The 72,089-nt window shown below is 41.0% G+C and overlaps 4 protein-coding genes, 1 long non-coding RNA gene and 4 other non-coding genes across 11 annotated transcripts in view; 4 read left to right on the top strand and 5 right to left on the bottom strand.

The window, feature by feature from the left end:
• The window catches only part of LOC138952325 (cyclin-dependent kinase-like 1), a 97,281-nt gene extending 95,680 nt beyond the window's left edge, over positions 1 to 1,601 (top strand). For all 3 annotated transcript variants that reach the window (XM_070323965.1, XM_070323964.1, XM_070323966.1), the window contains exon 10: positions 1 to 1,601. This exon is cut by the window's left edge. The gene's annotated coding sequence lies outside the window, so the exon portion shown is untranslated.
• Positions 1,602 to 12,684: 11,083 nt separating this feature from the next.
• Positions 12,685 to 35,595, bottom strand: LOC138952353 (BRO1 domain-containing protein BROX-like). Its single transcript, XM_070324006.1, has 11 exons — positions 35,446 to 35,595; positions 32,901 to 33,104; positions 31,108 to 31,203; positions 29,113 to 29,185; positions 28,639 to 28,744; positions 27,903 to 27,992; positions 24,767 to 24,852; positions 23,648 to 23,729; positions 21,328 to 21,478; positions 17,170 to 17,335; positions 12,685 to 15,335 (listed from the first exon to the last, which is right to left on the bottom strand). The coding sequence occupies exons 1-11, from the start codon at positions 35,544 to 35,546 to the stop codon at positions 15,231 to 15,233; spliced, it is 1,260 nt and encodes a 419-aa protein (XP_070180107.1). The 5' UTR covers positions 35,547 to 35,595; the 3' UTR covers positions 12,685 to 15,230.
• A 1,376-nt stretch (positions 35,596 to 36,971) lies between these two features.
• On the top strand, positions 36,972 to 46,224 carry LOC138953608 (alpha-1A adrenergic receptor-like). Its single transcript, XM_070325479.1, has 3 exons — positions 36,972 to 37,726; positions 42,171 to 42,324; positions 45,058 to 46,224. Exons 1-3 carry the CDS (start codon positions 37,452 to 37,454, stop codon positions 45,688 to 45,690), a joined length of 1,062 nt encoding a protein of 353 aa, XP_070181580.1. The 5' UTR covers positions 36,972 to 37,451; the 3' UTR covers positions 45,691 to 46,224.
• On the top strand, positions 45,782 to 51,545 carry LOC138953388 (uro-adherence factor A-like). The gene is made up of 3 exons (XM_070325188.1): positions 45,782 to 45,790; positions 47,694 to 48,134; positions 51,264 to 51,545. The coding sequence occupies exons 1-3, from the start codon at positions 45,782 to 45,784 to the stop codon at positions 51,543 to 51,545; spliced, it is 732 nt and encodes a 243-aa protein (XP_070181289.1).
• On the bottom strand, positions 48,814 to 48,886 carry Trnak-cuu (transfer RNA lysine (anticodon CUU)). The gene has a single exon. It is a non-coding gene; the product is annotated as a tRNA-Lys (tRNA).
• Positions 50,301 to 50,373, bottom strand: Trnak-cuu (transfer RNA lysine (anticodon CUU)). The gene has a single exon. It is a non-coding gene; the product is annotated as a tRNA-Lys (tRNA).
• A 1,451-nt stretch (positions 51,546 to 52,996) lies between the features above and the next one.
• Trnak-cuu (transfer RNA lysine (anticodon CUU)) lies at positions 52,997 to 53,069 on the bottom strand. Its single transcript has one exon. It is a non-coding gene; the product is annotated as a tRNA-Lys (tRNA).
• A 9,676-nt stretch (positions 53,070 to 62,745) lies between these two features.
• Trnak-cuu (transfer RNA lysine (anticodon CUU)) lies at positions 62,746 to 62,818 on the bottom strand. The gene has a single exon. It is a non-coding gene; the product is annotated as a tRNA-Lys (tRNA).
• Positions 62,819 to 64,997: 2,179 nt separating this feature from the next.
• LOC138952319 (uncharacterized) lies at positions 64,998 to 66,315 on the top strand. The gene is made up of 3 exons (XR_011451344.1): positions 64,998 to 65,422; positions 65,967 to 66,051; positions 66,213 to 66,315. It is a non-coding gene; the product is annotated as an uncharacterized lncRNA (long non-coding RNA).
• The last annotated feature ends 5,774 nt before the right edge of the window (positions 66,316 to 72,089 follow it).

Raw genomic sequence — 72,089 nt, 5'->3', positions numbered from 1 at the left:
TGACCAAATTAATTCATTAATTTTTAAGCCACCAAGCTGAAATGCAATACCAAAGTCTGGCCTTCGTCGAAGATTGCTTTGCCAAAATTTCAATCAATTTGATTAAAAAACAAGTCGCGTAAGGCGAAAATACAATATTTAGTCAAGTAGCTGTCGAACTCACAGAATGAAACTGAACGCAATGCCATTTTGTCAGCAAGACCGTATACTCGTAGCATCGTCAGTCCACCGCTCATGGCAAAGGCAGTGAAATTGACAAGAAGAGCGGGGTAGTAGTTGCGCTAAGAAGGATAGCACGCTTTTCTGTACCTCTCTTTGTTTTAACTTTCTGAGCGTGTTTTTAATCCAAACATATCATATCTATATGTTTTTGGAATCAGGAACCGACAAGGAATAAGATGAAAGTGTTTTTAAATTGATTTTGACAATTTAATTTTGATAATAATTTTTATATATTTAATTTTCAGAGCTTGTTTTTAATCCGAATATAACATATTTATATGTTTTTGGAATCAGCAAATGATGGAGAATAAGATAAACATAAATTTGGATCGTTTTATAAATTTTTATTTTTTTTTACAATTTTCAGATTTTTAATGACCAAAGTCATTAATTAATTTTTAAGCCACCAAGCTGAAATGCAATACCGAAGTCCGGGCTTCGTCGAAGATTACTTGACCAAAATTTCAACCAATTTGGTTGAAAAATGAGGGCGTGACAGTGCCGCCTCAACTTTCACGAAAAGCCGGATATGACGTCATCAAAGACATTTATCAAAAAAAATGAAAAAAACGTTCGGGGATTTCATACCCAGGAACTCTCATGTCAAATTTCATAAAGATCGGTCCAGTAGTTTAGTCTGAATCGCTCTACACACACACACACACACACAGACACACACACACACAGACACACGCACATACACCACGACCCTCGTTTCGATTCCCCCTCGATGTTAAAATATTTAGTCAAAACTTGACTAAATATAATGAGGGTGTGACAGTGCCGCCTCAACTTTTACAAAAATCTGGATATGACGTCATCAAAGGTATTTATCGAAAAAATTAAAAAAATGTCCGGGGATATCATTCCCAGGAACTCTCATGTCAAATTTCATAAAGATCGGTCTGGTAGTTTAGTCTGAATCGCTCTACACACACACACACACACACACACACACACACACACACACACACCACGACCCTCGTCTCGATTCCCCCTCTATGTTAAAACATTTAGTCAAAACTTGACTCAATGTAAAAAGCAAAGCACAGACATGCAGAAAAGTAAGTACAACACATGTAATACCAACCATCAGAAGCCATTGCTTATTTCTAAGCAGGCTCCATCTTTGTCAACTTGGGTCCAGCATGGTCCTTATTTTTGTTAGGAATAAAAACTCCAGCCAGTAGACTTTAATCCTGCTTTCTTTCTTCTCCTGTTGAAAGAGAATTTACCAAAGAGCTACACAACACAAAACTCCTCTCCCTCTCATGAAGTGCGCAGTCTATGGAATCGGTGACTCCCTCTCATGAAGTGCGCATGAGTCTATGGAATCGGTGACTCCCTCTCATGCAAGAATTGTGGAAACAAGACAACTGCCTCTATGGAATCGGTGACTCCCTCTCTTGAAGTGCGCAGTCTATGGAATCGGTGACTCCTTCTCATGAAGTGCGCATGAGTCTATGGAATCGGTGACTCCCTCTCATGCAAGAATTGTGGAAACAAGACAACTGCCTCTTACTTGTTTCACTAAAAGTTAAAGAAAAACACAAGGCAGATTGAGTGACTGTGGGTTGCTGCCAGTGCTGTGTTGGGTAGCTAGTAAAGAAAACGGCCGATTTGAATGGAAACTGCGTACAGTTCCCACAGTGGGCAAAGAGCAAAACTGTAACCTGTGTGTGTAGAAACGCTGAGAACACTACACCCTGTAAGGAAAGAATGAAAACAGATATGAGGAGATCATTTAATGAACTTCAACTGATATGAGAAGATAATTCAATGAACCGATGCAAGAAAAGCTTGTCTCACAGAGTTCTGCACCCTGCTGCACTCAATAATGGTTTTGCTGAAGACTGACGCATGCTTTGTGTGCTGTGAAAAAAAGCACTGGACTGCACTGCACTGCACCAAAACGCCACATTGCACCCTGCACCCCGGCACATGGCACTGGACTTCGCTTCCGCCCAAAGACAGCTACATGTTTCATTCGTCGTCTGTTTTTTTCATTTTGACAGCATCTTTGTCATTTTATTTTACACACATCATTTGGAAGAGTGTGTAAAAGCGTACTGTGTTGTGGTGTTTTTATGCAAAAGAATGGTGTTTTTTTCTTGAGCTGTGATGTATGAGTACAGCTTACATGGTTTGTTTTCGAGCGGATTGTACCGAGTACCAGAGAAACTTTGTAATAATTAAGCACATGTGATTGTGTTTTATCACAGTTATTTGTGCTCATGTGGACTTATGTTTGTGTTAATGTATGTAACTGTGACCCATCGCTGATCAAAAGGTATTGTCTTGCCATCATGTACGTTTTCTCTCCCTTAACTTTTGTTTTGTTTTGTTTTGTATTTGTGTGTGTGTGTTTGTGTGTGTGTGTATGTGTATGTGTGTGTGTGTTAAAGATACTGTCCCTCCTCCCTTATGATCATAGACACAACCCCCCGCGGGTTAGGGGGAAAAATTTACCCGATGCTCCCCAGCATGTCGTAAGAGGCGACTAACGGATTCTGTTTCTCCTTTTACCCTTGTTAAGTGTTTCTTGTATAGAATATAGTCAATGTTTGTAAAGATGTTAGTCAAGCAGTATGTAAGAAATGTTAAGTCCTTTGTACTGGAAACTTGCATTCTCCCAGTAAGGTCATATATTGTACTACGTTGCAAGCCCCTGGAGCAATTTTTTGATTAGTGCTTTTGTGAACAAGAAACAATTAACAAGTGGCTCTATCCCATCCCCCCCCTTTCCCCGTCGCGATATAACCTTGAATGGTTGAAAACGACGTTAAACACCAAATAAAGAAAGAAATGATAGACACACCACAGATCTGTCCAGGATTTTACCTGGGGTAAATAGCATCCTTCTACTTGGCTGCATACCGAACATCTTCAGCCTAGCTGTTGTCTTTGCAGAGCAGGAATTTTCTCATTAAATAATTTTGTGAGACACGCCTATGTCAATCAGTGTACGTTATTACTTCGTGATGTTGAATTTAAGAAAAATGATGCTACACTTAAACATCATCATTTGCCACACTTGAAAATATAATTGTCTGCTCTTGAAGCTTGACAAGAGTTGGCAGCTCGACTGCAAATGGAAGGATGCCTTTACCCCGTGTAAAAGCTTAACCCTGTGTAAAAGCTTTAACATTTTTATCCCATGTAAAAGCTTTGACAGACCTGCGGGGGTTCACAACATCTGTGAGCTTGACTTGGTCAAGTTTGTGTCAAGATAGCATGGGATCTGGAATCCTCAGGAAGTCACACGCAACACACAGCCGCACACACCCTTCAAGCAAACCTGAGTCCTGTTTGAGTAATAACTCTTCTTCTTTCTTCTTCAGCGTTCCAGAATTTTCTGGTTACGTGTGAGCTCGTTTGTCCATTTGGGTTCCCCACACTATACTCTGAGAGCATAGTCAGCTTCACTCCGCTTTCGTTGAGTAGGCATGCTGGGTATTTTCGTGTTTTTAAAACCCACCGAACTCTGACATGGATTACAGGATCTTTTCCGTGCGCACTTGGTCTTGTGCTTGCGTGTACACACGAAGGGGGTTAAGTCACCAGCAGGTCTGCACATACATTGACCTGGGAGATCGGAAAAATCTCCACTCATAACCCACCAGGCGGCAGCGACCGGGATTCGAACTCACGACCTCCCGATTAGGAGGCCGACGTCTTACCACCACGCCACCGCGCCCGTCAGTAATAACTCAAAGTTGATATGTTACATATTTAAGTCTGATATGCATTGTACAGAGCATTCAGTTGTGATATGACTGCATGTATGGGCATCATTTGTGGCAGCTTAATTGCAAGCTTTGTGTCCATTTTATCTGTGATTTTATTTTATTGAGGTATGTGATTGAGCACAGTTTATTTGCAAGCTAACTACATGCTGTTTCTTTCTCAGTGATATGTATGTTGGTCACAAAGACGTGTCGTGTCTGTGATTTCAGTTGTTGATATTTTGTTTGTCTGCAAATTATATTTATCTTCATACAAAATTGCTGCTTTGTTGAAAAAGCCAAGAATTAACGCTTTAAATCATTTCAACCATCCCAAGAAACAAAAATTGGTATATTTGATAATCATGACTAAGACCATGACATAATTCACCATGATTTATTTTTTATTTTTACTAGACTGAAAAATGATTAACATTCAAGTCATATTTTAGTCAAATGTCAGGAAGTTTTGAAGAAACTGGTGTAAGCATCTTTCATTATTCCTCCATTGTCTATGTCTGTCCTTTTTATTTGCTTTTCAAAACCATAGTTGTATTTCAGACCTTTTGTCTTGAGTTTTGATTTAAAGTATATAATGTTTCAACCAGGCTTGCATATAGGCATGCTGGTTTAAGCCATTACCTCATTTTGTTGAACAGCACTGTGTACTTAAAAACTCATTATCATGCTGCGGCGCGCGGGTGGCAGCTGAGTGGAATTTTAATGATATGTAACCATGACAACGACGTACACTGGATCCCCTCTTTTAAGACCCTGCTTTAAGACTTCCTCCTTTTTGAATTAAGACCCTGCTTTTTGAATTAAGACCCTGCTTTTTGAGATCTTGTGTTCTTAATGTCTGCAAGTTTACATCTGGGTTTTTTAATGATTTTGTATTTTAGACTCCCCGTCTTTTCTTATAACACCCTGCTTCCTCAAATGTTTTGTTGATTATCAGTCTCTCCAGATTTACCTTTACTTCAAGACTTCCTCCCTTGTAAGACATGATTTTGTCAGATTTCTTGACGGTGTTAAAGATGGATTCCACTGTACTATCGAGAATTTCAGGAAAATTCATTCATTGCCCCCCGCGGGTTAGGGGGAAGAATTTACCCGATGCTCCCCAGCATGTCGTAAGAGGCGACTAACGAATTCTGTTTCTCCTTTTACCCTTGTTAAGTGTTTCTTGTATAGAATATAGTCAATGTTTGTAAAGATTTTAGTCAAGCAGTATGTAAGAAATGTTAATTCCTTTGTACTGGAAACTTGCATTCTCCCAGTAAGGTAATATATTGTACTACGTTGCAAGCCCCTGGAGCAATTTTTTGATTAGTGCTTTTGTGAACAAGAAACAATTAACAAGTGGCTCTATATATCCCATCTTCCCCCCTTTCCCTGTCGCGATATAACCTTCGTGGTTGAAAACGACGTTAAACACCAAATAAAGTAAAGGAAAATTCATTTGAGTGGTTATTCACGTTTGATGCACAAACACAAACACGCGTGGAGATTTTTCTCATGTTGCACTGAGTTTTTTAAAGTTTCCCCCCACCCCCCCCTCCCAAAGACAGCTTTTTTTGCTGAGATTGCATTGGATCAACAACAGTTATAGATGAATTATTATAGTGTGTTTTAAGAAAGAAAAACATTACAGTATCGGCAGAACACGACCAAATGAGTTTTCGTGTCACAGCGTTATGGGCGTGAGATTGTGTTCTCACACTGTAGCAAAATCATTGACAACACAGACAAGTCAGTTTTAGCATAGACATTGGGAAAGGCTACTATTATAGTGTGTTTTAGGAAAGAAAAACATTATAGTATCAGCAGAACACGACCAAATCATGACAAATGAGTTTGCGTTTTGGGCGTTATGGTCGTTTTTTCACACTGCAGATCATATCTCAAAAACTACGGAGTGGATCTTTATGAAATTTGATATGGATATTTTTGACTGGATTTTCTCATAGAAGGTTTTTCCGTTTATTGATAGGACAGTTTGATGACGTCATATTTTACCGTTTACCAAAAGGTCGAGGCAGCACTTTCACAGTTACAGTTTTTCATCAATTTGATCGAATTTCTTATCACACAATCTCAGATCTAGGCCGGATTATGGGATTGCATTTCAGTTTGGTCACTTAAAGTTTTGTTATTGAAATGTTTGTTCTAAATATGTCATTTTTTCAAATTTTTAAAAACTAATATTTGAAACAAAAAATTTATATTGGTGTATTCCCTATTGCGTCCTGTATCTAAAACTATATAGTTTTGTTGTTTTGTATTGATAATTATGCTTAAAAATGAAGAAACCCGATAAATAACCACTATCTTTATTTATGAAAAAAGACACTTAAAAACAACTTCTATCTATTCCTTACCATTTTCTGATTCCAAATATATATAGTTTCATGGTGTTTGACGTTGAAAATAGGCTAAAACTTAACAAACTCGGATCGTTGAATGGAAATTATACTTCCAAGCTCCGTGCAGCTGACAACATGATAAAAACACGTCATTTCAAGTGTGGAACACGCTCATGACGTCATACTGAAAGGTGATGATTTATGGCTTCACCTTGCGATGTTTCATTTCAAACATGGTAACATTTTTAAAGGGGTTTCTTTCTCAGATTTCTGTTTGCCCTCTGTCTGTCTCTCTATGTCTCCGTCTGTCTGACTGATTCAATTAAATGTATAATTACTTAGTTTTGCAAAAGTCAAACTAAGTAGGATATACCTAATTGATTCAGGTCTCTAAATTCTTGTTGTAAAATTGTGAGTTTTATTCAAAACAAATTTAATTGGTGTTTTAAACTCAATAATGGGGCATGCTGTGATGAGTAGAAGAATGTGTGCTTACGAGCAGAAAAAGTCCATCAAAGTCAAGAATCGTGTTTTTCTTTTTCTATTTTCACCTTGTAGCTTCATACAGACACTAAGCAACAGAGTAGTTCCACTTCCAGTGCAATATCTTGTACTTTAATTTTGACCATCTGTGTAACACTTTATTGACCCATGATCTGAGCTGTTCACATATACTTCCATTCCATGCTCCCCAGGCACCCCATCCGCCGCCCCTCCCTCCCCCCTCCCCGCCCCCCCCCGAACTCTTCCAGTATTGGGGGAACTCTTGCTTCCTTGAACCTTGCCAACTCTATCATCCTGCTGTCCCTAATATGCTCCCCCCCCCCCCCCTCTCCCTTTTGACCCCCCCCCCCCCCCCTCAGTACTCTCCCACCACCCACCATCATGTCACCACGCCCCCACCCTCCATCTTAGTTTTGTCTGTATCTCCTATGTGTGCCCTTGCCCTAATGCGACCAGTGTTGTTTTCCATAACGTTACATGTCCCACATGTTACCTGTGTTCTCTGTTTCTTTTGTTGTTATGTTTGTTATGTTTATTTTGTGAATGTCTGGAATGGTTGTTGAAATGATTGCACGTGAACTGGAAGAGTTTGTTAACACTCCATGCATCTTTATTTTGTTAGTACATTTTTTTTAAACCTCCTTGTATTTCATGGTTGTTGTTTTTCAAACAAATTTTGTTCATTGTCATTTTATGAGGGTACTTGCTTCATTTTGTGCATTTTTATCAATTGTGGTCATAATTATGTGTCAAATTAATTCAAGATGAAAGTGACTTTAAGCCTGAGTGAAAGACGTGTATGATCAGAAATATTCACTAAACCTTCTGACACTTTAACAGCAAGATAACTCATCATTGACAGCTTCTAAAACTGACAATCCCATTTGTTGGTGTTTTCCTTGTTGTTTGCGGTTTTCTGTTGTTGGTGTTTTCCTTGTTGTTTGTGGTTTTCTGTTGGTTTTATTGGTGTGTTTTTCTTCCTGTTTTCCCGCAGTGGGGCACTGCGGTTATGAAATTAAAGGCCCCTCCTGTTTTTGGAACCGCAGGAGCTTTCTAGTTTGCTGTTAGGTAGATTTTTGGTTCCTCTTTCCTGTCATGCTCTCTTTTTCTTCATGAATTCTTTTCTTTTTTCTGCCTTCTTGCTCATTCACCTGTATTTTTTCCAAAAATCTCTTCTCTTGCCGCTTGCCTCGCGATTCATGTATAGTTTAATCTGTTAGTGTTCTGATGTAAGTCCAGCAGTAGATAGGTTAAGCCTATTTTAACATACTGGAAACTGGTAATCTTCCAGTATAGGTATTAATTTAGTTTTACTAAAGCCTGCTGGGACACAAGTAATGGGTTAGTGCATTTGTAAACAGGAATCGCTTGACAAGTGGCCCCCTTCATCCCCCCCTTCCTCGTCCTGATATGGCTCTGCGTAGTCGGCTGGACGTTAAGCAACAAATAAACAAACAAACAAACAAAATGTAGCATCAACAGCCATTTGTCTTGTGTGTGAAGCAGTGGGTATGGGAAGCTGTACATTTTAGTCTAACTTTAAGTAAATATTCAACTGCACTGGTACGGTGGTCTTTTATTTTTCCCTCATTAAAAATAGCACACAAGGAGGCACCGACGCTAACTGACTATAACTCAGGCAGTTTTGATGACAGCCACAGGTACGAGTTTAAACAGACAAGATCATGCAATTAGACTAACGGTTGTAGTATAAAGGAAGCTGAATATCCCATGAGAAAGCGTGGATGGAATTGTGAGGATTTACAGCTAGGATGGTTAACATACCGAGAAAGATGTTTCAAAGAACTTATGGGGAAACGACACTCCTTCAGGAGGAAAAGAACTAACTATTTTGGACAAAACCAACTCAGATTTGAGGGATACGTCAGACACTAAATAACACATTTGTGCACAACTTGTTTCTGTTGCTGAATTCTTAAAATTTTGTTGTCACGTGGAGAAAGAAAAATGGTTTCATTTTTGAAATTTCGAAAAGTTCGTCCATGCATCATTCAAATATTTGTTCTTTTAGGCCACATGATTTTTGTTTGTTTGGTTGGTTCATATTATTTAAAAAAGCAGATCACTGCTTTCTCTATTACCCTCATTAAATTAAAAATCTTCAATGTCTTGTCACGCTGTAAAGGTTTATTCCATACGATATTGTTGATGGAGTCGGATTAATATTTCCACATGTGAGCAACCCTTTGCAAACATTCTGATTCCTGCAATTAATATCAAACATATTGGACACGGCATATAATTATTTTCGTACTCCTTCCATCTACGTTTCTTTATTATTCATTTATATATATATTTATTTATGTATTAATTATTTCCTTTATTTGTGCAATTGCATATTTTTGTTAGTATTCATTTTTCACTTTTACTTTCTGGATTTATTCACAATTTAGTAGCGAACCCCCTTTCAAGCACAGTGTTCTCCAAATTCCAGATCTGTACATTTCTAGTCAGGCTTGTTTCAGGCTGCAGGCTGGCACTTTTAAGTATGACTTGATCTGGATTTTCTTCCCATGTCCTGCTTACCCCCTCCCCCCCCCCCCCCCCCCCCCATCCAAGCCCAAGTAAAAGCAGCGTCAAAAAGGAATGCTGACGTCTGAGAGCTAACAGCAAAAAAGCGTATGATGTATTTTTTTCAGCTGTTTAGCTTCAGTAAGATCTGTACATGTATTGCCATTAGGTCAGACCTTTTTGTGTACATGATGTGTGTGTGTGTGTGTGTGTGTGTGGTTGTGAGGTAAAACCCGGGCTTTAAGACTTAACATTACTTAATTCCAGCTTTGAGGTAGCCATTCTGTGGTCCTTACAAATCAAAAGTTAGGAGTGACTAACACCTGAGTCGGTATCATTTTGAAATCATTGTTGTTATTATTTTTCTACAAAATGTTTTCCAGTTTTAATGATCATTTTCCAGGTGTAAATATAATGACAACCATGTTCTACACACATGTGCGCATTTTTCGTTAGTGGATAGACAGCCACTCCCATTGCCCATCTTGCTCGCTTAAAGTATGAAGACAAATCTTGTGTTGTTGTTGTCATGGTTATTAATTGATTCAGTTTAACTGTTGTCATCTGAATGCATAATGGTTATGCCACCAATCAGATTGTTTCTCTGTGTGTGGGTTTTTGTTTGTAACAGATTGTATGTGTAGTCTCACAATTTTATTTTGATTATGATGTATTTCAATTTCATTGTAATATAGCCAAACAAATTGGGAAAAAATCAACATTTGAAAAGCAACATTCCATATATTTACAAATTGTTTTTAATGGTTATTTCTAACTGTATCTAGTTCAAGATAGAAAATGTTAATTAAATGTGAAATCAGAGACTTTCGTTCTTCATATGTGTTTGTAAGTGTGAGAGAGAGGGAACGAGAGAGAGAGAGAGAGTGTGCACTGCACGGGAGAGAGAGAGAGAGGGGTGGATGTGTGCTTGAGTGTGTGTGTGTTTGAGGGACAGAGAGAAAAAGAGAGTCTGAAGGCGCAAGAGAACTGAACTAAGAGAGTGTGCAAGTGTGTGTGTGAGAGAGAAAGTGTATATGCTCAAGTATGTGTGTGGGTATGAGAGAGAGAGAGAGAAAGTGTATATGTATAAGTTACAGCTCCGTCCATCCATGATATCGCGTTGTATTTTGTCGAGACTGGGTCAATGAATATGATGTCACTCGAGGCTCTGCTGAGAGTGACTTCATTATATTCATTCACCCCGTCGAGACAAAATAACACGCGATACCATGGATGATTCGGAGCTGTAACGTTTATATGGCATGACCAAAGTATAAGAAGTTGTAGAACTATATTTTGTGTCAGTCTTGGCAAGGCGCAATTTTAACACTACGCTGGAACGCTGAAGAAGAAGAACACTACCGCACGAAATAAACGTTAAAGTGATAACGTTGTGCGGGTGCTACCCACGTGCTGCTGCTGTAAATTTCGTTCAAGTTTTTCATTTACTTGTCACTGCGGCTGCGCAAGTTATTTTGCCTTGGTCAAGGCCGAACTTTAGGCCTACGGAGAAATATCGCTGGATATGTTCTCATTAGAATAACAGAGACAAAGAAGGGAAGTCATGCTATATATGCTCAAGTAAACTCGGAGGCAAAAAAACTGCAAGTAAAGGATGCGTTCATTAAACCTTTATGGACTTGAAACAAAAAGAAAAGCATGATACATGTACTACATGTAGCATGTTCTGCACGTGTTGTTTTAGCGGTCTTATCTTGTCAGAACCGTGTTTGCCGTTATCTGGGTCACACGCGAGGTCTCAAGTTGTTGACGGAGATCCCAAACCGTCATGGGGACAACTTTCAGCACGTGCAAAATGTGGAAAAGCAGCTTTTCGTGTTCAGAGTGTTCAGGCAAGCTGTACCGTACTCACAAAACTGTTACAACATTCATTTCTGCGACACAGGCGCGATGCCGAGACTATCACCAGAGAAGCGCCAACGGAAGACTTGATGCCGGACAATCAGTTCAGCAAATTGCTAGGGCATTTGGAGTAAATGTCACCACGGTTTATCGCCTGCAGCAACGTTTTCATGCCACTAACAGTACCTGCGACTTACCAAGACGTGGCAGACCCAGGGTAACAACAGCCCGACCAGATCGCCATCTTGTCCATCAACACCAGCGAGATCCATTCGAAACTGCCGCCAACACAGCCCGTAACACAATCGGGGTGCATGGACAACCCGTCAGTGCCAGAACTATACGCCGACGCCTTGGTGGGTAGAGCCTGGTAAATCGGCGTCCTGCTCGACGTCCTGTCATGACAGCTCAGCATCGCCTGGATCGTCTGGCCTGGGCCCAGCAGCTTGCCCACTGGCGCCATCGGGACTGCGGGGTTAGGGTTAGGGTTAGGTGCGGAGGGTTCTTTTTTCGGACGAGAAGCACTTTTGCCTGGAACCGGGCGTGTCCGGATCTAGCGAAGACATGAACAGCGGTTTGCTAACAATAACATCCTGCAGCATGATCGATGGGGAGGTGCCTGCGTCATGATATGGGCCGCCATTGGTGTCAATCAGCGAGTGGCGCCTGTCGTCTTTCAGAACGTCGGCCAAGGTCGTGGGAATGGTGTCAATGCAGACCGCTACATCGATCAAGTCCTGCGTCACTGGTTCCATTTGTCCAGAGGTACCGGAACTGCCTGTTAATGTTCCAGCAAGACAATGCCCGTCCCCATACTGCACCTGCTACCCAGGACTTCCTGCGTCACAACATGAACCTGCTGCCTCATCCTGCTCGATCTCCGGATCTCAACCCAATCGAACACTTTTGGGACATCATGCAAAGAAGGATTAATTAATGCCCTTGCCTGGAGACCTCGCACAGCAGCAGAACTGCGTGCTGCCGAGTCCCAGTTGTGCGCTCAGGTCCCTCAGCAGCAAATCAATTACCTCATCCTCTCCATGTTCCGGAGCTGCGCCGCAGTCATCAACGCCCAGGGAGGAGCAACACACTATTGACTTTCAACAGTCTTCAAACAGTGTCCGGTGGAACATGGCACGTCATGCTCTCATCCCAATACACTTTTCCGTATGGTTTTTGTATCGGTCAATTCGTTTCCTCGATATTGTTAACCCGAAAGAATTAATTCGACATCAAAATTCATGGGTAACCTATTTTCACTGCAGCATTTGCGTTTCTTTTGCCTCTGAGTATATGTGTGTGTGGGTATGAGAGAGAAAGAAAGTGTATATGCTCAAGTATGTGTGTGTGGGTATGAGAGAGAAAGAAAGTGTATATGCTCAAGTATGTGTGTGTGGGTATGAGAGAGAGAGAGCGTGTGTGAGGAGTGTTGCAAACAAAAATGCACACTTTAATCAAGGACAGACGCAAAACACAATTAATGTGGATTTAATAAATCTGTCAGGACACTAACAAAACACAGATGGGAGTGATAGTAACGAAAAAGTATTCAAGCAATCATTTTAGAGTGATCAACACTATTCCATAGAATTACAACAAGATTCTGTAAACTGCATGACATTCTCACAAGGAATGTTCAAACAGATCTGAAAGACATACCGCATGATTCACTACAAAACATACAGCCAGAAACAGTTTAAAGATTAAAAAATGATAACCATCATCAGGGAGAGATAGGGCTAGGACTTAAAACATGAAACATGTTCAGTTGCATATATACAGACAAAATTACAGGAAAGGAAAATATTGACTTTATGTGCACCTACTAAACGTTTAATGCATAGATCTACGGGAGAGGTAACAAAATAACAAAATCGACAAACAGTAAGTGAAAGTACACTGTTATTGACGCAATCTAGCAATCAGAAACCACGGGCCACTAAATAAATTATAAACATCACAAGCATTAGATTCACTAGAAAAAAGAGAAACATACACACACTCTCACTCTCTCTCAACTATTTAACGAAGTCATGAGCACAGGTGATATTGGTATAAGGGAAGTAATCCATAGTTTGTAACAACTTGTTGTCTCCCTTTACTTTGTGCAAGGGAAGTTATTCCTACTGGTGCAGTGCATGATGATACCAACAGAAGAACAGTCTGGAACAGTAGCATGATAACTGCTAAGAACGATCAAAAGAAAGAACATAAATTAAAAAATCTAAGTTTTGTATAAGTTTTCAGCGCTGACAACGTTCCCCTTTTCTTTTTTCTTGCAGTGAAAACATCGACAGCACTGCAAAAATATCTTACATATTGATCACAATGACTTTCGGAAACATATAAATGATGTATCAAAAAGGGAGCCTAACACAAAGGAATAAGATCTCTCAGCTGACATTCTCAACACAGTTCTTCAAGGAGCCGAGTCTGCTTTTAAAAACGTAATCTTTTGAAATGAAAAACAAATTCCACATCTTTCTTTATTTTCTTTATTTGGTGTTTAACGTCGTTTTCAACCGTTCAAGGTTATATCGCGACGGGGAAAGGGGGGGGGGGGGGGGGGGGGGGGGATGGGATAGAGCCACTTGTTAATTGTTTCTTGTTCACAAAAGCACTAATCAAAAAATTGCTCCAGGGGCTTGCAACGTAGTACAATGACCTTACTGGGAGAATGCAAGTTTCCAGTACAAAGGACTTAACATTTCTTACATCCTGCTTGACTAAAATCTTCACAAACATTGACTATATTCTATACAAGAAACACTTAACAAGGGTAAAAGGAGAAACAGAATCCGTTAGTCGCCTCTTACGACATGCTGGGGAGCATCGGGTAAATTCTTCCCCCTAACCCGTGGGGGGACCAGGGAGGGGTAAATTCTTCCCCCTAACCCGTGGGGGGTAATTTCCACATGTAACAATTGTAAGACAAATGATGCGTACATAATCATTATAAGAATACAAAAGTTACACGCACTATTTACACCGGCAGGGAAACCTAGACCTTTACAGTTCTGTACAAATGGTGTGCTGTACAATATTTACAACAATATGTACATATCTTTGTACAAGCCTGAGCAAAAAACCGAACCTTATAAAATTACAAAATCAAGAATCCCCGAAAAGAAAATATAAACTCATACCAAAAAAAAAGCCGAAAAAAAATCATTCAATTTCCACAGTCTAGTAAATGGTATTTCTTGTAACTGTATCATAAAAAGTGTGTATATCACAATCAAAACTTCTTTGCCGATACCATATGTAAGTCTCTATTACATTATTCTGTTGCAAGATCTATTGAAAACACCATAACATTTGTTCAGTTTGAGTGATTTCAACTCAAATCAGTTATTCCTGATTAAAACATTTCTATCCACTGATAAAATGTTCAATCTCCTTGAACAGTGAAGACAAGGAATAACAGAATAACAGAATAACACAGATCAACAATACAATTTCAGTCACCACAATAATTGTAACGAACCCATTTGCCACCACATTGGTTAACTGCTGGTCAAAAGATGAGGATGCATGAACACATTTTTATTTAGTAGTGGCACTTAATTATCAAGATTTTAAACACACACACAAAAAGAAAATAGGATCTGATCACAAATACAAATACTCAGGACTCAATAAATATCCCTCCTGCATATATATCCCACTTTTGTTTATAGACCACTGTTGTTGTCACTTCCTGTACATTCTTGTGTTGTTATGGTAAACTTAACCTACCTTCATTTTGCAAACTCTGTTACTCAGTTTTGTGTGTGTGTGTTTTTGTGACAAAACCAAAGAGATGGTTGATAAAACCAATTAAAGAGGTGGCTCACTAACGTAAGAGATGGCTTACAAAAACTAAGAGATGGTTGACACTAAACACGAGCCAAGAGATAGCTGACAAAACCCAAGAGATAGTTGATAAAACCAATTAAAGAGGTGGCTGACAAACCTAAGAGATGGTTTACAAAAAGTAAGAGATAGTTAACAAAACTGTAGAGATGGTTGTTCCACGTTATGAAACTGTGCATCCACTGAAGTTTTTTGGATCATGATCTGACATCGGTGTCTCTTTTTCTTTCACTTCCGGCAGCGTGGGTGGCTTCTCATCTGGCTTTTTCTGAAATCAAATAAAATTAAATTAATTTCAAGCTTCTTTCAAGTCACAGTCGTTCCTGTGTCGACGATTCCGCTCACCATCTCAGATGTGACCAGGCTTTGGTATGGGACAAGATGTGACCAGGCTTTGGTATGGGACAAGATGTGACCAGGCTTTGGTATGGGACAAGATGTGACCAGGCTTTGGTATGGGACAAGATGTGACCAGGCTTTGGTATGGGACAAGATGTGACCAGGCTTTGGTACGGGACAAGATGTGACCAGGCTTTGGTAGGGGACAAGATGTGACCAGGCTTTGGTATGGGACAAGATGTGACCAGGCTTTGGTAGGGGACAAGATGTGACCAGGCTTTGGTAGGGGACAAGATGTGACCAGGCTTTGGTATGGGACAAGATGTGACCAGGCATTGGTATGGGACAAGAAATCCCTCCATTTGGACACACATAAACATTCAACACTCTGACTGCTTTGTGTGCAAAATCAGATTGATTAATCAAAACATTACAATGTTGCAGACGACGCAGTCATGATGTTGATTGTAGGCAGGTATTCAAGTAGAGGGATTGTCTTTTTCCAGTTAAGTTTTTCCAGTTAAGACAAAGCCTGGGAAGATCTGAAATAATGAACAGAATTGTTTTCACAAGAATGAGCGTGCCTTGAAACACGTACTCTTTGTATCTGCTCCAGCTAAACCTGAAACATAAAACTTGAAGAAAAAAACCACCACACACATACACACACAGAGCACAAATAGAGCTGCTAAAATATTGTGTGTTTTAAAAGCAAGAAAAGTACACATACACAAAGGGAGTGTGTGCCAAGAGACAGGCAGACACAAGAAACCTTTACACACATAACTGAGTAACGTTAAAACTATAGTCAGTCTACATTTTGTTGCAATGCAAATCATAGCATTTCTTCAGAAGCATGCAATACAAACATTCAAGATTTGGTAATGACAAATCCAAGGTATGTGTATGCATTTTGTTTCTTTCCCCCATTTTTACATCTTACTTGTCAAAGCACACAAGCATACAGTGGAACCTCCTTTTTAAGACCTTGACAAGTCTGAGAAAATCAGGTCTTAAAATGGAGGGAGTCTTAAAATGGAGGTACATTTAAAGATGTTATAAAGAGAAAATGTGAAAAAGCAGGTTGTCAAGGACCAACCAGAAGTCCCTCTCAGCCTGACTTGATTCTGAGACTACAGCAAATAGATACACTAATATGACAAACATCAAGACAATTAATTCTTTACAAATGAATCATATCATGTTTAAGCCTGTCCTTACCTGGGCCAAGTACAAGACTATCAATCAATCAATCAATGAGGCTTATATCGCGCATATTCCGTGGGTACAGTTCTAGGCGCTCAGCAGTGATGCCGTGTGAGATGAAATTTTATACGGCCAGTAATTACAGCCATTTCGGGGCATATTTACCTTTCACGGCCTATTATTCCAAGTCACACGGGTATAGGTAGACAATTATTAACTGTGCCAAAGCAATTTTGCCAGGAAAGACCCTTTTGTCAATCGTGGGATCTTTAACGTGCACACCCAATGCAGTGTACACGGGGGGGAGTTCGGACACCGAAGAGAGTCTGCACACAAAGTTGACTCTGAAATAAATTTCCGCCGAACCTGGGATCGAACTCACGCTGACAGCGGCCAACTGAATACAAATCCAGCGCGCTACCAACTGAGCTATATCCCCGCCCTAAGACTATACAAAGCATACTTCAGGAAGCTGGCCGCACTAAGCTTTAGCACTAAGTTTTTGATAAAAAGACTTTGCAAAGTCGACTTTGAGCTCATATAAGGACCGCCTTTACCTTGGGTTGTTGTGGCTGGGGCGCTCGAGTGGTGTCCATCTTGGTGTAGGTATCAGGGGTCCATAGGGGATTCATGACTGGACTTTGATACTCTTCAGGGCTGACCAGTCCGTACGTCGCTCTCAACTCTAGGTGAGGGGGGTCGTACGCTACTTTCTGGTGGTAGCTGGACAAAGAAAAATCAACGATGAAAGAATGCAGCAATGACACAAGGAAGCACAATCTGGTTAGTTTCTACTTTATTTTTTTTGTGTCATCATTTGCGTAAGTGCGTGTACCCGTGGTTTGTTAGAATGCGCCGTGCGGCCCGGGTCCTCCGTCTTCAGCATTCGGGGTTTTCTGTCGGGGTTACCTCACCCTTAGCTCATGGCCCGTACGTCCTACCCTGAGAGCACAGGGGGGGAGGATTTTCCGGGATCCCACCCGGAGCCAGTTTGGTCCGCGGCCGCAAGCGGCTGATCTCCATACCATTCCCCTATCCGCCACCCGAGGACGCGCTGGGTTGGGGGTGGTCGCCCCACTGAAAATCCCACACTGGGTTAAGAAAGATCAGCCTGTCCCAACGCAAAGAAGAAGACTTTATTTTTTGAAAATTTCTTTCAGTTAACTCACACACAGACACACACAGAGACAAAAACAAGTCGCGTAAGGCGAAAATACAATATTTAGTCAAGTAGCTGTTGAACTCACAGAATGAAACTGAACGCAATGCCATTTTTCAGCAAGACCGTATACTTGTAGCATCGTCAGTCCACCGCTCATGGCAAAGGCAGTGAAATTGACAAGAAGAGCGGGGTAGTAGTTGCGCTAAGAAGGATAGCACGCTTTTCTGTACCTCTCTTTGTTTTAACTTTCTGAGCGTGTTTTTAATCCAAACATATCATATCTATATGTTTTTGGAATCAGGAACCGACTAGGAATAAGATGAAAGTGTTTTTAAATTGATTTGGACAATATAATTTTGATAATAATTTTTATATATTTAATTTTCAGAGCTTGTTTTTAATCCGAATATAACATATTTATATGTTTTTGGAATCAGAAAATGATGGAGAATAAGATTAACGTAAATTTGGATCGTTTTATAAATTTTTTTTTTTTTTTACAATTTTCCGATTTTTAATGACCAAAGTCATTAATTAATTTTTAAGTCACCAAGCTGAAATGCAATACCGAAGTCCGGGCTTCGTCGAAGATTACTTGACCAAAATTTCAACCAATTTGGTTGAAAAATGAGGGCGTGACAGTGCCGCCTCAACTTTCACGAAAAGCCGGATATGACGTCATCAAAGACATTTATCAACAAGAAGAGCAAACGCTCGATCGAGTCACTTTCGCAGTTCTGAATATTATATGAGGCATCAGATGGACAGGAAGAAATTGCTATTCACAACACAATGAGTCACGTTCACATAAAATTTGAGCCCGGTCACTTTTATAGTTTCCGAGAAAAGCCCAACGTTAAGTTGTGTGTTGCCGAACAGAAAAGGCTAGTTATCTCCCTTGTTTTTCTGATAACGTTCGTAAAAGGCTACAGATGTAAATACTTTGATGTAAAGAATAATCCTACAAAGTTTCAATCACATCCGATGAACTTTGTCAAAGATATAAAATGTCTAATTTTTCCTTTGACGCTGACCTGTGACCTTGAAAAAGGTCAAAGGTCAACGAAACCATCGTTAAAGTGTAGAGGTCATTGGAGGTCACGACTAAACAAAATATGAGCCCGATCGCTTTGATAGTTTCCGAGAAAAGTCCAACGTTAAGGTGGTGTCTACGGACGGCCGGCCGGCCGGACGGCCGGCCGGACAGACTAACACTGACCGATTACATAGAGTCACATTTTCTCAAGTGACTCAAAAAAATGAAAAAAACGTTCGGGGATATCATACCCAGGAACTCTCATGTCAAATTTCATAAAGATCGGTCCAGTAGTTTAGTCTGAATCGCTCTACACACACACACACACAGACAGACAGACACACACACACACGCACATACACCACGACCCTCGTTTCGATTCCCCCTCGATGTTAAAATATTTAGTCAAAACTTGACTAAATATAAAAAGAGACACGCACACACACATTCTCCCATACACAGACTAACACACACCTTTTCATTCTCTCTCTCACACACACATTCACATGCAAGGACACATTCTCTCTCTAGCTCTCTCTCTCTCTCTCACACACAGACTCTCTCTCTCTCTCTTCCTCTCTCCCATACACACACATTCTCACACACATTCTCACACACACACACACACACACACACACACACACACACACACACACACACACACACACACACACACACACACACACACACACACACTCTCTCCCTCACACACTTATCTACCACCACCACCAGGGATGTTGCCACAAATTCATACCTATAGGACAAATGTCCTGAGCTCTTCGGCATCAATAGGACATTTGACTGCTTTTAGAAAATTTAAAAGGACATTATAATTTTGTGCAAAACACAAAATCATGTGCACACAGACATATCAGTATATGCACCAAACATTGTTTGCGTATATTGTTTTACTAGATGATTACCCGCTTCGCCGGGTACCGGCTTTGCCGGGAAGAAGTAGAGCCAAATACCAGGCTGTGCCTGGGACCCGACTTTGCCGGGAAGGAAAGGAGATAAACGCGCAAAACACTGGAGACCTTCTAAAAATAGTAACGTGCAGTGACCTTCTAAAAATAGTAGCGTAGTAACGGGAATATGGATTGACGCCACACGGAGGAAGGGAGATAATCGCGGCTGAAAACACTGGAGAAGATAAGGAAGAGTTACTGGTAGTGGATCCAGACCAAAAAAACACAAAATCGGTTCAGCGCGCACAGACAGACACACAGACACTAGTCATATATATATATATAGATTACTTTTGTTTCAAACAGGACACACCAAATAAAGAAACAAACAAACTAAAAAACAACCAAAAACTTCAGCACTCTTACACAATCTGCATGAATTTCCTGACGGGGCTTTTTCTTCACAGATTCAACAAAACAGTTTGCCTATATAGATGGTCTCTTTGCTGTCAAATTCTAACCAACTAGTACTAAACAGCGTTTGTGTGAATTTCCTGCTGTACCGACACCATCTACAAGTGACGAAACTTTGCTTTCCGTGATTGTGGAGGTTTCAGCGGCGACACTGTTATTGGCACTGCAATTTTCCAGAATAATAATAATAATAATAATGCAAACTTTTATAGCGCTATTCTAGAAAAATGTCTACTCTTAGCGCTTTACAATACATACATCGACCAAGCATACTATACACGCACAGGCAAAGAAACCGACCAAACATAACCAACAAACTATACATGCAATGATGCTAGCCGTGTTTTCCAGAATGATGCTAGCCGTGTTTTCCAGAATGATGCTAGCCATGTTTTCCAGAATGATGCTAGCCGTGTTTTCCAGAATGATGCTAGCCGTGTTTTCCGGAATGATGCTAGCCGTGTTTTCCAGAATGATGCTAGCCGTGTTTTCCCCTGTTCTTGGCCCTGATTTAGCACACGATGCCATTGAAACGCCAAACGTGTTCAGCTTTTGCTTTTCTTTGGCAGGCGTTAGTTTTTTTGTGCGGTATAATTCAGTGCCGTGCGCTTCATCTCTAACCGAAAGCAAATTAAAGCAGACGCAAGCCTTGGTCTGTTGGAGTTGTCTCCCGTACTCCTAACTTTAGGGATAGACGGGTGTACGCAAACGGCTCATACCGCGAATGGTTCGAAAAAGGCAAGATCTGCACTGCACAACTTCAGTGCACCTGTACGCGAAAGCGCTCGGTCGCTTTTTGAAGATTTCTATCATGAAAGGAAAATGATCAAATAATGCGCTGTCCGAAGGAATGGAGTCCTTATCGGACAATGACCGCGCTCAGTTCAAAACGATAGGACATCTGAACGCCATGCGGCTATGTGAATCGGACATTTGAGCCTTTTAATCGGTCTATGTCCGATGTCCGACGCCTAACGACATCCCTGCACCACCCTCCCCTACACAAACAGAACACACACTAGATACTGCCTTACATCAGTCTGTTTTTTTGCTGGCACAGTAATTTGCTCCCCCCCCCCCCCCCCCCATACACAGCCACACCATCCACACACACACACAACAGTTTCTGCCTTACATAAGTCCGTTTTCTCTGTCACATTTCTCGAGTGTTCGGCGTACTACCGGCCCCAGCCTGCGGAAGAAGAGATGGTTCTGAGGTCTGGCCGTCGTGCCGGCTCCCTTGGTCGCGGCATACTCTTTGCACAGCAGTTCCGCCTTCTCATACACTGCACACACAAACACACTTACATGGTCAGGGATAAAAGATGCTAGAAAACAAAAGATATCTTGACTAAGACAGCAAAAAAGATTCTTTCCATAAGCTTACCATCCCGAAGAAGGCAGTAACGTGCCGAAATATTGATTAAAAATATAAACGTACCTAACCTGGTTACTGGTGTGTTTTCTTTTTATTTAAATGTAAGACAGCACTTTTCAAAAGTAAAATGTTCACCCAAGATAGTAGACACAACACTGTATCTCGGAGATAAAAAATGCTAGAAAACAAAAGATATCTATATACATATACGACTAGTGTCTGTCTGTCTGTCTGTTCGCGATGCACGGCCAAAGTTCTCGGTGGATCTTTTTCAAATTTGGACACCGTATTCAGCTACACCCCGGACACAACCTCATCGATGAGATATTTCAACACGTGCTCTCAGCGCGCAGCGCTGTGCGCGCTGAACCGATTTTTTTTGTTTTGTTTTTGTTGTTGTTGGGATCCACTACCAGTAACTCTTCCTTATCTTCTCCGGTGGGGATATAGCTCAGTTGGTAGCGCGCTGGATTTGTATTCAGTTGGCCGCTGTCAGCGTGGGTTCGATCCCAGGTTCGGCGGAAATTTATTTCACAGTGTCAACTTTGTGTGCAGACTCTCTTCGGTGTCCGAACCTCCCCCCGTGTACACTACATTGGGTGTGCACGTTAAAGATCCCACGATTGACAAAAGGGTCTTTCCTGGCAAAATTGCTTAGGCACAGTTAATAATTGTCTACCTATACCCGTGTGACTTGGAATAATAGGCCGTGAAAGGTAAATATGCGCCGAAATGGCTGCAATCTACTGGCCGTATAAAATTTCATCTCACACGGCATCACTGCAGAGCGCCTAGAACTGTACCCACGGAATATGCGCGATATAAGACTCATTGATTGATTGATTGAGTGTTTTCAGCCGCGATTATCTCCCTTCCTCCATGTGGCGTCAATCCATATTCCCGTTACTACGTTACTATTTTTAGAAGGTCACTGCACGTTACTATTTTTAGAAGGTCTCCAGTGTTTTGCGCGTTTATCTCCTTTCCTTCGTGCGCTGGCGAAGCCGGCGTACACCCGTTGCCGGGTCCCAGGCGCAGCCTGGTATTCGGCTCTACTTCTTCCCGGCGAAGCCGGTACCCGGCGAAGCGGGTAATTATCTAGTCTTGAATAAGACAGCACTTTTCAAAAGTGAAATGTTCACCCAAGATAGTAGACACAACACTGTATCTCGGAGATAAAAAAGGCTAGAAAACAAAAGATATCTTGAATAAGACAGCACTTTTCAAAAGTAAAATGTTCACCCAAGATAGTAGACACAACACTGTATCTCGGAGATAAAAAATGCTAGAAAACAAAAGATATCTTGAATAAGACAGCACTTTTCAAAAGTAAAATGTTCACCCAAGATAGTAGACACAACACTGTATCTCGGAGATAAGAAATGCTAGAAAAAAGATATCTTGACTAAGACAGCACTTTTCAAAAGTCACATGTTCACCCAAGATAGTAGACACAACACTGTATCTCGGAGATAAAAAATGCTAGAAAACAAAAGATATCTTGAATAAGACAGCACTTTTCAAAAGTCCCATGTTGACTGGTGTACATAGGCACAAAACTATGCTAGACTGTATTTCTGTTTACAGATTTTTTTCTTCTCTCTTTGTAGGGTGCAGTACAGCTAGTGCATGTCCTTTCTGGGTCTTCTTCGTCTCCTTCTTCTTTTGCGATCATTTAATTTAGCTGTAATTCCCCAAAAAACTCATGTATTTGCACGAATGGGTTTTTACATGTATGACCTTTTTTCCAAGACAGTGCATGCTCAACAAGTGCCGATAGAGACAATGAACTAGTTTCAAAGCCAACGCCTCTCCAGACTGAGCTATATCCCCACCGTTCTTGTCATTTTTTTGTTATTCAACTTCAAGTAGCTAAATTATTTTCACGCCTCCTAAAATTCCAAAAAGAATAAGATCTTAAAAAAGAGATAATCCTACAAATGTGACCAAATTAAATACTTTACTAAAAAAAAATCAACACTCACAAAACTAGATCTAGAAGAGACAAGATACATTAGAAGGTATCAAAAGGATTATGATTTATTAGAGTAATAAAATTGTTCTAGAGGTTACTTACTCTTGACACTTTCCTGTAGCCCTCGGATCGCTTCTCCGCATTTATCTTGAGCCAGCAAGGTCTCTCCGTTGTAACTGTGGGCCTGTTCATTGCAAAAATAACGCCAGACATAAGATTTTATTTGAACCATGTGCACACACACTTCCTCCCTCTCTCTCTCTCGCACTCGCACACGCACACAAATACAGTGCATGAAAAACAAGTCGCGTAAGGCGAAAATACAACATTTAGTCAAGTAGCTGTCGAACTCACAGAATGAAACTGAACGCAATGCAACGCAGGAAGACCGTATACTCGTAGCATCGTCAGTCCACCGCTCATGGCAAAGGCAGTGAAATTGACAAGAAGAGCGGGGTAGTAGTTGCGCTGAGAAGGATAGCACGCTTTTCTGTACCTCTCTTCGTTTTAACTTTCTGAGCGTGTTTTCAATCCAAACATATCATATCTATATGTTTTTGGAATCAGGAACCGACAAGGAATAAGATGAAAGTGTTTTTAAATTGATTTCGAAAATTTAATTTTGATAATAATTTTTATATATTTAATTTTCAGAGCTTGTTTTTAATCCAAATATAACATATTTATATGTTTTTTGAATCAGCAAATGATGGAGAATAAGATGAACGTAAATTTGGATAGTTTTATAAAAAATTTGTTTTTTTTAACAATTTTCAGATTTTTAATGACCAAAGTCATTAATTAAATTTTAAGCCACCAAGCTGAAATGCAATACCGAAGTCCGGGCTTCGTCGAAGATTACTTGACCAAAATTTCAACCAATTTGGTTGAAAAATGAGGGCGTGACAGTGCCGCCTCAACTTTCACGAAAAGCCGGATATGACGTCATCAAAGACATTTACCAAAAAAAATGAAAAAAACGTATGGGGATATCATACCCAGGAACTCTCATGTCAAATTTCATAAAGATCGGTCCAGTAGTTTGGTCTGAATCGCTCTACACGCACGCACGCACACTTACACACACATACACACACATACACCACGACCGTCGTCTCGATTCCCCCCTCTATGTTAAAACATTTAGTCATAACTTGACTAAATGTAAAAAGAACAATGATGAATGGTACGATGACCTGTTAAAACTGCAGCAACACTTACACATGCGAGGTAGAAGCTTGACTTGAGCTGACAATATTTGCGCCACTTCAATGCAATCTTGTCATCCAGGCTGGCCAGAGCGCTGTCTGTAGTCACAGCAATTGTTCAGATTAGCTTGATTCTGACTGATATATTATGCAACAAATGTGGTTGTAAATAATGCATCATGAGGAAGTCATGGAGAGAGAGAGAGAGAGAGAGAGAGAGAGAGAGAGAGAGAGAGAGAGAGAGAGAGAGAGAGAGAGAGAGAGAGAGAGATTGATTGATTGATTGATTGATTAAACTTTATTACAGAAGGATGGAGATTTTAGGCATTGCCTAGTCTTACAATCTGTCCTTGCAAACAAAGACGAGAACAAAACAACACATGAAAAGAGTATATGGACACTACGAATTTGACGAAACATACATTATGGTAATAAGTAACATTCAAAAGCAAATCAAAAGTTATAGATTAACTAAATAAAAACTATGAAGTATAAAGATAGCAAAAGTAACAATGATAATAGCAATGAAGGCAATGATGATGATTTCATGATAATAAGATTAATAACAATAAAATAATAACACTTATAATAATAACAATAATGACAATAATAACAATACTACTACTACTAATAATAATAAGTAGTAGTAATAATATTGATAACAAGAAGAGCAAACGCTCGATCGAGTCACTTTCGCAGTTCTGAATATTATATGAGGCATCAGATGGACAGGAAGAAATTGCTATTCACAACACAATGAGTCACGTTCACATAAAATTTGAGCCCGGTCACTTTTATAGTTTCCGAGAAAAGCCCAACGTTAAGTTGTGTGTTGCCGAACAGAAAAGGCTAGTTATCTCCCTTGTTTTTCTGATAACGTTCGTAGAAGGCTACAGATGTAAATACTTTGATGTAAAGAATAATCCTACAAAGTTTCAATCACATCCGATGAACTTTGTCAAAGATATAAAATGTCTAATTTTTCCTTTGACGCTGACCTGTGACCTTGAAAAAGGTCAAAGGTCAACGAAACCATCGTTAAAGTGTAGAGGTCATTGGAGGTCACGACTAAACAAAATATGAGCCCGATCGCTTTGATAGTTTCCGAGAAAAGTCCAACGTTAAGGTGCCGGCCGGACAGACTAACACTGACCGATTACATAGAGTCACTTTTTCTCAAGTGACTCAATAATTTAAGTTATTGAGACATCCCAGTGCACTAAGGGATTTATAGAGCAAATCGAGAAAATTCATTATTGAACGAAGCGCATAGCGCTGAGTTCAATAATTATTTTCGAGATTTGCTCTATAAATCCCTTAGTGCACTGGGATTGTTTCAATAACGATATTGTCAGTACCGCCATAGAAAAAAGAAGATTCCAAACGCACACTTTGCTACGCGCATTTGAATAGGCATAACTGTGTGGTCAGGTCGTGTACAGTAAGATCTACTTTTGTGTGGGCCGGTGTCTCAAGTGTGTCGTGCTTTCGTCACACGCATTTTAATTTCTGTTGGTAAATTCCAGTGTAGTGTTAAAGCTGAACAGTGATGATCTTTCAGAGAGACCTCATTTGAACTCTGAGAAAGGACTCTGCTCTTCATTATTTGCGATTCGAAACCTTCAGTCGAGCGTCGATGGATTGACTGTGCGGAGTGACTCCCCTTGAATTGACTACCCCACGAAGAACTCGACTGTTCGCACATTTTCAAAATGAATGTGGCATATATCTCGTGTTGTATCTTCACTCATCGGGGAGTCTGATACTAAATATGAACGGTAAGAATGCTCTGAACCCTACACGTATTATATCCCCATCGTTTTTTCGTTCACATTTGCCCAACATGTTAATTTGCTGAGCGGGGTTTATGTCGTCTGCTACTGCTAGGCTAGAACAATCGAACCACTGCAGTCTGCACTGTCACTGAGTCTGCACGAATAAGGCAGGCTGGTAATAAGTCTTATAATTATATGGTAAGAACGTTCTGAACCCTACACGTTTTCGATTACGATTGTTCTTGCCTTGAAATAATAATTCGGAAACCATTCATTTACTGAACTGATGCAGTCGTATTTCAGTGTAGTCTGCTAGAGTCGATCGAATCAGTCTTCCAAATGCTGTGTACGTTATCGGAATAACACTTGTGTTTTCTGTTAGCCGCTGGGAATTGTATACTAACTCATCATTTGGAAATGTGGATGATAAGCTACATGCCACTAACACGACATATTATGAGAAGAATCTATGCAAGTCGGCGAAAATGAGATGAAACACAGCGGCTTCTAGTTTTAGATCACTGGCACTGGCACAGGCACATGCAATCTGTCAGAAAAAAACCCACTTCTGCTTTAATTGAGAAGCAGGGAATTTATGGTCATTTGGTATTGTGGAGAATATAAGCTACATGTAATTAATTAATTCTGAGGATGAGAGTACAGTCTCGCTTTGGCAAAGGGCGTAAGAATACGCTCTGTGGAAAAGTTAGCGCACTCCAAGAGTGCGCTAACAGATTTAAGCGCATCGCCATTAGCCAATCAACTGGTTCACATCAGTCATGTGACACCAGTACTTACTGACAATAATAATTAGAGAGAGAGAGAGAGACACACACACACACACACAGAGGGGGGGGGGGGGGGAGAGTGGAAGAGGGTTGGCAGGAGACAGAGAGAGATTGGGTAAAAACAGCTAGGAGAAATTGTAACAGTGAATAACACTAGCCAATTCACACTCCTGGTACCCTTCATGTGACTCTGAACTTCACTTCCCTGTATCTAACAACTCAGTAGATACATGCACAATCTGCAAACTGCATTGAGAACAGTCCCATATACATGAACACCATGACAAGTTAACACTTTCTACCCCACCTATGTTGACCAATATTTATTTTTTAGCCGAGACCAGCTGTGCTGCAGCAGGTCACTCAGAATTGTAGAAGCTGTGTAAACACGCTGGAATGCAGGCGTTAGATCGACGTTACAGGAAGCGACTGAAGCTAACAGTCTGAGCGAATTATCTGTACCTGGTCAGATAGAGCCAAATGAGTGGGTACGGATATATCCGTACCTGGGAGACAATGAGTTAAATAACAGTGGTCCCTTGAAACCAAGGGGGCTGCTTACAAAGTCGTCAGACTCAATACACACCTGCATCAGTGTACAAGACGGAGGTTTCGTTGGCCAGGGCTGCTATCAGTCCACTGGAGTGTTTCAGCTCAATGGCCCTCGCTATGGTCACTGGAAAAAATATATGTCAACTGCAAATTTATCACTGGAACAAATATATGTCAACCGCAAATTTATCACTGGAACAAATATATGTCAACAGCAAATTTATCACTAGAACAATGTAATTTTTATTGTAACAGCTCCCTCCATGTGATAATGAAGTAAACATATAGTGCAATATTCTTAATACAATAACCATACATGTTTTATGTGCCTCTTTTCAAAGTTCTTGTCATTCTATTTCGGTGTGTATTTTTTAATGGTTGACAGGCAGGTTAGACATGTCGAAGGCAATTTTCCTTTTTAATGAACAATAAAGTGTTGTTATTGTTATTGTTGTAACAAATATATGTCAACCATTTAACATGCTCCGCAATTTTATCAGATAACCACAGCGAACTAACAGACAGACAGACTGCACACCACTCTGTATTTCCACAATCTTTCTCATTTTTGACCTCTATGATCTATTTCATATATATATATCAGAACCCCTCATGCAAGACCCCCTCCTCCACCCTTCCCCCGTTAAGACTTTTTCACAACCTCTATTTTAAGACTCCCTCCTAATCCTATTAAAGGCCTGATTATCTAAGATCTTGAAGTCTTAAAAAGGAGGGATCTACTGAAGATGTTTCAAAGTGTGACTGCTTACCTTCCTGTGCCTCAGCTGTACACTGCTTGATGTAGGCATCCAGCACCCTGGTGTCGGCGTCCGTTCCGCTTTCAAACGAGTCAACCAGCTTTGGCACCAGTGTTTCCTGGAGAAAGACACACACAAAAACTTGGTCTAATGCAGAGGAATGCTGCAGAACCACAACTATCAACTGTTATCAAACATATTGTTAGGTGAATTTTTTTCCCACTTCAAAAGGTTCTAGTCATCAGCGAATAGCTAATACTGACTCAGAGAAGCTTGTTACTCAAATCGCTGTGAGTGCTGCAAGTTTTGAAACTAACATTCTTACCTTCTGAAATGTAATATTTTCTCTCTCTCTCTCTCTGTCTCTGTCTCTCACTCTGTCTGTCTGTCTCTCTCTCTCTGTCTGTCTGTCTCTCTCTCTCTCTCTCTCTCTCAAACATGCACACACACAATTGTTCCACAATTTCTCTTTTTTCGAAACCTCACCTTGACAAATTTAAAGACCCCTGCTGCAGTCCGCATGCACTTGTGAACAGCCTTAGCTTCTTCCATGTCTGGTCTGCAGAGAACAAAGAATGAAACAACCGTGAACAAAGGGTTTACAATTTTTGCAGTAGAGTTGAACCTGCCCTGACGACCACCTCTCCATAGCGACCACCTCTCCATAGCGACCACCTGCTCACAATGACCACCCCTAAGGATCCTCAATGATTTTGTTCTGTATATATTTCACCTTTCCATAGCGACCACCTGTCTATAAGCGACCACTTTTGGTCCCTTGGGTGGTTGTTATCGACAGGTTCCACTGTAGATAGCTGCCGCTCCAGCAGAGGTATTCATTTTTCATTCAAGCTACCTCCCCTCATGTGAACACCATCTTGTCAATAACCATAAGTTTCTCCAGGCCTTTTGATAAGATAAGAGCTTTCTATTATGTACATATTAAATCTAGTCCGGCCACTTTCCCCACAAAGTGAGAAATTTTGAACAATTAATTTTGTGACTGACATCTTCTGTTAATCAGCAAAATTAAATCAGCAAAACATTTTTACTCTGCATACATAGCAGCCAGGCTTACATCATCCAAAAGCCTGGCTTACATCATCTAAAAGCCTGGCTTACATCATCTAAAAGCCTGGCTTACATCATCTAAAAGCCAGGATTACATCATCTAAAAGCCAGGCTTACATCATCTAAAAGCCTGGCTTACATTGTCTGAAAGCCTGGCTTACATCATCTAAAAGCCTGGCTTACATCATCTAAAAGCCTGGCTTACATCATCTAAAAGCCTGGTTTACATCTAAAAGCCAGGATTACATCACCTAAAAGCCTGGCTTACATCACCTAAAAGCCTGGCTTACATCATCTAAAAGCCTGGCTTACATCATCTAAAAGCCTGGCTTACATCATCTAAAAGCCAGGATTACATCATCTAAATACCAGGCTTAGATCATCTAAAAGCCTGGCTTACATCATCTAAAAGCCTGGCTTACATCATCTAAAAGCCAGGCTTACATCATCTAAAAGCCTGGCTTACATCATCTAAAAGCCTGGCTTACATCATCTCAAAGCCTGGCTTACATCATCTAAAAGCCTGGCTTACATCATCTAAAAGCCTGGCTTACATCATCTCAAAGCCTGGCTTACATCATCTAAAAGCCGGGCTTACACATCATCTAAAAGCCTGGCTTACATCATCTCAAAGCCTGGCTTACATCATCTCAAAGCCTGGCTTACATCATCTCAAAGCCTGGCTTACATCATCTCAAAGCCTGGCTTACATCATCTCAAAGCCTGGCTTACATCATCTCAATGCCTGGCTTACATCATCTCAAAGCCTGGCTTACATCATCTGAAAGCCTGGCGTACATCATCTCAAAGCCTGGCTTACATCATCTCAAAGCCTGGCCAGATCTTTGATGGTGTACAATGGAACCCCCTTTAAAGACCTAAAACAAATCTGAGAAAATTGGGTCTTAAAAAGAAGGGAGTCTTAAAATAGAGGCAAATATACAAAGGTAATAACAGAACATTTGGAAAAGCAAGGTCTTAAAAATAGACAAAGTCCTACATCAGGGGGTCTTAAAAGGGGGTTACACTGTATTTCACTGTTGACACAAGAAGGCAGGTGTTTTTTTGTGGTTGCTGAAAGGAAGCATGTGATTAGTGAACCGCTGATACTTGGACAGAAAGTGGAAAGTGTTGCATTATTGATTAATCTTCATCTGAAATTGAACTGTGTGATTGAAGGGAGGTAGCATTTACATGATGTGTGCTCTGCTGACTTATTTTGAAGGTACGTTGCCTGCTGTCCATAGATTGTCTTTTCTACAAAAAGTTTACGCCAACCAACTTTCACTGAATGCAGTGAGTGAACCCTACTTGTTCTTCGGTGTAATCAGTTGGACCACTCTGACATTATGTTAAGACAATTTCATATGCCAAATTACAAAGGTTAAATGAACAAAATGTTTGACATACTCCTCTTTGGCAGCCAGTTTTGCAGCATGCTTTGTGTACCACAGCGCCAAGTTGACCGCCATGGACATGTGTTCATAGACAGCATCACGGGACTCACTGAAAACAACCGGAACAAGACATCAGACAGGCTTTCAAGTTGTGGTCATGTGTGCATGCAACAGAATCTAATGAGTGCTCCTGGGGTGATAACGCGAGACAACTCCTGTGATCTTGCCGCGAGATGGCGCCAGTTACCAGCCGAAAGAAAGAAGGGGCATACCTCACCAGAACCGACCAGTCTGTTTACCGTAAAAAATGCACAACTTACACACAAACTGTTACCAAACCGATATGCTATTTGGGACCAATATAAGTGTTTTTTTCCTTTGTCGTGTGATCTTGCTGCGAGGTGGTGCCAGCAAAGAGTGTATCCCTACGGAAAGAGGGGGCACTTCGGCCTGGAAGCGATGCCAGACCTTCCCGCATTCCAGCTAGCCGCTCCCCCTTTGACTGAGTGACTTTCTCACGCTCAGTTTTATTGCAATGGCGAGCAAGGGAAGAGGGACCTGGTGTTCAGCACCAAATTGCCAGAATTCTCGCAAAAAAGGATTTCGTTCGTTCAAATACTGCATGAACGCCTGTGAAATTGTTTTCAGATGCTGGTAACAGTACGACCAGTGTGTTTTCTTTACAAAAACTAAATAAAACAGTCTTTTCGATAGTTATATAAGTAGCCGAAAACAAAAACAGTCCGTCACTCTTCTATTCCTCCTTGCTTGGTGGGAGATATATATAGTGGTACAATGTTTACAAATACCCGTGTGACCTGGAATAATAGGCCGTGAAAGGTGGATGCAGCGCCTAAAGGCAGTCGATCTACTGGCCGATGTGAATGCGTGATATATTGTGTAAAAAATTCCATCTCACACGGCATTAATGGGTAACATGCGCCTTGAGTCGCCTTGTGTGGTGAGATACGTGCGCGATATAAATCCTCGTAAATAAAATAAAATAAATAAATAAACGTTTTCCTCGGTCAAGCCGTAACGCTGTTGTAGATTCGGCGCCGGCTCTTCGCATCACTTTTGCAAGTGGCGTGAAGAAGGGAGTGCCCCCTCTTTCCGTAGGGATACACTCTTTGGTGCCAGTTACCAGCCGAAAGAAAGAGGGGGCATAACCTCACCAGAACCGCCCATTGCCTTGTTTAGAGTTATTTATTAGAACCACATTCTGACAAAAGTGATTTAAACACCATTCTTTTTGGGCAACATTAACTTTGAGCATAGTTCCTGTCACAGTTTGAGATGTATACAGAAAGGTAATAGAATTAAAAGAGTTTAAATGGTTGTTGCTGACGATCAGAGAATACACTTCTTGGCTTTGAAAGAAACTCCCTAGCGCAGCGTTGATGTAACCACACACACAGACACACATTTGTGTGTGTCAAACTCGAAGAACGCTATTAGCACAGGTAAAACCCTGGGTGGATCTACGGTGATATACACACTGTGTGTCAATAGTCAATCCATCAGTCAACGAACCAACAAACCAACCAACAACCCAAGCAACCACTCAGACCAATAGACGATGTTCGGAAATAACTCTTTCAAGTTTTCATGGGCTGTGGAAGAGTTGCGTTCCCTTGTTTCCATAGAAACACTGAGGCAATTTATCCTTCAATGTCACATGTAGCTTGGCTCAGTTTTTTTCTATGGAAAAGCAAGAAAGAACAATTGAGGGAATGCAACTCTTCCACAACTAATAATAACCCGACAGAGATATTTCCAAACGATTCATCTATTCACACAACATACACAGCCACGGCGCCAGTCAGGGAGCTGGTCCACTTGAAGGCAATGACTTTCCGCAGCTTGTTCTCTGGCTCGTTGGGGTCGATCTGCTGATACAGGCCCTGGATGAGAGCAAAGTATTCATTGGCTGTTCGTTCCATGGACTCAATGGTGTGGTTCGGATCCACCATCATTTCCAGCAGTTTGTTGCGGTTTGTTCGCATGTCACTGAAATGAAGACAGTGAGAAAAATTCGAGTGACCAAAAATTTGTCTGACTGACTCTGACATTAAGTGGCATTATCTGGTCTGAAGAAGTGTTTCTTTGTTTATGTGACTGCTTGGTTTGTTGTCAAATGAATTATGTTGGTGACCACTCCTGTGAAATATAAACTTGATATTAGTCAATATATAGTTTGTTTTTTGTCAGTGATGGCGCTAATATTTTTTCAAACGAACAAATAGGTACACAAACTTATATGATGAAAACTATATCCAGGAAAAAAAAGGTAGGCTTGTCACTGGAACCAGTACAAGTCCAACTCAGAGTACGGGTTTTGTTATTTTACCAGCGAGAAAAACAGTAGTTCTAAAAATCAACCAGTAGGTTATTCCGGCAGCCAATTATTACCGGTAATTCCAACACTGTTTGTTTTGTTTAGTTTGACATATTTCAAGAAGTTGTAGTTTTCCACAGAGAAGTGTTGCAACAAGTTGGAGTGACTATTAAAATTATGTTCAACAATACGCATCCTTTCAAACAGTACAAACTAAAACTTCTTTTTTTTAATTCTATAGCATGCATACTTTTAAGAATAAGAGTTACAATAAATATTGAGATATATAGTGGTATACTGTTTACAATTAGTAAAGAAAAAAATGCCTTTATCAAAATATGTTCTCTCTTGTGCCTTGTCTACTCCTAGGTTTTCTTCAATTTTATACATGCATGTGTCAATGTCATGTGATGTATAGCCTACAGAATCTTATTACTACATAGCTTGCATTTTGCAATTGCTAAAAGGTATCTTGCCATTGTTCTTTCAAATTTAGTATCAGTTTGCTTTGTCATTTATAACAGTAAGTTTATTGTTAACAATAAAACCTTTCTTTTGTAGTATTTACCTGTTATCATGACACCTGTGGATACAACCTACTCAGTAAAAAATGAAATTTCGCAATGTACTATGTTTGCTTTAAAAGTTATACAGTTCTTCTCACATACAATGATAGTGATACATGCAATGTTGAGCCAACCAAACTACTGGGCACAAAATCAACGCGCCTGTTTCGTTGTTCACGATGCTTGCAACTACAGAAAGAACTTCTAGATATCAACCTCATTGGTGGAACTCGAACTGTGTACACTTAACACTTTCGTGACGGGATGCGACTATATTAGTAATAGCGCTGCAACGCCCACGGACGGGAAGCGACTATTTTAGTATTAGACATACAAGGTACACGACTCGTGATTGCTTCCCGGTTTTTGAAGCTTGCAAATAAATTGAGTTGTTTCCCTTGATACACTTGGCGTCCCCTTCTGCCATTTGCAAATCCGCCTGATTTGTGTGCGTTTTTGAGGAAAAAAAATGAATCAAAGGCGAGCCTTGTCTCGGGAGGAGATTCTTCGGATGTTGGACCTAGAGGATCCCGTAGAGCATGATTCGGACGTATCGTTTTCGCCTCACGAAAGCGATACAAGCAGTGAAAGTGAGGAAGAAACAGTCCCGTTGTTGCTAGTACGAGTCGGCAAACTACACGTGGTTGGCGGTGATACTGCTAGACGAACATGTATCTCGGAATCGTGCAGGAGCTATGGGGGCGTGGCAGCACTGATAACAATGGATGGCTGGAGCCTTCAAATCCTTTTGGAATTGTTCATAGGTGTACAGTTGGTACTTTGTTGTGAAAATGTGACTTATATTCAATATGGATTACCTAGACATCATTTGGTGAGTGTTAGATCTACAGTTTTGTTTCATTTGAGTCAGGATGCTGTGAGTGAATGCGTGATTTGCTTGTTTTTTTCTTTGTACTGTCTCCTTATTTCTGTGTACAATGTTAACAGTATTTCAGCTAATTCATAGGTTTTACACCTTGTTTGGTTATAACATTATTTATAATACTTTCTGTTAAAAAATAACTTTTAAAAAAAGCAGTAGAAAATAAAACACACACAAAAAAACGTTAAAAAACACAAATTATCCCCCTTTCACCCCCCTTTCACCCCCCTTTGCTAAAACAAATCGCGTGACAAACTTATAAATAGCACGACTGAACTGGGCATCCATTTTTGAATTAGTACACACAATTTGGTGGTGATTGGACTTAATTCAAGCTTGCTAGACAGATTTCTTTACAGTTACTGATTTTTGGGAAGTTTCTTGGTGGCAAGCTTGGGCAGGCAGGACGTAAACGCCGTGGCAGTGCTAGTCACAATAGTGTTAAAATGAGATAAAACATAGGAATAGGAATGACAACATTGATTTGGAAGAGCCACTACCACCGTGGCTTACACGCAAAGTTATCCTGTGAACAGTATGTAAACACTTCATCCACACACATACCTGAACAATTTCCTGGTCACATCATTGGTAGACACCCCGTGAAGCTCAAAGGTGACAGGTGCCGTAGCTTTTAACGGATTGCGATGGAACCAGTACGCCATTATGTTGACAGACGACTTTACGGAAGTGTGAAATAAGGGAGGCCACTTCCATGTAATCGTCGCATGATGATGACGTCATGTATGTTATGGATCCGCGATGGCTCAGTCGCCGTCTTCCATGCGTGTCAGTGTCAGTGACAGTGTGTGTGTGTGTGTGTGTGTGTGTGTGTGTGTGTGTATCCTTGGCGGATGATGACATTATTCAATTTTCATCTGCCCCAATTACAGTCGGTTTTACTGCAGTAAAACTTATTTTTATTGCGGCAGTGCAGTAAAATCAGCTGCCCGGGCGGATGATGACAATATTCAGTCACTTACTGCAGTAAAAATGTTTTCCTGCAGTAAAACTGGATAATGTCATCATCCGCCCAAGCAGCAGTTTTTACTGCACGGTATTCGTCTACTGCAGTAAAACGTTTTGCTTGTTGTACGATTGAAATGCGTGTGTTCCCCTCTTTTAGTCACGGTCGCAGACGAGTCCAAGATTACCCAGAACTATCCTTGGCGGCAAAACCCGAAGAAATCATTCGTAAAAAAATTACCAGAGTCCGGGCTTCGTCGAAGATTACTTGACCAAAATTTGAAACAAATTGGTTCAAAAATGAGAGCGTGACAGTGCCGCCTCAACTTTCACAAAAAGCCGGATATAAAAAAAATACGGAAAAAAACGTCTGGAGATATAATACTCGGCTCAGGAACTCTCATGAAGATCGGTCCAGTACTGAGTGTCTCAGAATCGCGTTATACACACACACACACACACACACACACACACACACACACACACACACACACACACATACACACACACACACACAGTAACACTAACACATGTGCACAAAATGAACACACACACACACCGCGCGAGAGAAAAAGACTTTTGACCGTGACGTAATCTTTTTATGACGCTATATTTCTCGTCAATGTGTGACGCGTTCGGCTGTTCTATGAGACTGCCTGGCTGTCTGTGGCTCCGCGAATTCCCCCCGCCGCCAAGTCGTTTTTTTGTGGTTTATTTCGCATTTAGGTCCCAGGTAACATTATGAAGTTTTAATACGATCAATCGGACCTATTATCAAGTTAGTGTATCAACTTTTGAACGAACTGCGCCCAGTAGTTTCCCAGCAATAAGCTGTTAAGTCGAGACACACACACACACACACACACACAATTAAAGTCTGCTGGACCCTTGGCCTTGTACTAGCGTACTCGGGGACATGACGTATGATATATTTGACTCGTGACGGCTGTGACGACATTTTTCTACTTCTTTAAGAACCGGAAGTATGAGTTTCTCCCAAAAATAGGAAAGCCGAGACTAATAACGGAGGCCACCATGGGCCAAGTCCCAAACCCTACTGCAAGTCGTGAACTTTCGTCCTTTTCTGCATGACGTCACATAAAATTATCTGTTACATGTACCATTGTTCTGCAGAAAACAAATAACTTGTTGTGTGACACCATGCGTGTCAATTTTGTCGGGCTACACGACAAAAAGCGCAGTCTTACAGCAATAACCCTTGCGGTGGATTGTTCATGCACCTTTAGGATCTTCTGCGTCTTCAAGAAAAATGTTTTGAACATTGGGAACATTTTGTTCAGATGAGATGTTATGCAACTTTCCAGAACTAGTCTACGGGTTTTGTTACTCTTCCCGAAGGTCGCATTTGACAGCTTATTATTCGCTGTTGTTGTACATGTCTTGAGAGCATTCCAGTCCTCTTCCAATCTTCATAGCACTTTGCGCACACACACAAAAAGTAAACTCTTGAGTTTTTCTATTTTTCACTTTTATTTTAATGCAGTTGACATTTGTAGAGGATTTAGCCTTGACCCTTGTCTGTCATTTCAGATTTTATTTTATGATCTAATTCCTCCGATACCCGCCTTCTCCTCGCTGATACCATGAGCACCTCCCCGAATGACTCATTTCTCTTCGACCCCCATGCCGCACCAGTTGACATTCGCAACCTAGACGTCAACATCCTCATAAGTCTTCTGATCTCCCTGATCGCGATCATGGCTTTAGCGGGCAACATCTTGGTCATTTTTGCCGTGTTCCACTGCCATCGACTGAGAGAGAAAAAGTCCAACCTCTTCATCGTCAACCTGTCAGTCACAGACCTTTTGAGTGCCTCCGTGGTCATGGTCAGCTCAGTCGTAGCCGTTATATTTGACAGGTAGGTGACAATCTTCGTAGCTCGGTTTTACCTAATGATCTTTATATATTTTAACCATAACTTTCGGCCATCTATGGCTTGGGTGTGGTTCAGTTTTAAGTACCTGCTCCTTCCTTCCTGTATATTTTATCAAAGGATCGGCAGGCACACCAAAGAAAGTGTTTTTATTATGGGGGCCAGGAGGCCCCCATTCTATACGGATAGTTTCGAGGTTGACCATGGGCAGCCCCATTTTGTTGTGAATTACGTCATCAGTTTGTGTACACAGGAAGTTGTGACATCCGTCACCCTATGGGAGGGGTGAAGGCAACATTGTTCATCAGTAGAAAGTTGTGAAATCCGTCACCTACTCTAAGGGAGGTGTGACGGCAAAATTGTTCAACAAAAACATCATAGGCGGAACCGCAACAAACTCAAACCATTCATACTACTCTGCATTTGAGTGACTTATATACCAACATTTTTATGTTTTATTTTCAGCACAGGTGTAGGAAAAATCATGAACCAAAATGTTATTTATTTTCTAATTTAACATTTGTTTTACAAATTTGGCCATGGTCTTTCAAACATACAGTGACATTAAACATTGTTATGTTAAAAAAAAAATTAAAAAAAAAGCTTTTGTGCACAAATCAGAAAATACATTGTACATTTTACCTACAGGCCAAACAAGAGATCCAAGCAAGTTGCACTGATCTAGAAATATATTTTTAGATCAATGGCAAGTTGTCAAAAACAGGCGCTTGCATTTGGATGTGTCCAATGATAGTAGGTTTGGTTGTGATAAATCAGAATAATGTAGGAATAAAAATGTATGACAGTTTGGTATGATGACATGTAATTCACATATGCTGAAATATAAAATCATACATCATATAATATTAATATGGCTGTTGCCATGACCATGAACCCCAAAAAAGGTTTAATGTTATGTAAATCAAAATACCAAAATCAAGCACCTATTAGTCTGGTCTACGGCGCGGGAAGATTGATGCCTTCGTAAACGTTGAACGTTGGCCAATAATGATTTTAACAATGTTGTGTCGTTTTGTATTATGTTGTATTTTGTTGATCAATTGATAAATATGTCTTTCCAACATATTACAAATCAAACAGAAATAAAGTCTTAGAGAACTACAATAATTATTGTTGCCGTCAAAACCTTGCAAGGCCTCAACCGTTCTCACGAGATCAGTTACATTTCTCTCTCTCTCTCTCTCTCTCTCTCTCTCTCTCTCTCTCTCTCTCTCTCTCTCTCTCTCTCTCTCTCTCTCTCTCTCTCTCTCTCTCTCTCTCTCTCTCTCTCTCTCTCTCTCTCTCTCTCTCTCTCTCTGTATGTATGTCTTTGTCTGTGTCTCCCTCTGAGTCTCTCCGCTTCTGTCTTTCTATGTCTGTCTCTGTCTATGTGTGTGTGTGTCAGTGTGTGTGTGTCTCTCTCTCTCTCTCTCTCACTTTCTCTCTCTCTCATCTGACTCTTGGCACACAGATCAAAGCAGAGGTTAACTTGAGTGCACGTGTACCTAGGAGGGGGGGGGGTGATTTCTTGAATTAGCTGAGGGCGGAAGGAAATCGCTCACCTTCCACGTCCAAAACGTAGTGATATTGACACGCCAGATTAGTGCGGTAGCGTATTGTGCTAAGCAAGAAAGCGCGCTTTTCTGCCGGTATTCTTGTTAACTTCGCAATTTCCGGAAAACATCCACTTTCACTTTGAGACTGTTCTGTTTACATTCGACACTATCAAAACCACTTTGCAATACTGAAATAATTTTTTCTGTGTTCGAAAGCTACAGCCAATCGTTATTATGTCCCCTTAGGTACAGTTTTATAACATTATTGGCACATGTAAACAATAGGAATTAATTAATGAACTCTACGAAAAGGGCAGCCTTTAACCTCCCTGTTGGCACTCAGCATTTTTTTAAAATTCTCATCCACACTTTCAGTTTCAGCACTTCCCCCACCCGCCCCCCCTATCTCAGATGTAATTTGTAAATGACGTTTTCAGCCTTCAATCCACTATTTAACATAGTAAGTCAAGCTTTTCAAACCTTATTAATAATTGCTTTGATGTTTTGCTGATGTTCAGTTTATTATTTAATAAAGATCTCATGGTTCAAAATTTCATATTGTTTTTTTCAAAAAGCGTGTGTTCCATTTCAAACTGACCTCACTGATGTGAACTCCATTATTACTGTCACATCTGTTTTACAAATTACACCCATAATCCAAACCAACGCACAAACACACACACACACCACAACTACACACATATGTACTCGTTACCATTAGCCAACGCTCGTCACAACACTGTCAGTCTCAAGTCTAAATAATAATAGTATAAATCATAACTAATTTTCTTCACATCATCATAGACATAATGTTGCTTCACATGTTCTTTGTACAATCGTTGGTTTTCACAATAAATATTGCATTACTGTAATTGTCTTCTTTTTCTTTAACAATATCTTTCCAAAAACAAAACTCAAAGACCACACAAGCTATTGCAACCTACTCCTATCTCTGGTCTCTCTTCCTGGGTACAATGGTACCTAAGACTTACATTCAAATGCTTACATTTCCATGCTACCCACATTGTCAAAATACCAATAATTATTCAAAACAAATGTTAACTACTACCTAACTTCATTTCAGACCCACACCCATTATTATACACACATTTCACATTTAAACCATTAGTCGGCCCCCTGTCGATATTTATCGACTAAGTTCCTTGTAAACCTTTGCGATGGAGACTGACTGTCTGACTATTAGGGTTTAACGTCCTCTTAGACCAACTGGTCTATATTGGGACAAGTATTGGTAATACGCTGAAGATATGGTGTGATAATTTGATTCGAACAAGCCCGCTTTGGTTGTCTTCTTCGACACACCAGCATTGGGTTTGTCTCGTCAAAGTATCAAAATACGATCATGATAATCAGAGACGAGAGATGATGCATGCGTGTCTTCGTGTTTTCCAAGCCCTGAGACTTTCGCTGTGAACGTGGGATCTTTTTCGTGCGCATGTGTGCACACGGGGGTGTTCGGACACCGAAGAGAGTCTGCACAAACTGAAGTTGACTCCGGGAAATAAATCTCTCTCCGAACGTGGGGATCGAACCCACGCTGATAGCGACCAACTGGCTACAAAGCCAGCGCGCTACCAACTGGCTACAAAGCCAGCGCGCTACCAACTGAGCTACGTCCCCGCCCCCAAAGAGATGGAGACTGTCCCCCGAAAGCGGCGTATGGCTGCCTAAATGGCGGGGTAAAAGCGGTCATACACATAAGATCCCACTTGTTCGAAAACCACGAGTGTACCCGGGAGTTTCAGCCCCATGAACAAAGAAGAAGGAGACTGCAACATATATTTCTTGATTTGTTGCTTATCTGCTATAGCTATCCATCAAAAACGCCACCAAAAACCAGGGTTTCTTGCCGTTGTGTTAATGATAGTTGCATTTGTTTACAAGAAGGTTCAGCCTGACTATGGGGCAGAATGAAATATAATTAATAAACCCTGTGAGCTAAAGTCTGCAAAAAGGCTAACTGAAGTAAAAACGTGAAATATATCTCCGTTTTTTGACGGTTCAAATGGAGTCCTACCGTAAGAGAGCGGCAATTTGTTTTCAAGGGCAGGTGTGGTCTAGGACCTACATAACGCCATGCCAAAATCAAATGAGCCCATTTTTGAGCAGAAGAAAAGCTGGGCCAGTATGCAAGAGTCGAGTGTAGACTTTAGTCCGGGATAAACTGCGTTGAGGGTACACTGTGACTTTATCCGGGATAAACTGCGTTGAGGGTACACTGTGACTTTATCCGGGATAAACTGCGTTGAGGGTACACTGTGACTTTAGTCCGGGATAAACTGCGTTGAGGGTACACTGTGACTTTAGTCCGGGATAAACTGCGTTGAGGGTACACTGTGACTTTATCCGGGATAAACTGCGTTGAGGGTACACTGTGACTTTAGTCCGGGATAAACTGCGTTGAGGGTACACTGTGACTTTATCTGGGATAAACTGCGTTGAGGGTACACTGTGACTTTAGTCCGGGATAAACTGCGTTGAGGGTACACTGTGACTTTATCCGGGATAAACTGCGTTGAGGGTACACTGTGACTTTAGTCCAGGATAAACTGCGTTGAGGGTACACTGTGACTTTATCCGGGATAAACTGCGTTGAGGGTACACTGTGACTTTATCCGGGATAAACTGCGTTGAGGGTACACTGTTACTTTATCCGGGATAAACTGCGTTGAGGGTACACTGTGACTTTATCCGGGACTGAAGTCGCTAAGCTTGACTCTTGCATACCGGCCCAGATCATCCAAATGCACATATGTTTCTGATCAAAAAGGTTGCTTAGTGTTTAACATTTATTGGGCCATACCCCTGAAAAAATATCCGTAACATGTTGTGGCTGTGTTGGACGATTTCAGGTGGCCCATGGGCAAAGTGTGGTGCTCTATGGTGTGCGGGGCCAACTACTGTTTTATCATCGTGTCCATGCTGACCCTGTCCCTCATCAGCCTTGACCGCTACATGGCCATCCACTACCCGCTCCGCCACATCGTGTTGGTCAATAAGCGCAAGGTAATACAATGGAACCCCCTCTCAAGAACTCCCACATTCTGAGAAATCAGATCTTAACAAAAAGAAACAGCTAATTCTGATACGACTCACTTTCGTAATAAATAATGTTTGAATCAGACACATGACCAATGTCTGGTTGAACGTCGACAGCGAGGTTATGCTGGGGTAAAACAAAAAGAAACTGGTCACTTTCTTGAAAATATTTCGAGCTACAGCTTTGAATCTTAAAACACTTCCAGGGTGTGATTACCCCCAGATATGATTTAAGTTTGGTTGACCATAGCCAAATGTCACAGCAGGGTCATGTTTGGTTGACCATAGCCAAATGTCACAGCAGGGTCATGTTTGGTTGACCATAGCCAAATGTCACAGCAGGGTCATGTTTGGTTGACCATAGCCAAATGTCACAGCAGGGTCATGTTTGGTTGACCAAAGCCAAATGTCACAGCAGGGTCATGTTTGGTTGACCATAGCCAAATGTCACAGCAGGGTCATGTTTGGTTGACCAAAGCCAAATGTCACAGCAGGGTCATGTTTGGTTGACCATAGCCAAATGTCACAGCAGGGTCATGTTTGGTTGACCATAGCCAAATGTCACAGCAGGGTCATGTTTGGTTGACCATAGCCAAATGTCACAGCAGGGTCATGTTTGGTTGACCATAGCCAAATGTCACAGCAGGGTCATGTTTGGTTGACCATAGCCAAATGTCACAGCAGGGTAATGTTTGGTTGACCATAGCCAAATGTCACAGCAGGGTCATGTTTGGTTGACCATAGCCAAATGTCACAGCAGGGTCATGTTTGGTTGACCATAGCCAAATGTCACAGCAGGGTCATGTTTGGTTGACCATAGCCAAATGTCACAGCAGGGTCATGTTTGGTTGACCATAGCCAAATGTCACAGCAGGGTCATGTTTGGGTCAAGGAATAAAAACATCATTATTTTCTTGCACGCTTTTGACCCTAAAGCATTAAACACGTGTTGGTGACCTCTAGACACGGCCCAAGGCTGGTTGATCCTGGTCACATTTCAGGGTTACAGCGGGGTCATGTTGGATTAAAGCCCCACTCCGCCTCACATTAGGTTTACAGAACGATGGAATCTTTCACGAAATAATCAATTCTAACCTTATGGAACACACTTACAAAAGCATTTAACAGCATTGAATGACACATTCGTTTGAATGGCTATCTAGCATGCATAAACCACACACCAGTTCTCGTGGTTTATTCACCCCCAATCGGCCCCCTTCCCCCCACCTCCCCCCGAGCCGTCGTGGCCCCGTGTGACCCACTTTCCTTTTTTTTTTACAGACGTAATAAATTTAGTCGTCAGGTTGTGGTTTCAATGCGACTCTGTATCTGCAATAGCACGTTATTGTGTACCTCTGAATCTAAAATACAACAAACGACCGCGAGTGACACGAACACGCGGTTGACTTCAAAGAAACTAGTGATATGCAGAAAAGTCGTCTGCTTGAGCAATGGTAAGATGCAGCTCATGAGATGTGATTTTAGCACTGTCGCTGCAGTACGTTTTAAAGCACGATACTCGTTCTGCACAGGCACGGCAACAAACAATATCAAATGTTTGGAAATCTCAGTCGACTGGCATTCCAATAAAAGGGAAAGTTACATGGTTTTCGGTAGCTTACTTCCCGCCATCAAGTCAAAAGAGCTGCATCTTTACAGTTACTATTCAACTGGCACAACCTTGCATGACCTGCATCCGGGCTCCCTTTTTTCAAACTTTCAAAACTTCGAATTGTACTGATCCTGTTTTGATGAAAACAGAATTCTTTCATGATTTAAGAAAGTTTGTCTTTCATACTGTCAATTTATCATTTAGATTTTAAAAGTTAGGTCTAGCGCCAAAAACGAAGCTTCCAATTTCCTTATACTATAGTAGGCCTACATCCATTTCTAACTGCACGAAATAAATTCTTTGAAAATGTTTTAATCTCAACGGAAAGCAGCCAGGATGTTCCCGAGCGGCAGGCGTTCAAATCGAAGTATGTTTGTACTGTATGTAAAAACTCGGGGAGCTCAGTGATCAGAAACAGATGGTTCACGGGAGGCTGAGGGTGGCTTTAGAAATAGAACATTATATATTTTTCTATTTTGTTTGTAAAGCTAGAGCTTTAAAACTTCAAACTATCATAATTTTGTTTTACCTCCAGACATGACCCTTGTCAGACTGACACTAGTGACATTTCAAAGTCCCGGTGGGGTCACATTTGTGTCAAAATATGGACAGATATGAACCAGTGTCAAAAGTTCGCGTCCTAACAGTGTCCTAAAGGCCTATAAATGGATAAACAAAAAAGTATCCAATCTCTAATATTTCCATGTAATGAAAGCAGGTCTACCAGAGTAGTGAAATAGATAACAGAGACGATTGTCTTGATTTCTTGCAATTGCATGTTATGTCACCATTCTAACACATTACAGGCATAATGATTGGACATCATAAGTTACATGTTTTGCTTTTGTGATAAATACTGATGAGTGACTTTCAGGGTGTTCACATCTGTACTCAGTATACTTGAATCCAAGTAATTTATCTGATTTAAACAACATAACTGGAAAGACCATTCATCCCCCCCCCACCACATTCAACAAACAGAGTGATTTTACATGAAGTAGTGTCTATACAGTGGAAGCTACCTCTGATTTACATAATGTATGACGAAGGTGAGTTTTATGAGCATTTGCCCTCTTTTTTTTATCAAGGTGCTGGTCCTCATCGCCTACACCTGGCTGCAGGGACTCGCCTTTGGCCTGGCCCCCATCCTCTGTGACTGGGTGGAGTACGATTACTGGGAGGTCACGTGCGCCATCCAGTGGTATCTCTATGGCAACCCCGTTCTGATCTACGTCATCGTGACCTTCATCCTGTGCTTCATGCTGCCTGGTGTGGTGATCACCATCTCCTACTGCACAATCCTCCGGACTGCCAAGAAGATGAAACCCCTCCCTCAGATCAAACCCATCCCTCAAATCAAATCCATCCCACAGACATCTTCGGATGTTCTATCTGAAAGCTCTATTGTAATAAGCCCCAAGCCTCGGGTTTTATCGAATACGTTACACAAGAGAGTTGGTTTCGCACACGAAGGCTCTAAGGCCGTGCGCAGTCTTCTGATCGTGGTGCTGGCGTTCTTCATCTGCATGACGCCGTTCAGCGTCATTAAGCTGTACAAAGTAGCGTTCGGTGACCCCTTGCCTGGCTATGCCAGCATTCTGGCCACGTTCTTTCAGTTCATGAGCAGCGCCGTGAACCCCTTCATTTACGCCTTGTTCCGGCAAGACTTTCAGTTGGCTTTTCTCCAAATCCTGTGCCCATCCTTGCATTCACGTGGCTAATAATTGTTTACGACTTCGCATCGAACTTGTGACCTCAACAAACGTACTTCGCAAACAAGATCGTTTCCCGTAATAATCAGACGTCTTAGGAATGAGCAGGGTAAGGCCGGTGTCACGAACTGAAAACTCTGCCTGAACAATCCTTCTCATTGCGGTCAATGCGCATGCGCTATCATGGGGAGATTAATCAGGTCGTGAACAACCTCACCCTTACCCTTACCCTAACCCTAATCCTAACCCTAACCCTAAATCTAACCCATGGTTCGTTCGGTCAAAGGGTCGCATTTTTTTTAAGTCCAAGATTGGCGCATGCGCATTGACCGCAATGAGAAGGATTGTTCAGCAGTGGTTTCAGTTCGTGACACCGGCCGTAGACAAAAACTTAACGTTGGGGAATATTTTTGAAGCTAAATCTTTGGAGCTTTGCCCACTTCTAGGGTTTGATGATGTAGTCAATTTGCATTTTGCTGTTGCTAACGGCTTCCGTCGGTTGGCGAGGGAGGTGGATGAGATAGGATGACACAGGAATAAAGTATGCCATGCAAGTATTTGTTGCTGTTGTCACATCTGTTGTGGACGGAATGAAGAGAAAGACTTGAGTGTCATTGTGTGTGTGTCCGTAAGTGAGTGATAGTCCAGTGAGTCCGGCCCGTACACATCTCATCATAACATCAAATCATCGTCGAATAAAAGTTCCCTCCTTTTGGATCACAAATAGCTGATCAGTAGTTTCCTGTTCGTTCTTAGTACCTGGTTACACATGCATGTAATAATAATAATAGTAATAACAAGAAATTCCTCCGAGGTAGGAAAAACACCCCCGTCCTTACCATTCTCACTGCCACCAACTGAGAAGGCACTGCTAACAAGTGTGGTTAAAATAAGTTGATTGAGTGGACAAAGAGACAGGCGGAGAAAAAGACAAATCAATATAACTCTTTCTGTAACACCTACTGACCGCATACAGAAAACAAAAGATCCCGAAAAAAAAAAATCGGTTTGCGCTGTGCGCTGAGAGCAGGTATTGAAATATCTCATCGACCAGATTTTGTCCGGGGTGTATCTGCCGCTTCGCCGGGTAGCAAATAGAGCCGAATACCCGGCTTGAGTGGCGCACTGTACGCCGGCTTCGAACCATGGACCCGTCAAGCTTAGGTCCCTTCCAGACTCATGGAATGGGAACAGCACGAACATGATTCAGGGGCCATAATGCCATTCCTGATCATATCATGTCGAGTCCCATACTTGTCGATGATGATGATAAAATCGTTTATTTAACGTCACTCTGTAAAAACATTGGCGACATTTGTCTTAGGATACTTGTCGACGACGCCCTAGGTACCACATCACAAACAGAACTGTGCAATACACAGGTGTTTTCTACAGACACACTCAAACACACACACACACACAGAGAAGCCGTATATATATATATATCTATATCTATTGTATAAATATATAGAGATAGATAAGAGTGTATTTTTCGCGTGGCTATAAATTGATTCGACCTTTGCACTTTTACAGTGAGGATAATTTACGGGTCCAATTTACGTTCTGGACACTGCGCGTGACCTTCTAAAAATAGTAACAGAACGCCGGGAATATCCGAAGATGCCACCCTCATGCTATAGTGCACCATACGAAGGAAGGGAAGTAAACGCTGAAAACATGGAGAAGATAAGGAAGAGTTATGCCGTAGTTGATCCCCCAAAAAAACCAAAATCCACCAATAACTCCCTAACCGTGTGTTTGACTGGTCCCAATTTTTGTAAGGACCGTCTCAGGAATGTATAGAACCTGTTCACCAAGTTTGGTGACGATCGGTCCGTTCATTCTTGAGATCTACTTGCGAACACAAACAAACACACAAACACATCGAGTGAAACCTATACACACCCCTATACCGGGGGTGTAATAAGCACATTGATTGCAAGAGGTAAACAGAAGAATGCTTAAGAAACAAATTCGTTGAAAAAGTAAAAAATGTTGATATACCGTTTAAGCACGAATGTCGGATAAAACCTAAAACACACAGGTATTATAGGGTCCTTCAGATTCCAAGTCACTACAGCAACAGCAGCGGCCAATCAGAGGTCGAGATCATAGAATCCAATGGCAGCCGTCGCCTTGGTAGCGATCGACGTCATAGCCGTGACCAGTTCAGCTCCCTGGACGAGATCGCAGAGGAGAGCTGCGAGACAATAAATTCCGGTAGCAGCCGTCGCCTTGGTAACGAGTTACATCACGGGGGTGACGAGTTAAGCTCCCCACACAAGATTGAAGAGGAGGAGGACCTGCACGGGGAAGACAATGCAGACGAGAGCAGCAAAGAAGTTCTTGAAGGCTCTGGGTCTCTTGACGAATCAGATGCTCTCAGAGACTCACGTGACTACGGAGACCCACAAGCTGTTGGGCCCGAGACCTCAACTTCAGAGGACAGCTCTGTTTTTCCTTCAAACCGGACTGACCGTTTGACCAGTCAGCGAACGACAGAATAAAAGGATGCCACAGCAAGCAATGTATCCAAACAGGGGCAATAAGACTTGCAGTAGCAGTTGCGGTAATACTGACAAGTCAGTGTTTTGTAAGTAATTTTTAACGAGTCCATCTCTCAACAGAGGGGGAAACATACGCTCTCCAATATTATAATGAGCAAGTACAAAATGCTGCGGAAAATAATGTGAGGAGTTTTTTTGCAGTAAAACAACAGCACCGTTTTACCGCAGCATTCTCTTTTTTCATTTTACTGCAGAAATATATTTGCCTGCGGAAAAAAACACTGATGCTTGGGCGGATGCTAACATTATTCAGAAATGACGTTTTTTCTGCAGCATTCATGTTTTTCTGCAGTTTAACTGAATAAAGTCATAATCCGCTAAGGATAGTTTTAGGCAAAGCGTAGTCTTAGAACCTGTCCTTACTATACACCTAAATCACAAACAAACTGAATAAGAAGAGGACTAATTAAGTGGTCGAAGACTAAACGATGCAGACAATGGTTTAAAAATAATAGTTCCTCAATACCCTTTAAGCACGAATGTCAAATAAAACGTAAAACACACAAGTGTAGTCCGGTCAAGAAAAAAAAGAGAAAAACAGAAAGGATAGGTTTAAAAGAAATATCGCCGAATGTGGGGCTCGAACCCACGACCCCGGAATTAAGAGTCCCGTGCTCTACCGACTGAGCTAACCGGGCCGATACTTCAACAAAAATGTAGGCAAACTTATCACTGTAACAGTTCTCATAGATGGGCTACTCAGGGAACCCCCACGCCCCAACTAACAGTATCGGCCGCCAGTGGAACGCTTTGTTACAACTTGTGAGCAGAGGAGGTTGCCCTTCAAGCAACGGACGATGGCTTATGGCCCTTTTGAATCGCCTCTACTCAAATTTTGACCTCTCAACTTGAAACGGGGCGGGGATATAGCTCAGTTGGTAGCGCGCTGGATTTGTATTCTGTTGGCCGCTGTCAGCGTGAGTTCGATCCCAGGTTCGGCGGAAATTTATTTCACAGAGTCAACTTTGTGTGCAGACTCTCTTCGGTGTCCGAACCTCCCCCCGTGTACACTACATTGGGTGTGCACGTTAAAGATCCCACGATTGACAAAAGGGTCTTTCCTGGCAAAATTGCTTAGGCACAGTTAATAATTGTCTACCTATACCCGTGTGACTTGGAATAATAGGCCGTGAAAGGTAAATATGCGCCGAAATGGCTGCAATCTACTGGTCGTATAAAATTTCATCTCACACGGCATCACTGCAGAGCGCCTAGAACTGTACCCACGGAATATGCGCGATATAAGACTCATTGATTGAAACGCCCAATAGGACCCAGTTCATGAATCGGATACGGAAGAAGAAGAATGAATTTCAGTTGTTCCTACTACCACTTACATACCCCACTCTTCTATAATGTAAAACCAATCGGATACACCTAAACACACAAAAATATACCATGGCTTTTCCAGTTTAGTATGTAAAGCACTTTACAAAAGCACACAAAGGTCAACATATGAAATAAGCACATTGATTGCAAGAGGAAAACAGAAGAATGCTCAAGAAACAAATTTGTTGAAATTTTTTTTTTTTATATACTGTTTAACAACAAATGTCGGATAAAACGTAAAACACACGGGTGTTAGGGTCCTTCAGATTCCAAGTCCCTACAGCAACAGCAGCGGCCATTCCGGCAGAGGTCGAGATCATAGAATCCAATGGCAGACGTCGCCTTGGTAGCGATCGACGTCTTAGCCGTGACCAGTTCAGCTCCCTGGACGAGATCGCAGAGGAAAGCTGCGAGACAATAAATTTCGGTAGCAGCCGTCGCCTTGGTAACGAGTTACATCACGGGCGTGACGAGTTGAGGATAGTTTTAGGCAAAGCGGTGTCTTAGAAACTGTCCTTACTGTACACCTAAAACACAAACAAACTGAAGAAGAAGAGGACTAATTAAGTGGTCGAAGACTAAACGATGCAGACAAAGGTTTAAAAATAATAATTCCTCGTTTACCGTCTAAGCACGAATGTCGAATTAAACGTAAAAGACACAAGTATAGTCCGGTCAAGAAAAAAAAGAGAAAAACAGAAAGGATAGGTTGAGGAAAAAAACCGCCCAATGTGGGGCTCGAACCCACGACCCCGGGATTAAGAGTCCCGTGCTCTACCGACTGAGCTAACCGGGCCGATACTTTAACTAGAATGTAGAACAACTTATCACTGCATCAGTTCTCATAGATGGGCTACTCAGGGAACCCCCACGCCCCGACTAATCTCGGCCGCCAGTGGAACCCTTTGTTACAACTTGTGAGCAGAGGAGGTTGCCCTTCAAGCAACGGACGATGGCTTATGGGCCCTTTGAATCGGCTCTACTCAAATTTTGACCGCTCAACTTGAAACGCCCAATGGGACCCGGTTCATGACACGGATACTAAAAAAGAAGAATAAATTTCAGTTGTTCCTACTACCACTTACATACCCCACTCTTCTATAATGTAAAACCAATCGGATATATCTAAACACACAAAAGTATACCATGGCTTTTCTAGTTTAGTAAGTTAAGTAAGGAAAACAGAAGAATGCTCAAGAAACAAATTCGTTTAAAAAAAAAATTATACCGTTTAAGCACGAATGTCGGATAAAACGTAAAACACACGGGTATTAGGGTCCTTCAGATTCCAAGTCCCTACAGCAACAGCAGCGCCCAATCAGAGATCGAGATCATAGAATCCAGTAGCAGCCGTCGCCTTGGTAGCGATCGACGTCATAGCCGTGACGAATTCAGCTCCCTGGACGAGATCGCAGAGGAAAGCTGCGAGACAATAAATTCCGGTAGCAGCTGTCGCCTTGGTAACGAGTTACATCACGGGGCCTGGCGTCTGGCATTATGGGGTGCTAGGACTGGTTGGTCTGGTGTCAGAATAATGTGACTGGGTGAGAAATGAAGCCTGTGCTGCGACTTCTGTCTTGTGTGTGGCGCACGTTATGATGTCAAAGCAGCACCGCCCTGATATGGCCGTTCGTGGTCGGCTGGGCGTTAAGCAAACAAACAAACAAACATCACGGGGGTGACGAGTTGAGCTCCCTGGACAAGACTGAAGAGCAGGAGGACCTGAATGCGGAAGACAATGCAGAAGAGAGCAGCAAGGGAGTTCTTGAAGGCGCTGGCTCTCTTGACGAATCAGATGCTCTCAGAGACTCACGTGACTACAGAGACCCACAAGCTGTTGGGCCCGAGACCTCAACTTCAGAGGACAGCTCTGTTTGTCCTTCAAACCGGACTGACCGTTTGACCAGTGTGCGAACGACAGAAGAAAAGGATGCCAAAGCAGGTAATGTACCCAAACAGGGGCAATAAGACTTGCAGTAGCAGTAGCGGTAATACTGACAAGTCAGTGTTTTTTGAGTAATTTTAAACGAGTCCATCTCTCAACAGAGGGGGAACACACGCTCTCCAATATTATAATGAGCAGGTACAAAATGCTGCGAAAAAAATGTAAGGAGTTTTTCTGCAGTAAAACAACAGCACCGTTTTACCGCAGCATCCTCTATATTAATTTTTCTGCAGAAAAATATTTGCCTGCGGAAAAAAATACCGATGTTTGGGTGGATGATGACATTATTCAGAAATGACGGTTTTTCTGCAACATTTATGTTTTTCCGCAGTTTAACTGAATAAAGTCATAATCCGCTAAGGATAGTTTTAGGCAAAGCGGTGTCTTAGAAACTGTCCTTACTGTACACCTAAAACACAAACAAACTGAAGAAGAAGACGACTAATTAAGTGGTCGAAGACTAAACGATGCAGACAAAGGTTTAAAAATAATAATTCCTCGTTTACCGTCTAAGCACGAATGTCGAATAAAACGTAAAACACACGGGTATAGCCCGGTCAAGAAAAACAAGTCGCGTAAGGCGAAAATACAATATTTAGTCAAGTAGCTGTCGAACTCACAGAATGAAACTGAACGCAATGCCATTTTTCAGCAAGACCGTATACTCGTAGCATCGTCAGTCCACCGCTCATGGCAAAGGCAGTGAAATTGACAAGAAGAGCGGGGTAGTAGTTGCGCTAAGAAGGATAGCACGCTTTTCTGTAGCTCTCTTTGTTTTAACTTTCTGAGCGTGTTTTTAATTCAAACATATCATATCTATATGTTTTTGGAATCAGGAATCGACAAGGAATAAGATGAAAGTGTTTTTAAATTGATTTGGACAATTTAATTTTGATAATAATTTTTATATATTTAATTTTCAGAGCTTGTTTTTAATCCGAATATAACATATTTATATGTTTTTGGAATCAGCAAATAATGGAGAATAAGATAAACGTAAATTTGGATCGTTTTATAAATTTTTATTTTTTTTTACAATTTTCAGATTTTGAATGACCAAAGTCATTAATTAATTTTTAAGCCACCAAGCTGAAATGCAATACCGAAGTCCGGGCTTCGTCGAAGATTACTTGACCAAAATTTCAACCAATTTGGTTGAAAAATGAGGGCGTGACAGTGCCGCCTCAACTTTCACGAAATGCCGGATATGACGTCATCAAAGACATTTATCAAAAAAATGAAAAAAACGTTCGGGGATTTCATACCCAGGAACTCTCATGTCAAATTTCATAAAGATCGGTCCAGTAGTTTAGTCTGAATCGCTCTACACACACACACAGACAGACAGACAGACACACACAAGAACATACACCACGACCCTCGTTTCGATTCCCCCTCGATGTTAAAATATTTAGTCAAAACTTGACTAAATATAAAAAGAGAAAAACAGAAAGGACAGGTTGAGGAAAAATATCGCCCAATGTGGGGCTCGAACCCACGACCCCGGGATTAAGAGTCCCGTGCTCTACCGACTGAGCTAACCGGGCTGATACTACTACAATGTAGGCCAACTGATCACAGCATCAGTTCTCATAGATGGGCTACTCATCTGGGCCCGTATGCATGAACTAGAAGTAAGAAACACTGGAAGTAGAGGCCTCTTTTCGAAGTGGGAACTCCCGAAGTCAACTTTCTAACACTGTTCACAATGCATGAACTGACTTGAACGCCAAAGTAGTGACAGCGAGAGTATTAAGGTCAAGGTCGGGGAAATTGGGGGAATGCCTACTAATACGCATGCGCACGTTTCTATCAACATGGCAGTCAACGAAAATGGCAAGGCACGTGTGCCGCTCAAAACGAAAGTAGACACGGAGGGGCGTTCTGCGCCTTTTTCAGATGGTGAAATTGCTGTACCCTTGACAGAAGTGTTTTACGAAAGAACGGTTATTCTGTCCAAATTTCAGAACAGTCTAACTGTTAAACATAAAGACGCTGTCTGGTCCAAAATTGCCAAAGAAGTGTCGGTCTCTCTCTCTCTCTCTCTCTCTCTCTCTCTCTCTCTCTCTCTCTCTCTCTCTCTCTCTCTCTCTCTCTCTCTCTCTCTCTCTCTCTCTCTCTCTCTTACAACACACGCACACACAGACAAACGTACACTCATGCACATACTGACACTATGACACAAGTGACACTGACGGCACACATAAACACACACACACACACCACACACAGCACACACACACACACGCGCGCGCTCGCGCGCACACATATACACACACACACGCACCCATACACGCACGCACACAGTCACAAACAAATAACCACACACTCACTCTCTCTCACTTTCTCTCATTCTCTCTCAATCTACACTCATACACACACTGAAACTATGATGACACAAGTGACACGTCACACACACACACACATACACACCCACACACACACACACACACACACACACACACACACACTCACCGTAGTGACACACATAATTATACACACGCGCGTACAGTTGAAAGTCAAGACATGATATGATTTTTTCAAAGCATAGGAAGGTTTCTTTTGCAAATGAATAAAATTAACACAGAGGCAAAACCCGGTTTTTGCAGCCGGAATGCAATTGCGGAGGCTTAAAAAGGAAAAGATTAATAAAAAAAATACTATAGCTCCTGGCGGAACTTGAACCCGGAGCGAATGAACGAGAGTCCGGAACCGTTACCACTGCACTATGTTACTCGTGTAGAATAGAGGCATGATGAAAAAAGGCATTCTGAGTTATTCAGTCGTGCTGGTTTGAAAGCTCGCCACCTTCGCCGAATGACTCGAGCACGTTTTTTTCGGTCAGTAACTGATCGAACTGTCGCTTTTGAGTCACTCTGTTTTAAGCATTTCACCTAAATTAAACAAGACTGTCACAGTCCGTGTCTATGGTGCAAGGTAGGAGACCGTCTCATTGTAGCCAAGTTACGACAGTTGCTCGATTGACGCATTTCACGTCTTCGATATTGTGTCTGAGATCATTTCCCAATGAGCTGCCTTTAAAAACGGAATGTCCTGCAATTGTAGTATGCGCTGGAGGTTTCTTTTGGATGGGTAAGGACCCTTGAGATGCGATATCGTCGTATAATTATGTCAAGCGAGAGGCCCTTGACATTGGAAGTGGGAACTTCGAAAGCAAAGTTGCCAGCTACTCGGTATGCACGAGCTAAATTGAACGCCGAAGTAGTGGCTTCGAGAGTTCTGAGGTCAAGGTCGAGAAAATTGGGGGAATCCCAATTAGTGCGCATGCGTTTGTAAACGGTAGGCTTGGTGACCAGAAGAAACGAATCTCATCGCGAGTTCGTAAATGGGCAAACGTTGATCGCGCTGTAGCTTTTACTATAATTGTTGTTTTTAACTGGTTGAACGAAAGCTGTGATAATTGTCCTTAAATAGAATGACTGTCTATAATAATGATTTCGTTGACCAGAATGTTGGGGACAATAAAAAAAGGTTGTTTATGTGGTAGCAAAGTCGGTTAACTTAAAACTCTTTTTGTAGTGTTTTTTTAATGATTGTGTATCGGTAAAACTGCTGGACAAAAATAGTTTGGTCAGAGCGAATGTTTGTGTTACTGGTAAATTTAAAAAGGCAGAACTCCATTTTTTGGGAATCAAGATATAAGGTGTAGTGAAAAGAAGATAAGTTCAGCGAATTCCATATTATTTGAGAAAATGTGTGTCCGAATGTTTAAAACAGAAAAATTGTTGTACTTAGGTGTTTGTAAATTACGTTTGTCCTCGTTAATTGTGAAGAGGATGTATGTTTATATAAAGTTCAAAGTCAAGATTGGATTTTTGTAGCCTACGTGCGTGTGTGCATGTGTATTAGACATAATACATAGACATAGAACACTTTATTATCTCAATTACGATAAACTCGGGTGTGGTGAATCACAATAAACAGCATAAAACGTAAGAACATGAATAAAATATCAAGGCGCAAATATAGTCAGCTCATCATAGTGTGGGGAGTGAGTACACACACACACACACACACACACACATACACACACACACACACACACACACACACACACCGTCGAACACACACATAATGTCGAACACACACCCACACACACACACACACACACACACACACACACACCGTCGAACACACGCACACCGTCGAACACACACACACCGTCGAACACACACATAACATCGAAAACACACACACACACACACAAACCCACACACAAACACACAAAACAAACACACAAACACAAACACACACACACACACACACACACACACACACACACACACACACACACACACACACGGCACGCGCGAACACGCAAACAAACGTATGAAGGAACAGACGCACAATTATACCCGCACGCACGCGCACACAGGCAGACAGGCACTCGCACAAATACATACACACACACACACACACACACACACACACACACACACACACACACACACACACACACACACACACACACAGATAAAGCAATGACAAAAAAAATAGCAGAAACTTACACTTCAACACTCGAACACACACACACACACACACACACACACACACACGCACACGCACACAAACACACGCACGCACGCACACAAACACACACACACACACACACACACACACACACACACACACTCACACATGCACACAACGACGCCCATTTTCATAGAAACACAGTAACCCCCTCGTATAAGCGGGAATGAAAGCGTGGTGGCCAATGACCCAGAACAAACAAAAGTCAAAGCTGGCAACTCAGGTTTGTATTCAGGGAAATTTGCACGAAATGCATGCAGAAGATACGACTTTTCCCTCTATTTTCTCTCTTTGGGAGCGTCAGCTCGGTTTGACATGAAAAACTGAAGAAAAGCCCTGCCTTTTTGCACTGAGAAACTGTGGAAGTAGCTCGTTTACTACTGGGTCTGGCTGTAGTACATTTACCCTCATTTACTTCCTCGTTAGCTTCCAAAGTAAACTCTTTTTTCGTCCCATGCATGCGAAAGTGAGGATGTACTTCCGATGTCACTCAAAACTTTAGAAGTAGTCGCAAAATACCCTGAGTTACTTCCTCGCTTTGCTTCGAGGTAAACCCTTTTTCCGGCCCATGCATACGAAAGTGAGGCAAGTACTTCCGATGTCACTCAAAACTTCGGGAGTTGTCGCGAACTTCCCCCATAAGCATACGGGCCCAGGGATCCCCCACGCCCCGACTAATCTCGGCCTCCAGTGAAACCCTTTGTTGCAACTTGTGAGCAGAGGAGGTTGCCCTTCAAGCAACGGACGATGGCTTATGGCCCCTTTGAATCGGCTCTGCTCAAATTTTGACCGCTCAACTTGAAACGCCCAATGGGACCAGGTTCATGAATCGGATACTGAAGAAGAATGAATTTCAGTGGTTCCTACTACCACTTACATAACCCTCACTCTTCTATAATGTAAAACCAATCGGATACACCTAAACACACAAAAATATACCATGGCATTTCTGGTTTCGTATGTTAAAGGCACAGTAAGCCTCCCGTAAACCATCACAGATACGGTCAGGCTTTTACACACAGTACAAACACCCTTTCATTTAAACACTCACCGATTGAGAACATCCTAGGTGCCCTCCGTAAAGAGCGAACAATTTTCAAAGAATTTATCTTACCCCTGAGCGATTGTGAACCCGTGTGATCCAGTTTCCCCTTTTCACAATGTAGTCGTCATTTAGTCATTTGAATGCGACTCGATGTGAGCTTATCTACAATAGCACGTTTTTATGCACGAAACAAACGGCTGTGGTTCACAAGAACTCTAGCGATGGCTTTTGACTGTTGAGAGGAACGGCGATATGCCGCATAAACCGTCGTCTGCTACGACCCTTGCGTGACCCTGCTTCCGGGATTTTCTTTTTTCAAACTTTCACAACTTCGAATTAGACTGATCTTGTCTTGATGAAAAAAGAATTCTTTTATGATTAAAGAATGTTTGTGTAACAAGCTGTCAATTTCTTATTTAGATTTTAAAAGTTAGGTCTAGCGCAAAAACGCACCACGGTCCAAAAACATTCTGATAATCATCGATCCACGGCTATCGCCAGTTTAAGGGAAGTAACTCATTTTTGACCTGAGTTCAGGATGGGTCCAAAAAGTGTTCGAGACAATCTGCAAAATTAATTCTTTAAAAATTGCTCGCTCTTTACGTAGGGCACCTAGGATGTTCCCGTTTGGTGAGCGTTCAAATGGAAGGGTGTTTGTACTGTGTGTAAAAGTCTGACAGTATCTGTGATGGTTTACGGGAGGCTTACTGTCCGGGCGTGATTTCCGGGATATTCATAACAGCCGTCCAGCACCAAAACGAGGCGCCATTGTTGTAAAGGGCCAAGTCCACGAAAATAAATTCTTTGAAAATTTCTCACGCTCGACAGAAACCAGCCAGGATGTTCCCGTTCGGTGAGCGTTTAAATGGAAGTATGCTTGTACTGTATGTAGACGCTCGGGGAGCTCTGTGATGGTTTACGGGAGGCTTACTGTGCCTTTAAGCACTTTACAAAAGTACACGTCACGGTCAACATATGAAATACTAGATGATTACCCGCTTCGCCGGGTACCGGCTTCGCCGGGAAGAAATAGAGCCGAATACCAGGCTGCGCCTGGGACCCGGCTTTGCCGGGTGTACGCCGGCACGAAGGAAAGGAGATACACGCGCAAAACACTGGAGATCTTCTAAAAATAGTAACATGCAGTGACCTTCTAAAAATAGTAACGTAGTGACGGGAATATGGATTGACGCCACACGGAGGAAGGGAGATAATCGCGGCTGAAAACACTGGAGAAGATAAGGTAGTGGATCCAGACCAAAAAAAAAAAAAAAAGTCGCGTAAGGCGAAAATACAACATTTAGTCAAGTAGCTGTCGAACTCACAGAATGAAACTGAACGCAATGCAACGCAGCAAGACCGTATACTCGTAGCATCGTCAGTCCACCGCGCACGGCAAAGGCAGTGAAATTGACAAGATGAGCGGAGTAGTACTTGCGCTGAGAAGGATAGCACGCTTTTCTGTACCTCTCTTCGTTTTAACTTTCTGAGCGTGTTTTTAATCCAAACATATCATATCTATATGTTTTTGGAATCAGGAACCGACAAGGAATAAGAGGAAGGTGTTTTTAAATTGATTTGGACAATTTAATTTTGATAATAATTTTTATATTTTTAATTTTCAGAGCTTGTTTTTAATCCAAATATAACATATTTATATAATTTTGGAATCAGAAAATGATAAAGAATAAGATGTACGTAAATTTGGATCGTTTTATAAAAAAAATATTTTTTTTACAATTTTCAGATTTTTAATGACCAAACTCACTCATTAGTTTTTAAGCCACCAAGCTGAAATGCAATACCAAACCCCGGCCTTCGTCGAAGATTACTTGACCAAAATTTCAACCAATTTGGTTGAAAAATGAGAGCGTGACAGTGCCGCCTCAACTTTCACGAAAAGCCGGATATGACGTCATCAAAGACATTTATTGAAAAAATGAAAAAAACGTATGGGGATTTCATACCCAGAAACTCTCATGTCAAATTTCATAAAGATCGGTCCAGTAGTTTAGTCTGAATCGCTCTACACACACACACAGACAGACACACACACACACACACACACACACACACATACACCACGACCCTCGTCTCGATTCCCCCCTCTACGTTAAAATATTTAGTCAAAACTTGACTAAATATAAAAATCGGTTCAGCGCGCACAGCGCTGCGCGCTGAGAGCACGTGTTAAAATATCTCATCGACCAGGTTGTGTCCAGGGTGTACCTGCATATGATCACCAAATTTGAAACAGATCCATCGAGAACCTTGGCCGCGCATCGCGCACAGACAGACAGACAGACAGACACTAGTCGTACAGTCAAAACGGGAAATCAGTCATTACGGTAATGACTAAAAGTTTTAGTCATTTCCGGAAATGACTGATTTGATCAGTCATTACCGGAATTGCCTAAAATCTTTAGGCATTACCCGTAAATGACTAAACTTTGTGAATATTTTTTACCCTTATTGCCTGACTGCTAGTTCATGTTCAGTCATTACTGGCAATGTCTAGAGCATATTTTTAGTCATTTACGGGTAATGACTAAAGATTTTAGGCATTTCCAGTAATGACTGATCAAAACCGTCATTTCCGGAAATGACTAAAAGGCGAGATAACAACACGTACACTCTTGCAACAAAACATGGGATTCTAAAAGGTTCGTATGAAAGGAGTGGGTTTGAACTATGTCCACAAAAACTCCTGGATACGGCAGACCTTAACTGTGACACAATCCTGAGCCTGCGAGAAACAGTTATTCGCGGATCACAGAGTGGTGGGCAGGGTTATATCAAGTGCAACTGTGCAGGAACAAAAAAGTGTCGCACTAACAGGTGCAAGTGCTACAAATCAAAGATAAAATGCAACAGTCGCTGCCACCAAAGCCTGAACTGCCACAACAAATGAAATGTGTGTGTGTGTGTGTGTGTGTGTGTGTGTGTGTGTGTGTGTGTGTGTGTGTGTGTGTGTGTGTGTGTGTGTGTGTGTGTGTGTGTGTGTGTGTGTGTGTCATTTACTTTAATTTTACTCCAGATTTCTGTTCAATTTATCGAATGTGTATTTGTCATTACAGCGTCAAAGTGTGTGTTCAAGACGGTTTAGTTGCAAGGGGTATTGACAGGGGGAGGGAGAGAGAAAGAGAGAGAGACAGAGACAGAGACAGAGAGAGAGACAGAGAGAGAGACAGACAGACAGACAGGCAGAGAGAGAGAGACAAAGAGAGAGAGAGAGGCACAGACAGAGAGAGACACAGACAAAGACAGAGAGAGAGATAATTCCATTTTCTTTAAATTTCTGTTCATTTTATCTTTTCTTTATTCCAAATTTCTGTTCATTTTATCTAATGTGTATTTGAAATAAAAGATTGACAAATGTTTAACATCAGAGTTGCGAATAGATTGAGAGATTATGCGGTTCGGGGTTTGAGCGCTTTATGGCGAAGGGAGTGCGTTCTATATAGCATTTCTATTGGCCGATCTGAGAAGTACACGCATTTAGTGCGCGTTTTATAGCAATTGGCTTTCGCACACACGGGTGCAACCTTCGTGTCTACCACTCTGTGTGTTTTATAGCCTTTACAACCAAATAAATTTAATGTGTTTTTGCTTGATTTTTGAATTATTACTAAGTTTAATATTGACTTATGTTAAATATCGTATGGAAACACAATATCATGCATAATTGGATAAAAATTAGATGATTGTGGGGGAGCAAACTGTGAAGACTCACAATTTTTGTAATAATGGGATTCATCTCAGAACATTTAGTTCATGTTCAGTCATTACTGGTAATGTCTAGAGCATATTTTTAGTCATTTACGGGTAATGACTAAAGATTTTAGGCATTTCCAGTAATGACTGATCAAAACCGTCATTTCCGGAAATGACTAAAACTTTTAGTCATTACCCGTAATGACTGATTTCCCGTTTTGACTGTAACATATATATATATAGAAGCACATTGATTGCAGGAGGTAAACAGAAGAATGCTCAAGAAACAAATTCGTTTAAAGGTACGCCTCCCGTAAACCATTACAGATACTGCCAGGCTTTTACACACAGTACAAACACCCTTCTATTTGAACGCTCACCGAACGGGAACATCCTAGGTGCCCTACGTAAAGAGCGAGCAATGTTCAAAGAATTAATTTTGCGGATTGTCTGATAACAAAATCGGACCGTGGTGCGTTTTGTCACTAGACCTAACTTTTAAAATCTACATAAATTGACAGCTTGTTACACAAACATTCTTAGATCATAATAGAATTCCTTTTTCATCAAGACAAGATCAGTACAATTCGAAGTTTTGAAAGTTTGAAAAAAGAAAAGCCCGGAAGCAGGGTTACGCAAGGACGTGGTTCTCGTAGAAGACGACGGTTTATGCCTATCGCCAGTTCCTCTGAACAGTCAAAAGCCATCGCTAGAGTTCTTGTGAATCACAGCCGTTTGTTTCGTTTAGATTCAGAGGTACATAATAACGTGCTATTGCAGATAAGCTTACAGCGAGTCGCATTCAAATTACAGACTGAAGACTACATTGTGAAAAAGGGAAACTGGATCACACGAGTTCACGATGGCTCAGGGGTAAGATAAACCACGCAAAATTAATTCTTTGAAAATTGTTCGCTCTTTACGTTACGGAGGGCACCTAGGATGTTCTCAAGCGGTGAGTGTTTAAATGAAAGGGTGTTAACTTTGTACTGTGTGTAAAAAAAGCCTGACAGTATCTGTGATGGTTTACGGGAGGCGTACTGTGCCTTTAAAAAAAAATTTGATATATATACCGTTTAAGCACGAATGTCGGATAAAACGTAAAATACACGGGTATTAGGGTCCTTCAGATTCCAAGTCCCTACACTCTGGAACTCACTTCCCCTAGCGGTTCGCCAGTCTTCCTCACTACCATCATTTAAGATTAAACTGAAGACTCACCTGTACAAATCTGCCTTTTACTGAAATGAGCAAAGTAATTAGGACATTGAAGCTGTGGTGTAATGCGTGCATGTGACTTGTGAGTGAATGTGCTGAATGATAAGTTTGCTTGTTGACTGGTTGTTTTTAAACCTTCTAGAGTATCATATGTATCTGGTTGTTGTTTATAAAATGTTAATTATTAATGCTTATATTGTATGATGGATTGAATTGATGTTTTAAGATGTATTGGATTTAAAAGTCCTAATGTAGTTTTATAATACAGTATGCCTGTTATTTAATGTGTTGCCCCACAGTCTGTGTTACATATTCGTTCTGTTTTAGATCTGTACGCTTTTATGTAAGTTATGTTTTATATGTCAGACTTGTATGTGTAATAATGTGTCTATTACTTATCTTATGGTTTTTTCATGTTTTGTTTAAATCTTCTAGATTATCTTATGTAAGCCTATGTGGTTGTTGTTCATAAAATATAAGGTAATAATGCTTGTATTTCATTTCTTACGAGGAAACTTTTTATATGTAAAATGTTGAATTTTAATGTCCAATGTTTTCTAAAGCGCCATGAGACTGTTATCTGGCGGTGAACAGCGCTATAGAAGAATGTTTTATTATCATAATTATTATTATTATTATTATTAATAGTCCGTTTAATAAATAAAACATAAAAAAGGATGGGTTGAAAAAAATATCGCCCAATGTGGGGCTCGAACCCACGACCCCGGGATTAAGAGTCCCGTGCTCTACCGACTGAGCTAACCGGGCCGATACTTCAACTAGATTGAAATTATTCACTGCATCAGCCCCGACTAATCTCGGCCGCCAGTGGAACGCTTTGTAACAACTTGTGAGCAGAGGTGGTTGTCCTTCAAAAAAACGAAAGGGGGGCCCGGTAGCTCAGTTGGTAGAGCACTGGACTTGTGATCGGAAGGTCGCAGGTTCGCAGGCTCGCCTTGTCAAGGAAATGCACTACAATGTGGATTCAGTGCATTGTGACACTTCTTGGTAACTAACGACCCATAACCCTAGCGACCCATAGTAATTAGTAGTGATATAGGTAGAATCTATCACTCTTGCTCCATGTTCGTCCTGTTTGTATTGTTTCGTCAGGGCCCAGTTGCTGCGCTAGGTAGCGCTGGGTGGTAGGCTAGCCCCTCAGCCCAGGGCCTGAAATCGGGCGACACGGCAAATAGCGAAAGCAATAGCCGCTTGCCTACCAATCCATCACTGTTTTGATTTTCGTAGGTACACATATCCACTTTATCTTTCACTATAGGGAAATTAGGCGCACCAACCAAAATGATGATCGTTGCCCTGTAAAGGGATTTCCTCGCGAACATGAAGAAGAACTTGAGAAGAAGAAGGGAAACAATGAGCCAAGAAAGGAGGAAAACAGGCAGCAAAGGAAGAAAAACTGAGGAAAACAGCCCAGGCACACACCCGCAAGTCTGTGTTACCGAGAGGCAAAGACCTTCATCAAGAACCGCTTGACGTCAACCTTCAAAGAGAAGAAGAGGCAGTTGCCACCCTTCCCAATGCCCTCTCCGTCATCATAGTTATGCAGAGACAACACCCATCTTCTGCCTTTCTCTGGTGACTGCGGTCTGACGGCACACCTGAAAACCATAGGTGTCACGTTGCAGCTTCAGCTCCTTGCAACTGTGTTACTGAGAACATATCAAACCGATTCTTTCGCCAGCGTAAAGGCCTCGGGCCGTCGGCTGCTGTGATAATAAAATACGCAATGAAATGATGCATTTACTTCCCTGGACTTGGATCGCTGGCTTGGTGAACGAACACAAGAAAAGAGGTGAACGCTGTTTCATATCAGCCTTCAACTCGTTGCGCGGCAGAGATTTCACAGCCAAAGGCACCCGATATTGAACTCGGTACATGCCGGTGTCACGATTTCATCTTTCGCCTGTGTACATATTTCCCCCTCGACATATACTCAAGACTGAAATGTTGTTTCCTGGTAAAATTAAGAAGTGAAATTATTTATGGACGAAAAGCATGTCAGTTTCTTGCATGTGAAGAAAATTGGTGGTAAGATTTAATAGATTTCACCCCCAAAATCGAATTTTTCGAAAACGTGTACTGAGTGGTTACGTCCCTTGAGTAAGATGGAAAGCATTTTAGGATGAATCAAATTTCTAAGTTAAATAAAACAAATTGGTTGGACAAATTTGGCCCCATGAATGTAAGGTACACAAGGTCGCTCATCAGTACTATCGAAGGGTGTTTTTTTGTTCAGTGTAGAGTTTATACTAGATCAACGAGGCCGAGAAGCGAAATATCAACACGGCGAAAGATGAAAACGTCACACCGGACTGAAGAGGAACATTTCCGATCTTTCCAGTTTATGTTTGGCAACACTGACATCGGAAATCGTAAAAAAGCGGACACTCGTTTTGTTGTCTTGCAAAAGCCTTTTCTTTAACACTACGCGGCGGGGGTAAAATTACTATGTATGGATTGAACATTGGATTTCCTTTTTTTGAACCATGTGACGTCGGAGACCGACAAAACTTCATATTTAGGCGGCCAGCCGAGACTGCAAAATAGTGCAAGATTGTGTGCGTTTAATCATAAAAACTAAAAGGAATTCCAACCAGAATCGATCGATACACTCAGTGGCTGTGTAAAATGTCATATTTTGGTCAAAAATACAAATAACGTATAATGATATTTTTCTCTTCAGATAAGAATGACAATTCAGTAAAATAAAGATTAAAGTCGCTCAAGTTGTTATTTCATTGCTTGTTATTATCTCAGATGCCAGGAGAAAGGTTATGTATAACTCTCGCTTACTCCATTACACATGTCGTAATTAGCATAGAGCGCTTCCCTTTGGTTATTTGATCTCTACCGAAACAACGCTCTGCCTCTTTTCGTTTAAAGTGTAACTAAACAAGCAAAAAGGAAAAACATCGTTCAACAACCTTTACACTTTGATATGAAGAAGGGCCTCATAAACTGTCGAAATGCGAAAAAAAAATTTTTTTTCTCTCACTCGGACACTGTTTGACGGACATGTGAAGTGCGCGCCAGGAACGACAATCTTCTTAGTTTACCTGATTAATGCCCTTAATTTTTGGTTCTGGTACTTTCAGTTCCGGCTGTTGTCATTAATCTACCAAAATAAAAGATCAAACGGAGTTTTCGATTTTTATTTCATGGTTCAGAAAAATATTGCTTATTTTCTGAAGTCAACCGTTTTAGCGAATCTTTCTTTGATTCTTAAAAGTCATTTAAGATTTTTGAAAAATAGTTAACGGTTAGTAATTACCAATATATCGTAAACAAACATATCGATAGGTTTTGGTAAGAAGACACAAGTGCGATGAATGTGGTACCAGTATTTTTGTGGTAAGTAAGGATGCATTTCTTTGCTGTAAGCACATTTACAATGCACATTTAATCTGTTTAGCAACATAAACGAAAGCATGGTACAGTGCCGCTTGTTTGTGGTCTATCTTTTCGCGGCAGATGCGTAACAATTAGGGTTTCAGTTGGAAAAAGCTGCTCGGAACCAGAGCAGATTTGGCTTGGGTTCTTTGAGTGTGAATGATCGACGAGTGGCTTGACATTTTTAACGAATCATTACTGTAGCCTACTTGAAACCATCATCTGTTTCTGAATTTGTCATCAGTTATGATTGAGCAGTCTCATAGGAATCGTCCATAAAATGTTAAATCGATAAAGGGCAGACGATTCTGAATCACACAGGCTGCTGTACAAAATCAGATCTAAAACGATATTTTGAACTGCGACGTCTGCGTAAATGCCCTGTAACAAAATACCTTGTCCTGGTCACGTGTATACACATCAGCTTCTATTGGGAAGATCAGTATTTTATATTAATCACAAATACAAGATTAGAAATAGTTCTGAAGATCGCCTTTGATTTCAGTTTCAGCGGCAAACTAGCAGATCTGTCCAAACCGGCATCGTTTCATGGTTGAAACTTGAATAATCCCAAATAGATCTGAGTGGGGGTAAGTTTTATAGTATTTCAATTTTTTACGGCAGTTTTATTTAAAGATAGTGTAGTGGATGTCTCTGGTGAAGACAACAGTTATATGAATTTTTTGTTGTAATATTAAAATGATTGTTCTTTATTTACACAATTGAATAATTTGTATTTATTTGTTTGCAGATGACGGCATACTGAGTGCTCCAAGAACATACGCCTGCTGGCATTTTGTGTCTTGTCTGAAGACGTCGAGGCAAGCAGAAGTCACGGTCCTGGCCACACACACACAATGACATGAACAAGAAATGATATTTTTTCATGGGCATATCCAGTATTAAAACTTTATTACCATGCAAACGCAACGATAAGAATTTAGAGAAGGTCATCGGTCACACACACACACACACACACACACACACACACACACACACACACACACTGGGCGGATCCGGAGGGGGGTTCCGGACCACTTAGGAGCCGGCCTTTGTATTCTAAGTGACGATTTTGGAAAGAAGTTGGCTAATTAGTTTGCTCAGGTTGCGCCAGATCGATCAATTGTCCTTGTTGTGATTCACATTTTTCTTCTTAATATATTTACTTTTTTGGAAGGTGTATTAGGGGATGTTTCTTGGCTCAGATTGATCCATTTTCCTTGTTTTTATCAACATTTGTCGGACCCCCCCCAAGGAGGTTGAACGCTTCGCGTCTTCAACTAAACGCTTCGCGTCGTCAAATTGTCCCTAAAAGAAATTTGGAAACTCCCCCTTAAAAATGATGTGATCCGCCCCTGCACACACACAAACACACACAAATAGAGAAGTAATAAATGGATACAGTTTTTCTTTATTTAAATTACAATCAGATGTGGTCGTAGAACAGGCACTGTAAACAAAACCTAGCATGATATACCACTTGTGTGATGTTTCGGTCAATATCTTTATTTTCCTTTCAGAAATACATTGGCGTTTTGAATGTCAAGGGAAGTGATACAAATGCTGCAGCGGGCTATCAAGAACGCGAAGGCAAACAAGGTAAATACCTACATGTACTTCTGACATTAGTTTACTTATTAACTCTTTCTATACTGGCCATTATCTCCCCAGTCTCTCCCCAGAAACTGGCCATTTGCATGGGTTTGCAAAAAAATTCTCAAAAATAAACAAAACAAGATGCAGCCTTCAAACTCATAGGTTTTATTGTGAATATATTGCTAAAACATATGCCAAAGTTTGGTTTCATTGTTGTGAAAAAAAATAAAAATATGATGTCCAGAATTTATGGGTATATTTTACGCAAAAAGGGGGTATGTAGTTTGACATAGAAGCATTTTTTTCTTATGAAGGCTCTGTTTGCAACAAAACTGTTTCTGTTTACTTGTATGAAGATTGTGCTTACACAAAAACATAACAAATACCAACTGATTTTCCATTTGGTGGTCATGTAAGCATTGTGAACATGTCCGAAAAATCTGATCACACACCATGTGGTCGACATGCAGACCTGAACGGCCAGTGTATGGTGGCAGAGTTGGAAAATAGGAAAAGTCTTGATGCCAATCCTTCATCAAAAACCGAAGAAAATCGTCATTGTAATAAGTTTGCTTTATTCTAAATCAAACGACTAGGATAGATGACAGACACAACGACAAACACATTCAATTCTATGTAAAACATACACAATGCTCACGTTAACAAGCTGGCCATAACAATGTGCCCATCGTGCATGAAGTGTGGCTTTGGTCGGATCAGTAGCCGTGCTTTGTCTGCGATACTAAACATGAAATTTTGTTAAAGCGACGATTTAGCAATGTTGTTGTTGCTGCTGCTGCTGTCCGTTCTTGTCACGACATCTCGTTTTTTCCCTCCTGATTCTGAGAAGAAGCTGTTTAATTGTGATATCAGGCCTAGGAACCCCTGATTTTCACTTGGAGCATTCTCAAAGAAACTTAGCGTATGTTAAGAAAAATGAGTGTACTCCACACTTTGTCTTTTGTTGTTCGTTGTCGTTGCATGTCTACCGTTCCACAGCCACCTACTATAGCTGATGGGGTCTATGTCGACCAAAAGAATGGGATTCACTGTACGTCGAGTTCCTGTAGGTGGATTCTCTGTATACCTAAGACTTTAAAATTGGCAATCTTGTATACAGGGAATACCACAGGGTGTAGTTCCTGTAGCGTTTTGCTAATATCAATGAAAGTCACGTGATGCTTAGCGACATCGTTAGAATTTGATGTTTTTCGATCTTTTTTTGATATTTCTTCGAGTATGGTTTGCAAGTTTTATTGAAAAACTGCACCCTGTGGGATTCCCTGTATACTAGATTGCCAATTTTAAAGTCTTAGGTATACAGGGAATCCACCTACAGGAACTCGACCTACAGGGAATCCCACTCTTTTGGTCGACATAGACCCCATCAGCCCAACTATAAGTGCAAGTGTTAAATGACGTATTTCCACAAAAGACTGCTTGCAGAGAATCATGTGATGCCAATGACAGGTAAGGACATGTGGTAATACATACTACGTTTTGGAACCAGGGAAAATGCAGCACAAATTATTTATCAACCAAATTGATTGACTTGTGCACCACGACAAAAGTTTTTTTTGATCCATAAAAGGTCTTTTGCCAGAAAAATTGCTCTGAACATCAAGTACCCTGCAAGTTGTCACACATTTACATTATTGAAATAAAAAGAAAACACACCAGTAACCAGGTTAGGTACGTTAATATCTATAATCAATATCTCGGCACGTTACTGCCTCCTTCGGGATGGTAAGCTGAACATTATTGAACAAAATAATCGGTTTAGATTGTATACTTTGATTCCTGAACGAAGAAGCAGAGGTACTGCATACAACTAGGACTGTAATATCAGCTTTTGCCTGAAACACACACACATACACTTATAAAATTAATGCAATGTCATTGTATGAAGCCAGAACAATCACTAACTTACATAGTTGGTCACACAATTACCCATCACTGAACAATAAATCGAAGTCGGGTGGATTCAATGACTAAAGCAGTAAAGGCTTTGAAAAAACCCTCATCACAAAACATCCCCCCCCCCCCCCCCCCAAAAAAAAATAAATAAATAAATAAATAAATGAAATAAAACAGGTTGTGTATATAGCGCAGTAAACACCATGCAGGTACAAGCAAAGATTTGACAGTGATTATCCTTGTTTTATATAGCACACATTTTCTAGTTTTAATCTCTCTCTCTCTCTCTCTCTCTCTCTCTCTCTCTCTCTCTCTCTCTCTCTCTCTCTCTCTCTCTCTCTCTCTCTCTCTGGAAAGTAATTTATTGACCTGTGGGTTATTTGCGTTTGTATACACATTGGTGATTCGTAAACTATGTTGAAAGAGATTGTCAAACAATATTATATGGGGTGTCTTAAAATAAATGTATATCAACAAAATCTGTCATTATTATCAGGCACACGGTTTTAACAAAGCTATGTCACGGAATGCAACATAAGTGGCTTAAAAAGTCGTGTTTTTGTGTGTGCAGGATATTCGCTAGGACAGGACCTCAAGCTGAACCAGCACAACAGCGATGCATTCTTCCATGGCTTCCACACAAGTCTTTCACCTATAGCGGGCATTGCATACAGATAGTCCAAAGAGGGTTAGGGTAGGTTAGGGTTACCCTAACCCTCCTTTTTAAAAATTCTTTAGACCAATTATCCCTCTGTTCCCATGTTAAACATGGAATAATTCTGGACAAATGCGAGGACGTTAGCTTTTTTTTTTTTTAAATTTTTTTATCATTTTATTTATCATTAAAACTTGTTTAGATTTCGATTCGTAAACCATTTACAGTAATCCTTTGTTTTTTAACTTTGTTCATCTTACCACAGTCACTTCGTTGTTTAGATTTATTATTATATTTGTTACCATTATGCAGGAAAAATGTAGAATAAAACCAGGAGAGCTTTCGGTAGAAGATATTTCCTGTGTCAAAAGTTAATGCTTATTCTGATTGATGGGTGCTCCAAACTAAGTTATTTTGACTGCCTTATTCGAATTCATTTCCAAGACAGGGCTGAGAAGTGGAGAAGCTTAGGAGAATATCGTAAAAATTGTCTGGGTGTTTATGCAAAACTTTCGAATATGTCAGATTTTACTTTAGAGATTTTAAATACTGTTAACTGACAGAAATGCTATAACTTCTACACCAATTGACTGGATAACTTCATATTCAGCATACTTAAACTTGATTTTATGCATGTGCAGTTCACAAAATGTCAAATTTGTAGGTTAAATTATCTAACTTTTGCATCACCAATGACACCAACGCTTTCGTGTCTGAGGATTGCCCTGAACCTAGCTGTAACTGCATGCTTTCTTCAGGTCATCGATAGCCTGGAGGTTGAAGGGGATGTTTTTACATACTCAGACATTCAAAATAATCAAAAAGGTAAAAGCCTGAAGGGTTTAAATTAGGTAAAAATGGCTACCGCTCAATGTCAAAACTCGTTCTGTTTAGTCGACCCCCGAATTTGGAGAAAAAAATTAAAATTGCACAAAAGTCAGACCATTCAATTTACAAAATTGCCACTTACTGGAAAGGCAGAACATAAACTGAAGTTAATGAATACCATATATAAAATAATTGGTTCAACAGATGCAGAAGTAATGTGCATGGTTGTGGGTGTCCTTTTTAGGGGGGTCAACCCTGTAGAAGAGACGATTGTCTTTAATTATCAATCCGTAATATATTATCTGTTATGCATACAAGATTAACATTGACAAATACTTCAAGACTCCTCATTGATCTTAAGAAATGTTGTGGGTTTTTTTGTTACTGACTGATTCACTTTCTATTCACTTTACTCTACATAAGTCACGACAAGAAAAGCAAGGGAGGTAATTTCTTCGGAAGAGGTAATTCTTTCCCCTCGGAACGATTGTTGTAGTTTGTTTGATTTTGTTCCCTTCTAATAAGTATTATTTAAAATAGATCTTTACATCTTGATGTGAAAGGCGCAGTACCCCCCTCCCCCCAGGATGTTAAATTCTAGGTTGTGTCCATGTAAAATCCTGATCCTAGTCAAGATCCGAGTTGGTTTTTCATGCAACTGTGCCTCTTTATGCCACTCAATTAGACATACTTTGCAATCCATAATTGCACGAAACTAAGTACAGGAAATACGTTGTTGTCGTGTTTTTAATATTACATAATGAAATAAAAAATGTCACAACTGGTTTCGTGTTGGGCTTTCTCTCTCTGTCTGAATCTCATAATTACTTCCTTCTGAGGCCTGAAATGTGTTGCAGGCATTGTTCAGCTTACATTTATTGTTACAATTTTTGTGGATATGTTATTAAGTGTGTCTGTGTTTCTATCATTCGTTATCAGTGTGGTTAAAAAAAAAGCACACGTCAAAGTAATTTACCCTTCATCATTATCAAAACATGCAGATACAGGTAATAAATATTTGTGATACTTTAAACAAATACAATGTTTGTTTGTTGCAAACACACATCGTATTTGTTCAAACGTGTATATTCTGCACTTTCTAATACCCTGCATGGATCTCCAAATCAAGAATAATGAAAAGTCGTCTAATAGCCCTGCAGCACTCACACGAACATGATAGAAGCTTGCATGCATGCACCCAGGCTCGCTGTCTTTGGCTAATATAAAAGAGCTTACCGTTGGATCTTCGCTCAGACAAATGTAGCTGTCTTGTCCACTTGCTCCTGTCGCATAGATCTGCAATGTGCAACATCATCTTTGATTAATAAGTCTGAGGCACAGACAAACACACACGCGCGCACATTTGCGAGAGAATGCACGTCAGTCTATTCAATCAAACAGCATAAAAACATACCACAGACGTGGTGGTGGAAACTGGACATTCGCCGTATAACAAAATCAAGAGATTCATTTGTGTGTGTATGTTTAATCAAAAGTTCATCTTGGGCACATTCAGTCTGTATTGTAACAGGACCCATCCCGTAAAAACTTCGAACAGATCTATTAAATTCTGAAATCCTTGACAAGTGTTTTTTCCAATCATCTGTATCTGACCGAAGTAAAAAAATCAGC

This window comes from Littorina saxatilis, linkage group LG17, assembly GCF_037325665.1.
Source record: "Littorina saxatilis isolate snail1 linkage group LG17, US_GU_Lsax_2.0, whole genome shotgun sequence".
NCBI lineage: Eukaryota > Metazoa > Mollusca > Gastropoda > Littorinimorpha > Littorinidae > Littorina > Littorina saxatilis.
This window is presented reverse-complemented; position numbering and strand designations above follow the sequence as displayed.

What these genes read in the sequence shown, in the direction of transcription:
- LOC138953388 (XM_070325188.1), top strand. An exon ending in CAACTTCAGAGGACAGCTCT is followed by an intron (nt 48,135 to 51,263) that starts GTTTTTCCTTCA and finishes GGGGGTGACGAG; the next exon opens with TTGAGCTCCCTGGACAAGAC.
- LOC138952353 (XM_070324006.1), bottom strand. Translation starts at nt 35,546, where the DNA reads ATGGCGTACTGGTTCCATCGCAATCCGTTAAAAGCTACGGCACCTGTC. An exon ending in GTGACCAGGAAATTGTTCAG is followed by an intron (nt 33,105 to 35,445) that starts GTATGTGTGTGG and finishes TCTTCATTTCAG; the next exon opens with TGACATGCGAACAAACCGCA. An exon ending in CCCAGCCACAACAACCCAAG is followed by an intron (nt 15,336 to 17,169) that starts GTAAAGGCGGTC and finishes ATTTGATTTCAG; the next exon opens with AAAAAGCCAGATGAGAAGCC.
- LOC138953608 (XM_070325479.1), top strand. Translation starts at nt 37,452, where the DNA reads ATGAGCACCTCCCCGAATGACTCATTTCTCTTCGACCCCCATGCCGCA. An exon ending in GTAGCCGTTATATTTGACAG is followed by an intron (nt 37,727 to 42,170) that starts GTAGGTGACAAT and finishes GGACGATTTCAG; the next exon opens with GTGGCCCATGGGCAAAGTGT. An exon ending in TGTTGGTCAATAAGCGCAAG is followed by an intron (nt 42,325 to 45,057) that starts GTAATACAATGG and finishes TTTTTTATCAAG; the next exon opens with GTGCTGGTCCTCATCGCCTA.